Source organism: Coregonus clupeaformis, unplaced genomic scaffold (genome assembly GCF_020615455.1).
Source record: "Coregonus clupeaformis isolate EN_2021a unplaced genomic scaffold, ASM2061545v1 scaf0108, whole genome shotgun sequence".
Lineage (NCBI taxonomy): Eukaryota > Metazoa > Chordata > Actinopteri > Salmoniformes > Salmonidae > Coregonus > Coregonus clupeaformis.
Genome location: NW_025533563.1, coordinates 301,423 through 373,511, shown reverse-complemented (window position 1 = coordinate 373,511; position 72,089 = coordinate 301,423). Strand labels below are relative to the sequence as shown.

The window sequence follows — 72,089 nt, the reverse complement described above, 5'->3', positions numbered from 1 at the left end:
AGGACCACTTTAAGCCATACACTCCACAGAGCTGGGCTTTACGGAAGAGTGGCCAGAAAAAAGCCATTGATTAAAGAAAAAAATAAGCAAACATGTGGGAGACTCCCTAAACATATGGAAGAAGGTACTCTGGTCAGATGAGACTAAATTTGAGCTTTTTGGCCATCAAGGAAAACGCTATGTCTGGCGCAAACCCAACACCTCTCATCAACCCGAGAACACCATCCCCACAGCGAAGCATGGTGGTGGCAGAATCATGCTGTGGGGATGTTTTTCCATCGGCAGGGACTGGGAAACTGGTCAGAATTGAAGGAATGATGGATGGCAGGGAAATTCCTGAGGGAAACCTGTTTCAGTCTTCCAGAGATTTGAGACATGGACAGAGGTTCACCTTCCAGCAGGACAATGACTCTAAGCATACTGCTAAAGCAACGCTTCAGTGGTTTAAGAGGAAACATTTAAATGTCTTGGAATGGCCTAGTCAAAGCCCAGACCTCAATCCAATTGAGAATCTGTGGTATGACTTAAAGATTGCTGTACACCAGCGGAAACCATCCAACTTGAAGGAGCTGGAGCAGTTTTGCCTTGAAGAATGGGCAAAACTCCTAGTGGCTAGATGTGCCAAGCTTATAGAGACATACCCCAAGACTTGCAGCTGTAATTGCTGCAAAAGGTGGCTCTACAAAGTATTGACTTTGGGAGGGTGAATAGTTATGCACACTCAAGTTTTCATTTTTTATTTCATTTTTTATTATTTCTTGTTTGTTTCACAATAAAAAATATTTTGCATCTTCAAAGTGGTAGGCATGTTGTGTAAATCAAATGATACAAACCCCCCAAAAATCCATTTTAATTCCAGGTTGTAAGGCAACAACATAGGAAAAATGCCAAGGGGGGGTGAATACTTTCGCAAGCCACTGTAGGCCAGCTGCAAAGTAAAAACTGGCTATATTGTAAAAATTCAGAAAAACTGAAATGTGCTTTTTGGTCTTAATTTAAGGTCACAGTTTGCCAGTGTGGTTAAGGTTAGGGTTAGGTTTAAAATCCGATGTTATGACTTTGTGGCTGTGCCAACTAGTGACCACTCTGCAGAGCTGCCTCCAGTACAAGATTCATGCTGAAAAACGCTAACCTGCGTCTTGTTTCCTTCATCTGCATCTTTCTAGAAAATAATGGACCGGTGAAAGCATACCCATGGGTACCTCTATGACATTCTCCCATCAATTATTTTCAGGTTCGGACACAAGGAGAGTCAAGCTGGGTGCCATTTTAGAGTATTGGGATGCAGCCACTGAGCGGCAGTGATGGATTTGACTTGTCTCTGTGAAAGGCATGCCGGTGCAGGATCGCTGGGGATAAAGAAGATCATGTATGTATAGGACATGCAAGCCTACTGATGTCTACACACTGCATTCTTTCAAAGGCAACTCTGCAGACCATCACACGTCCAGTCATGCCTCCTAACAGAACAGGAGAATATGAAGGATGTAAACACAGGTGTGGATTTAACAGAGCAGAGAAAGGGGTTAGAAACAGGTAAAGATTCACAGTTAAACATACAGAAGCTATATCTTTCTCTCAAGTACACACATAAACAAATACACACATTTTTTATGAGGTCGCACATTAAATACATTCTGACAGATGCAGCCTCAGTGTGTGTGTGTGTGTGTGTCTGTCTGTATTTGTGTGATTGATGTGCTGAAGCCCCAGAGAGCTGTGTGGCTGCTCTGAGTGGTTTACGAATGTCTCTTCCACTGAGTGACAGAGAAAGTGCCTGAGCTTCTAGACTCAAGTTTCTCCCTCCAGCTAATATACAATACATGTTTGAGAATAATTTGGTTTCTGCTTAGTTGTGAGATATATTATATATTACTATTGACATTTAAAGTTATTTGAAGGTGGAAACGTTGCATGTAGAATGACACATAAACATAGTACAATTTTGGAAAGCAGAAGTTTGGGCTGCAATTTGAACAGTCTCTTCAAACGGTCTTTTTCAACTGACATGCTACTTTCGTCAAGAGGACCCTTTTTTTAAGTGCCTGATCACTGATCATCTTCATTTCCAAATATATTGTGAAATATCTGATGCAATCACTTTAACAGAGTCTGTAAACACCACAGAACGTAGAGTAGACAATGTGTCCTTACACTCCCAAGCCACCTGGACTATATTTAATCGTTGTGAGCAGGTAATACAGGGAAGTATCTTTTTACAAGATGCTCCATTAGTTTATGATAAGTGCTGTATGTCACACACAAGGCCCTTCGTCTCCATCGCACTTTTCCAGAACAATGACAAGAAGTATCAAATAAATGCTCAATTTGACTTTTATAAGACCGTATAAGAAGAATGTATTAGTTTTTTCCAACAATCTCTGAATCTCTGATTCTTCTTCTTTTTTTTTTCTTTTTTTACAGTAAATGCCATACACGTTGCGAACAAATAATGTGTTAGATGATGAATATTCATAAACATTTATTGGAAATACTGTGTAATAGAAGAGGGGGAGAGGTCAATGCCAAATAGTGATCTATCGCCAGACATCAGAGAACTGCCAAGTTTATATTTATTCACATGAGTTATCAATTCAGCACACCAACTTTAGCAGAGGGCTGGTGGTCAATGCACTACAGTGGTTGAGTGACTGAATAAAGGCATGATTTAAGCTCATCAACCCCCTGCTCTTTCACTGCACTGTTGGATGCTGCTTTCTGGGACACACGCTCACACACGCACACATATAACCACACGCACGCACGCATGCACACACACACACACGTTTAGCCATGTTTAGACATGTTTAGCCATTTATGCATGGCAAGAAGGGAAACTGTTTGTGTACTGCGTCTTGCACAGAATATTGGTTTATTTATTCTGATGTGGGCCCACGTCCGTGATGTGGGATGTAATCTCTTTGTGCAAACAGAAGATTCACAATAGTTGGCACATTGGTTTGTCACTTCTTCAAAGCTAGACAATATCCTACTCTGTGTCACCCTGGCCCTTTTGAACAGAAAATCCTACGGACTGCCCCCGAATAGACCAGGAACATTTCTCAGACGCAACAAGGCGACGAGTGTTGAACGAGGCGAGCCTGAGCAGAGAACAGAAGGCTAGCACAGGTGTTTAGACATGCATGGGGCGAGGTGTGCTTGTCACCGCCATCTCTCCGGTGTGTTAGTGTGACCAAGGTGAGGACGGTGCCAAGGTACCCAGCCCTTGTGCCATATGGCCAGAGGCGGGTGTCAACTGTGGGAAGAGTTTCATGCTTCTGCTCCAAACACCCGTCCTACAAAATTAAAAGAGCATATTTATATAATGAATATGAATTCGGAGGACAGAAATTATTAAATATTAAAGCATTAGACCTATCACTAAAATCTTCAGTCATCCAAAAGTTATACTTAAATCCGAACTGGTTCTCGAGCAAATTAGTAAGATTGTCTCACCCACTGTTCAAGAAAGGCCTTTTTCCCTTTATTCAGATTACAACCTCTCACTTTCAGTTATTTGAAAAGGAAATAATCTCCCAAATGTCACTATTTCTAAAACAAGCCATAGAAAGTTGGTTGCAATTTCAATTTAATCCTCCAGAAACGACAGAACAAATAATGCAACAAATATTGTGGTTAAATTCAAATATACTAATTGACAAAAAACCTTTATTTTTTGACAGAATGTTTAAAAAAGGTATAATCTTCGTAAATGATATCATCGGTAGGACTGGTGGAGTTATGTCGCACATGCAGCTAACAAAAACATATGGAAATGTCTGCTCTACCCAGAATTACAACCAAATAATTGCAGCCTTACCGCAAAAGTGGAAGAGGAAAGTTGAAGGGGGGAGAAAGTAAGGAACTTGTCTGTCGGCCTTGCATTAAAGAACATAATTGGTTAAGGAAAACTGTGATAAATAAAAAAGTATATCAGTTTCACTTAAGGACCAAAGGATTGACAGCCGTCCCATATAGATTGCAAAATAGTTGGGAAGAGATCTTTGACGTACCGATCCCATGGCATAGTGTTTATGAACTGACACGCAAAACGACACCGGATTCAAAAATTAGAATCTTTCAATTTAAATTATTATATAAAATTCTTGCTACCAATAGAATGTTATTTATATGGGGGATACAATCTTCCCAGCTCTGCAGATTTTGCTGTGAAGAGATAGAATCATTAGATCATTTGTTTTGGTTCTGTCCATTTGTAGCTTGTTTTTGGACACAGGTCCAGGAATGGCTAAAGGATTCCAATATTTACCTGGAACTAACCTTGCAGATAGCATTACTGGGTGATCTGAAAAGTCATAGTCAATCAATCAATAATATAATAATACTTTTAGCAAAAATGTTTATTTTTAATTCACAATCTGTAGAAGCAATGAGAATAGAAAGGTTCAGAACTTTTGTAAAACATCACAGTACAGTCAAAATATATATGGCAAATAGAAATCCTATATGGATGGTGTTAAGAGATAGATGGGAGGTATTGAATAGAGTTGAAGGATGGGACTAATAACAAATAACAACAAATAATAACAAAGATAGCTAATAATGTAAGCATACTGTGTCCATAATAAGTATATAGGTTGTATGTTGGGAGCTTTTGAGAAAGAGCACAGTTAGAAAGATATGGCATTTAGAAGCAAACCGGATGGACATCATGAAAATGATCGGAGAGGTTGAGAGTAGAAGAAGTTCAGGAGCAAAAAAATAAATAAATATATATATATATATATATATATAGATATAGAATTATTGTAAAATTAACTGTGTCCATAAGGTGTAGATAGTAAGTATAAACTGGAAGTAGAGGCCTGGGCGTTGTTGTTCACTAATTTACTCCAAGTAGGGAAAGGATGGTGGGGTTGAAAAGTAATAAAGGGGAATATATATATAAAAAATATTTAAAAAACATGGGGGATTGGAAGTGATGCAGACAATTACATTGATAGAAGATACAATCTATCTGCAATATTAAGCTGATCCATCCCCCCCCAAACAAAAAAAAAAGAAAAAAAAAAAAAAAAACATGTACACCTTGATACATGTACACCTACCATAAACACTATAATCATTCACATAGCAACATAGAAAATGTCATATGGTAAAGGGACTTCCTCAAAATTTTAGACCTTCCTCTCTATGGGCCCTATGTCACATTACTATACTATTGATCTACTGGACAAATAAAGCTTGATAGCTCATTGAAGAGTGATTCTCCACAGAGGCAGCTGGGGATGAGTCAGCAGAACGTCCAGCAGAGATTCCAGGAGAGAGAGAAGGAGCTGAAGGAGCTCCAACAGGCTGTGGAGTGTCTCAAGGTGAGTATTGTTGACCAGAGGAGACACACCATTTCACTTCTCACTTCCAGTCAGAGGGAGAGAGAGAGAGAGAGAGAGAGAGAGAGAGAGAGAGAGAGAGAGAGAGAGAGAGAGAGAGAGAGAGAGAGAGAGAGAGAGAGAGAGAGAGAGAGAGAGAGAGAGAGAGAGGGAGAGGGAGAGGGAGAGAGGGAGAGGGGACTCTCTCCAACCAGAGAATTGGGCTGATTCAAACAAGACCAAACATGCTTATTTTTAAAGTAAGGACATGTCCAAGAAATGTTACTTGGAAAACTAAAATAACCAACACCCTTTATTGTGATTGTAATATATAAAAATATAATAATATATTTCCATTCACATTGTGTGTGTGTGGTCCAATGTGTGAGGGGCTTGTTGTGATCCTGGGGGTAGTGCATTGGTCTGTACACTGACTGTATGCCTTCTTAATATTGAGTTGCATCGGGTGGGGGGCTGTTAAAACTGTTTTGAATGGGGTGTGTTTTGGGGTCTGGGGGTGAAATCAAACAGTGTATTCAAACTGGTTAGGGGTAGACTTAGACCCCCCAGAACATTCACACCTGGTCCTTTGTTGCAGGATTTGTTTTATACATGTTAACTTTCTGTTAAATGGGTTTCCATCACATTTTCAACTCTACCGATGGTTTTGTCAGATTTGGTTGTGCATTATATAGCGAACGTGCCCACTCTGGACAGGCTACCTACATGATGACATTATTATGGACAAAAAGACCCTCGATATTTATTGGAAAGGAGCATCAAGCTCTTCACTGTGAATTTTCACCACCCTGTGAAGTTCAGCATAACTTATTTCATCTGTAGCTTAATAAACTGCATGGTTTCCTGAGTCGTAGTGGGAGGACCACACCACATATCATCGTGTGACTCCAAGTTTACTTCAATATGATGGTTATTATATCAATATTTGTGCATAAAGACATTTCCACCGCCATTTCTCGCTTAATTAATTCTACAGAGGTATTTGCAGGGCGCCCTGCCCTTCACAAAGAAAAGAGAACTCTCCCTGGGGCTCCCGCCAGCTTCTCCGGGATCGGTCGCGTTACCGCACTGGACGCCTCGCGGCGCCCGTCTCCGCCACTCCGGATTCGGGGATCTGAACCCGACTCCCTTTCGATCGGCCGGGGGCGACGGAGGCCATCGCCCCTCCCTTCCGAACGGCGTTCGCCATCCAAGACCAGATTATGGTTGGGGGGCATATAAAGAGCAACATATGTGAAGATCAGCAGGCTCTGACGTTTTTTGGGCTAAAATATAGACATCCAGAAAGGTCTCAGGACAAGGCCCAAAATGAAGCCTGGTCTTAAATTTGAGGTGCTTTTGGGTGAGAGCATTAGATCCGGTAAGGATAGAAAAACATTTCAACCAAAGGAATGCTCCTAAGGTTCTCCCGATCTGTGCAAGCCTACCCATGACCATATGGAATTAATCCTTAACAGTGAAAACAGGGTGCATTTATTCAAAGAGTTGACCGTGAACTCTTTTCCATAGAAATACATTGCCTGCTGCCCTAACTTCAACTTGATGCCTATGTGGGTTTATATTGCCATATCAAACTGTCTTCTTTGTCAACCCATCAGGCCACTATAAGGATTACCTGTGTTGAGTTTAAGCTTCCTGGAGCAACCGGAAGTGGGAAGATTGACCCTAAACATGGTTTAGATGTATCCACCAGCAGATAGTGAAAACGCTACATTCAACCCTCTGTAAAAAGTTTAGTTTTTCACGGATTGACCTGAAACTCAGGATTCTGTAAGAGCTTGTCCCAATGAGGATATGTGTTTAATTACAGCTTCCTGTGACAACCGGAAGTGCCTTACATTGTGGTCATAGGTGCTGTTTCGAAGGGTTAAAAAGGTCACATCCTTCCAAAATGTCATATGTGTGATTAGGCAACCCTCATGAACCCGTACATATTAGAAAACCAGGTTTTTTTCCGTTTGTTTTTTTATAAAGCTAGAAAAAAATATATTAAAAAAATAAAAAATATGAAGAAAATATGCATCACTAACTGTAAGTCGCTCTGGATAAGAGTGTCTGCTAAATGACTACCAAAAAAATATATATATGTATTTTTTCATAAATATGAAAATGAAAAAAAGACGACTACCAGGTGAACGCATAACTTACCACGTGCCCGTAGCCAAACACGTCTTTAAATGACCAGTGGGGTCGAATCCGGGTGGGGGTGTGATAACTGCCTGAATGGAGGTGAAGCTTCACTTAATCTACTTTGAAGCAGAAAAAAAATATGAAAAATTATTTTTTTCAAAAATATGAAAATGAAAAAAAAGAAGACATGGGGCGTGCGGGACGACTTTCGCTAAGCGGACCGGCACATTGAACGCGGGTCGGCGACTCCCCGCTTGCCAGGAGCCCTCCGAAACGTGGACGGATCCTGCCGAGTAAGAAATGATACTCGGGAGGTGTTTACCCAGCTGCCGAGTATACCAGGTGACCCTCAACCTTGATACATGTACACCTACCATAAACACTAGAATCATTACCATAGCAACATAGAAAATGTCATATGGTAAAGGGACTTTCTCAAGATTTTAGACCTTCCTCTCTATGGGCCCTATGTCACATTACTATACTATTGATCTACTGGACAAATAAAGCTTGATAGCTCATTGAAGAGTGATTCTCCACAGAGGCAGCTGGGGATGAGTCAGCAGAAAGTCCAGCAGAGATTCCAGGAGAGAGAGAAGGAGCTGAAGGAGCTCCAACAGGCTGTGGAGTGTCTCAAGGTGAGTATTGTTGACCAGAGGAGACACACAATTTCACTTCTCTCTTCCAGTCAGAGAGAGAGAGATGCCCCTATTCAATCCCACTGGCCCCACTGTTGGGAACAGGCTGTCTTAAAGTCACAAGTGGGGCAACCTCATCACATAACCATGAGTAACCATGAGTGACTCATGTCCGCTATATATTAACAGAGCTCTCTCTCTCTCTCACTCTCTCTCAATTCAATTAAATGGGCTTTATTGACATGGGAAACATGTTACATTACCAAAGCAGGTTAAATAAATAATAAACAAAAGTGAAATCAATGATCAGAAATTAACAGTAAACGTTACACTCACAAACGTTTCAAAGGAATAAAAACTTTCAAATGTTATAACTCAAGTGCAAACAGAGTGAGCCATTCGCCAGACTGAGTTCTGGAGGTGAAATGGAAATGAATGAGGGAGAGTTAAGTGAGGTAGAAGGTGTGGTGAAGAGCTCAGAACCAGAGCCTGGCATCAATGGACATGATAAAGAAGAATCTGGTGCAGTAGGAGTTACATTGTTGGAGAAAGTGGATCCATACCTTTTGGCAGATTCATTTGTGGTTTCAGGGTGGGTGGGAAAGGAGTTGGGTGCAGTTGAATCAGTGAAGGTAACCTGTAGTGGACTTGTGATATTTGTTTGTGTTTCTTCTGACCAGAGGGAGTGGGCGCTCCGTGTCACGCAACTTGGGTCAAGATCTGTTTCTTGCTTTGCTCTTAGGAACAGGGCACCATTGAAAGGAGTGATTTCTGGGGTAGCGTTAAGTGTAGAAGTGGAGCAATTAAGGTTGAAGACTGCTGGTGTTTGTGATTCCCGCCGTTTGGTGCAACACAGACCCGGTGGTGAGCGTGGTGAAACAGAGGAGTCACTGTCAGTCCTTTTGAGTTTTGAGTCTTTACCCGACAAAGTCATGGTAGGATATATCAGTTATTCTGTTAGAGCTTTTGTGTGCTGATTCAGGTGCAACGTTTATGGTCATGTTGCAGCAGTTTGTAGGAGGGAGATTCCAAGATGTGGGAAGTGTGCAGGAGGGCATGGGATAGAGGATTGTGTAGTTTCGGTGGATACAAATGTGTGTCAACTGTTGGGATGCCCATGTTGCTGGGGATCTGAAGTGTCCGGTGCGAGAGAGGCAGGTTGAGGTGGCTAGAGTCAGAGTAGTGCAGAAGGTGTCGTATGCTGAGGCAGTGAAGGAAGTAGAGGAGGATGGGTCAAGGGTGAGAGATCCTGAGAGGATCCCTGTGAGTAGTAGATCTGTGCCAGCACAGAGGAATAGGCCAACGAGTGATATATGCTTCAGTAAAGTTAGCTTCTTAGAGTTCATAGCAATGGTTATCAACAGTACCGCAGAAATGGAACGTAAAAAAAAGAAAAAATATGTTGTGGTGGCAGCTGCAGAGAAGTATTTGGCCATACAAGATTAGACTTCAGAAGAGTTCCAGGGTGTGTTGAGTGGTGGTGTCCCGTCCTCCCAGGCCGTTGGCATGATGCAGGAGCAGATAGGGTCAAAGTAGTAGAATTGGGTAGTGGGTATTTAATGAGTAGGGTTAGTTGGAAGGATGTTTTTCTGTATTATTATAATTTCCCCTTTTCCCATTTTGTGTCACAAAGTTTAATGGATTGATATTATAGTCCAGCCTCCGTTTATTACTTACGAACAGACCGTAAGTAGTTGGTTAGTTTTGGTAAATTTAAAAATAAAGTGGTTTTCGTGTGTTCTCGGCTGGGTGCCAAGCGGAATCCGTTAAACATGTCTCTTTTCGTAGACAAGTGTTTGTTTCTTAACAATCTTCAAGGTTACACAGGGGAGGGGTGGAACACAGGGTTTGCTAGCACAGATAGTTTTGGGTGTTTCTAGTGTGGGGATGTAGGGCATAATGCTAGTGCAGACTAGCGCGACCAGCCGGCAGTGGGGGCTAGGACTAGGCTGGACACAATACATTTTGAACGCCTTTTTCTGATAAAATTACTTCATTGCATCCGCCATGGAGCCCAGTTTCATAATATTACCATATGGCAGAACACTTGATAAACAACACATTTGTTTTATTTTTTAAATATGTTTTGAACTGGGTGTGACCTAGTAACCTCTATGTGAAAGTCCAGCAATTGGCATTTCATAGGTGGGGCAGGTTTGAGACTGATCTCCAGAATTAATAAGAAAAATACACTTTGTTTCTCAGCTGCCTCACCAATGTCTTTACGTGAATTAATAACTTTTAATTGCTAAATGTTTCCAATAGATGGCTGCATAAAACCACAAAGCATCAGTTATAGGCTACAAGCATAAAATAGCATGCAACCAAAGACTATGTCCTATGATTTTCTAAAAAGGTCACTCATTACTTTACAGTTAGCTATATATCTCGTATTAGGCCTGTGTTGCTTTTGGGAGAGCAACAAAATATTAACTCTAGCAGGTATTGAACACTGGCCAAATAATCCCTACTCAGATGCGCTAACCTCAACCCTAGTAAACATGCATTATAAAAACCTTCTATATAAAATTATCTCATATTGGGAGTAAATAGCCTCTGAATAGAAAAGAAAAAACACTGCATCTTCCAGCCCACCAATAAATTACATAATGCAACCGTCGCGGTTAGCATATTTACCTCAACATGCCCCTCGCTTGCGTGAGAAGGCAGAGTGCTCGATGCTGGTTGATGAATTGGAGCGGAGGACAAGGCGTCTCGTTTTCAGATGGCTCATTGGATCCAGAGCTGACAGCCAGTCAGGCTGAGGGCCCAGTATATACGGTGAGAGAACTTTCTAGGTTCCTGAAGGAGACTAAAGGGGAAAAAGAAGGTTCTGCTGGAGTCTTATTTGATTGATCCTGGAAGGTTTGTAAGGTCAGTACAACACGTGATGAAGAATGAGGGGTTTAGTGTCCTCTCACCCAGGAAGCGGTATAGGCTGTGAAAATGGGTCATGGGTTCTTAAGGGCATGTCTTCAGAATCTGCTTAAATTGATGTTTTTTTCTGGCATGGCGGCTTTATGGGCTTCTCTACTGGTTTCTGATTGTGGTGATTTCCCTCCCACCTCTTATGGAGATTTCACGGTTAGACTTCCTTAACATGAACGGCAGCAGAGACTGGGGGAATAAGTCAAACAAAAACATTTAAACGTGATTTTTTTGCAAGAGACACACAGTGATGTGATTAATGAAGTGTATTGGGGGTCTGGCGGAAGGGGGCGCAGGTGCTGAGCCATGGCACAAATCTTAGTGCAGGGGTAGCAAAAGAGGTGTGTAAGGGTAGGTTGTTAGTGGTTAGAGCCAAAATCAATTTCCTTGTCTTTGCGTTCCAAAATGTGTCTGCACCTAGTACAGGGCTCAGTTCTCTGTTTCACCAGGGCCCAGGCAGGTGTCCTATTGGAAATTCCATGTAAAGCTCTTCCAAGATGTCACTTTTGCTCAAACTTCCAAGGCTTTTGGGAGAGGTGGGGACAGCAGAAGGGGGGAGTAACTTCTGTTGTGGGGGGAGAGGAGGGAGCCTGATGGGTGGGTAACTTCTGTTGTGGGGAGAGGAGGGAGCCTGATGGGTGGGTAACTTCTGTTGTGAGGAGATGAGGGAGCCTGATGGGTGGGTAACTTCTGTTGTGGGGAGATGAGGGAGCCTGATCGGTGGGTAACTTCTGTTGTGGGGAGATGAGGGAGCCTGATGGGTGGGTAACTTCTGTTGTGGGGGGAGATGAGGGAGCCTGATGGGTGGGTAACTTCTGTTGTGGGGAGAGGAGGGAGCCTGATGGGTGGGTAACTTCTGTTGTGGGGGAGAGGAGGGAGCCTGATGGGTGGGTAACTTCTGTTGTGGGGAGATGAGGGAGCCTGATGGGTGGGTAACTTCTGTTGTGGGTAGATGAGGGAGCCTGATGGGTGGGTAACTTCTGTTGTGGGTAGATGAGGGAGCCTGATGGGTGGGTAACTTCTGTTGTGGGGAAATGAGGGAGCCTGATGGGTGGGTAACTTCTGTTGTGGGGAGATGAGGGAGCCTAATGTGTGGGTAACTTCTGTTGTGGGGAGATGAGGGAGCCCGATGGGTGGGTAAGGAGGGACAGGGCACCTCTGCAGCTTCCAGGGGGGTTGCAGTGGGGCTGTGAGTGGCTCAAGATGCTTGGGGTGTATCTGGGCTCGGAGGGTTGGGATAGGAAGAACTGGGAAGGAGTGTCACAAGCGGTGGTGTCGAGGCTGACGAAATGGAGGTGGCTCATCTCCCTAGTGTCATACAGAGGGACGGTGCTGATCATCAACAACTTGGTGGCATCCTCTCTATGGCTTAAATTGGCCATTCTCAACGCCCCCGGTGGTCTGCTTGTGGACCTGCAGCGCAAGTTAGTGAATTTTTTCTGGTCAGGGTGGCAGCGTTCTGACTCAGCAGCACAGAGGCGACTGTACCGTACGGAGGTGGGCTGGAGGGAACCAGCATGTGCTCTGTTGAGGAGGGCTGGTGGTTTGGGGCTGGATCAGCAGCTCTTCATCATGCGGCAGGAGAGACTCAATACAGCAGGGGTCTCTGATTTCTATGCTGCAGTACTGAGGGCTGGAGCAGCCTGAGGGGCCACCACCGTTTCCACCACTGCAAGTGACAGCAGAGACTGGGGACTGGCAGGAGAGTCTGGAGGACTTACTGACTTTTAACACTCTGAGCTTAGTGGGAGTGAAGGGGCATCAGTGGCAGGGGGGTTGTGGGGGCTGAGAGCATGGCAGGGTATAGGTGGAGGGGCTCTATAAGCTCCCAGTGCTGGAAAGGTCAGGGGTCGTCCAGTGGAGGGTATTACATGGAGCCCTGGACACCAATAGCTGGTTGGCTCGGGTTGACCTGGGAGTTGGGGAGGGGTGTCCGTTTTCTGCAATGACAGACTGTTCATCATGTTTTTTCTGTGTTGCCAGGGTAATGCCATTACTGTTGACGCCTTAGGGTTGAGTTTGAGTTGTACAAAATGATCAACAGTGTGGAGATGTTTCAGGAGGTATGGGGGCTCAGGGGGCTGTCTGTACGGCTGGAGAGGAGGTGTTGGATGGACGGTTGGAATGTGGTGCTGGATGGTGTATTGTACTGTGGTGTTGGGTACTGGATAATGTGATTGTGTGGAGGTTGTGGTGGCACGCAATGTGCTTTTAGGGGGTGGGGGGTGTTAGTGTAATGAGGATGGCTCATTCAAGTAAGACAAGTCTCTCTCTCTCTCTCTTAACAGAGCTCTGCACAGGCAGCAGTGGAGGACAGTGATAAGATCTTTACCGAGCTGATCCGCTCCATTGAGAGAAGGCGCTCTGAGGTGAAGGAGCTGATCAGAGCCCAAGAGAAGGCTCAAGTGAGTCAAGCTGAAGGACTCCTGGAGCAACTGGAGCAGGAGATAGCTGAGCTGAGGAAGAGAAGCACTGAGCTGGAGCAGCTCTCACACACAGAGGATCACATCCATTTCCTCCAGGTAACTCAACTGCCTCGATACATTTGATATGAAATTAAAACTCTCAATAATTTGTTTCTGCTCCCTCTCTCTGTCTCCAGAGTTATCAGTCTCTCTCCAGTACCAGTGTATCTTCAGACTTACCCAGCATCGTTGTCCGTCCTCTTCAGTACTTTGGAGATGTGAGTAAGACTGTGTCTGAACTGAGAGATAAACTAGAAGACGTCCTTAAAGGAGAATGGACCAAGATCTCCACTACAGGTGTGTTGAAAATAATAAGAACATCAACTTTAGACCATTGAAAGTTCCCTACTAGTCATATACATGTGGAATATGGTATGATGATAACATTCCCTCTCTCTGTGAATGTGTTTGTGTGTCTGTAGTGAATATAGTGGATGTTGTACTGCCTCCAGAGCCCAAGACCAGAGAACAGTTCTTACAATGTGAGTCTCTTTATTCTGAAGTAACTAACAGTCTCTTTTTACTGACACTCCTAACAATCCCTCTAGAAATATATAGCAATAGTAGATCTAATCAAAGACTGGGTATCTATCTGACTCCTCATATTTCTCTGATTTGATCTCTGCTGTGCTCTAATCAAAGACAGGGTAGATACAGTATCTGACTTCACTTATTGTTCTAACTCCCCTCATTGGTCTCTGCTCTGCTCTTCTCCCAGATTCCTGTCAGCTCACACTGGACCCAAACACAGCAGGCACACGCCTCTCTCTGTCTGAAGGGAACAGAAAGGTGACACTTACAGGCCAAGTCCAACCATATCCTGTTCATCCAGACAGATTCACCAACCACTACCAGGTTCTGTGTAGAGAGGGTCTGTCTGGACGCTGTTACTGGGAGGTGGAGTGGAGTGGGGAGGATGTTGATACAGCAGTCTCATATAAAGACATCAGCAGAACAGGGACAGATGGTGCATTTGGAGAGAATGACAAGTCCTGGAGTTTACAGTGTTATAGTCGTGGTTATTGGTTCATACACAATAATGTTGAGACTAAAGTATCAGGCCCTCAGTCCTCCAGAGTAGGAGTGTACCTGGATCACAAGGCAGGTACTCTGTCCTTCTACAGTGTCTCTGACACAATGACCCTCCTCCACAGAGTCCAGACCACATTCACTCAGCCCCTCTATCCTGGGTTTTGGCTCTATGGTACTGCTGAGCTGGTTAAACTGTAGTAGGGTCCACATAGATACTAGTCATGCTGGTGTAGTCTATAGCTGAGCTGGTTAAACTGTAGTAGGGTCCACATAGATACTAGTCATGCTGGTGTAGTCTATAGCTGAGCTGGTTAAACTGTAGTAGGGTCCACATAGATACTAGTCATGCTGGTGTAGTCTATAGCTGAGCTGGTTAAACTGTAGTAGGGTCCACATAGATACTAGTCATGCTGGTGTAGTCTATAGCTGAGCTGGTTAAACTGTAGTAGGGTCCACATAGATACTAGTCATGCTGGTGTAGTCTATAGCTGAGCTGGTTAAACTGTAGTAGGGTCCACATAGATACTAGTCATGCTGGTGTAGTCTATAGCTGAGCTGGTTAAACTGTAGTAGGGTCCACATAGATACTAGTCATGCTGGTGTAGTCTATAGCTGAGCTGGTTAAACTGTAGTAGGGTCCACATAGATACTAGTCATGCTGGTGTAGTCTATAGCTGAGCTGGTTAAACTGTAGTAGGGTCCACATAGATACTAGTCATGCTGGTGGTGATGGTCCCCAGATGTGATGATTCATTCTGCTCTGTTTTTATGTACAATGATTTGATTGATTTGATCTTCAGAATATGTTATGAATTACAATTCAATGCATTCATATTTTTTAAGTGCAATGTTTTAATCTTATATATTCACATTAATCATGATGTATGCTGTTAATGTATGTTGGTTGTCATTCAGAACCATTGAAATGTTTTCTCAATTGGTTCTCTGTCTCAATGTCATTTTCCTCAGTATCATGGAACAGGTAGTGTTACTTACTTGCTAATTGAACTATATGGGCCGGTTTCCCGGACACAGATGAAGCCTAGTCCTAGACTAAAAAGCATGTTCAATGGAGATGTCCGGGAAACCGGCCCTAAGTTTGGCATCTTTTATTTTCCCATACTGCTCAGTCAAGCAACATTAAACCTGTCCAGCAGGTGGTGCTATTAACCAAACAATAAAAACATCAGCTATCTTGACTTGTCACTCAGTATATCAGTAATGTTCAGAATTGTACTTTAATATCATTGGAGATTGATGGTCTTTTTAATCCACTACCCAGAGTCAGGAACAGATGAAGTTAGGTCTGCTACTGTTCAGTTATTAAATATGATTCATGGTGATGGGAAATAAAAAATCCATCTAGAAGTAGTTTTCCTTTGCTATTTATTCCAAGGTGTGTCTTTAACTTGTAAATGGATTGTGTTGAAGCTGGCATGTGGTGTGGATGATAGAATAGAGTGAATAGAGGAGAGAAGAGAGGAGGAGAGGAGAACATCATATAGAAGACAGATAAGATAGAGAGACAATTCATACCCAGGGGAGTTACTGACTCTGGCCCAAATGACACCCTGTTCCCTACGTAGTGCACTAGGCTTCTTTTGACCAGATCTAAAGTAGTCTTCTAGATTTTACATGTTTCCTCCCCCTTTGTTTTTATTGGTTGTGTGTTATGTGTGTTGTTGTGTTAGGTTTTTCCCCTGTGTTCCTAATGGAAAATCCATTAACAATGAATCAGAAACAAATTATATTCCAGTTGTGTTTAGACAACTTCATGGCTGACATCCCCCAGTTCTGTTAAGACCCATTGAACTGGGTCACATTCTAAATGGTCACTTGTATTGATAGTCCATACTGGGCCTAACTGGGGTTAACCATACTGGAGGGTTTCTTTCTGCACACATATTCCCTCATCTCCAGAACTTTACCTGATGTCCTCTCTCTCTCTCTCTCTCTCTCTCTCTCTCTCTCTCTCTCTCTCTCTCTCTCTCTCTCTCTCTCTCTCTCTCTCTCTCTCTCTCTCTCTCTCTCTCTCTCTCTCTCTCTCTCTCTCTCTCTCTCTCTCTCTCTCTCTCTCATCAAACCGTATAGAAAGCAGACAACCTCAATATGGTTCCATTCCTGGAGTTATCAGGACACATGGGGTGTGGAACTATTATCTCCTTTCTAAGTGTGAACTTGTCCACTTCCCTTCATGGATTTAAAAGGAAATGACTGGTATATGTAAACTCCCTCTACCCCATGCCAACACCAATCCAATGCTGTACAATTAATTCCATAGCTTAACATGGGAAATGCTCACTGCCTCCCATAAGAGTCATTGAAGCGTTGGATGAGATAGGACCCTGCCTTCACCAGGGGATATTTGTTGGACCCGTCACAACAGGTGAGGAGGGCCTCATCCTCCAGCTGCCCAAAGAAAGCCAGGGACTGCCTTGTGCTCCAGTCTCCAGCAGGGGGCAGCAAAACCCTATAGACCTGAAAGGGAAAGTGAGGAGTAAAAACCTAAGGTGAATTTACATTGATGTTTCCATAGAGACCTGAGTCGTATTCACTAGGCACCAAACTGAAGATAATTAGCTGAAACAGGGAGGGACTAACTGAACGAGAAAAGTTTTTGATGTTTGTACTTTTGGGACTTTTCTATTGGTTCCATTACAACAGGCAAACTCAATCAAGCACTGCTTATTAAGTATTCAACATGATTTTAAATAGTAATTGAATGCAGGTCTGTTTCCACATGCAATAAGCCTGTAACTTCTTGTATGATCTTATGAGTTAACAGTGTATCAAATGGAAGGGCAAGTCTCACCACTGAGAGGAAAACATCACTGGTCCACCTCTGCATCAGGTCAGCTATGTTGATCAGTACTGTCCCAGGGATGCTGGGAGCAGAGATGAACTCCCCTGACCTGGTACCCACCTATGGAGTTGTCATTTTAATATCAGTTTAACCCCATTACTGCTATAACACACACAAGCCATGTTAATAGAATGAAATGGATCCAGGTTCCATTTATTCTACAATAGATTTACTGCCAGTGGAACACTTCTCAAAAGTGGTCTTAAATCAAGGTTACTGCAGGTCTCAATCCCAAATGAATGGGGGAAGAATTAATGAAATGGCCACCCGGACTATTTACATTGACCCCCCCCCACCCCCTTTTTGATTTTCCACTGCTGCTACTTGCTGTTTATCTATGCATAGTCACTTTCCAAATGACCTCAACTAACCTGTACCCCCACACATTGACTGGCAGAGCTACTCCACCTCTAGAATGACCCCCTGTATATAGCCTCATTATTGTTATGTCATTTTATTGTGTTACTTTTTGATTTGATTTGTTTTTTAAATGTAGTTTATTTTGTAAATATTTTCTTAACTCTATTTCTTGAACAGCATTGTTGGTTAAGGGTTTGTAAGTAAGCATTTCACGGTAAGGTCTACACCTGTTGTATTCGGCGCATGTGACAAATGTAATTACATTTTATTTTATTTTATTTGAAAATGGCACCATCTAGAAAGATGGCATTTAGAGGTATGGAGAAACAAGATTCACACAACAGAGCTGACCACAACTGGACTGGACTGGCTGGGATATTTTCTTTACACATTGTCCTTTCAAGGATGGTTCCAGAACTTGGCTTGACTCAGCTCTGTAGTGTTAGCCAGCCCAGTTTGGCCCTGCTTGACTCAGCTCTGTAGTGTTAGCCAGCCCAGTTTGGCCCTGCTTGGCTTGAATCAGCTCTGTAGTGTTAGCCAGCCCAGTTTGGCCCTGCTTGACTCAGCTCTGTAGCGTTAGCCAGCCCAGTTTGGCCCTGCTTGACTCAGCTCTGTAGCGTTAGCCAGCCCAGTTTGGCCCTGCTTGACTCAGCTCTGTAGCGTTAGCCAGCCCAGTTTGGCCATGCTTGACTCAGCTCTGTAGTGTTAGCCAACCCAGTTTGGCCCTGCTTGGCTTGACTCAGCTCTGTAGTGTTAGCCAGCCCAGTTTGGCCCTGCTTGGCTTGACTCAGCTCTGTAGTGTTAGCCAGCCCAGTTTGGCCCTGCTTGGCTTGACTCAGCTCTGTAGCGTTAGCCAGCCCAGTTTGGCCCTGCTTGGCTTGACTCAGCTCTGTAGTGTTAGCCAACCCAGTTTGGCCCTGCTTGGCTTGACTCAGCTCTGTAGTGTTAGCCAGCCCAGTTTGGCCCTGCTTGGCTTGACTCAGCTCTGTAGTGTTAGCCAGCCCAGTTTGGCCCTGCTTGGCTTGACTCAGCTCTGTAGTGTTAGCCAGCCCAGTTTGGCCCTGCTTGACTCAGCTCTCTAGTGTTATCATTAATCCATTAACAATGAATCACAAACAAATTATGTTCCAGTTGTGTTTAGACAACTTCATGGCTGACATCCCCCAGAACTTTACCTGATGTTCTCTCTCTCAAACCATACACATTTATGTCATTTAGCAGACGCTCTTATCCAGAGCAACTTACCGTTAGTGCATGTATATAGATATTTTTCCCCACTGTATATATATATGACTGTATGTCGCTTCGGATAAAAGCGTCCGCTAAATGGCATATTATATTATTATTATTATTAGGGGTGTAACGATTCGTTTTAACAACGATTCGATTTGTATCACGATTCGTGGTTGTCGATACGATTCAAGGACGATATTGGTTCATTTAGAACGATACGATTCAGTGACATGAAATCGATTCAGTAACATTTTAGCCAAAAATTCAACCAGTGTGACTGAAATAAATACCTGGATACTGGACAGTGCAGGTGAAGTTTCCTAGATTCCTGTTTCTTGTAATGGAATCAGGTATCAATTAATTATGAATATAAATAAACAAGTAAACAACAATGAATGGCAAATGCATTCACATTTTATTTGAATAAAGTGCAAACAACACTTTAGGTTGAATTAACAGGAAGTTAAAATTGTCTGATCTCATTTTCAATATTCAATACATTTTCAATAAAAGTACAGTAAGTGCAACCAACATTTCAACAGTAGGTTTACCTGCTACTTCTGCTTTTGTTTTTCAACATAAAAATATTACAATATTAATATCAAAAATAAAGTGCAACCAACATCTCTTCAGGTTGAATGAGCAGTGGATGAACCTGCTACTACTCTCATTTTAATAAACAAACAATATTCAATATACAATATTCAACAAAAGATTAAGTGTAACCTACTAGGCTACTCTTCAATGACTACAGATTTTTTTTCAAAAATATCAACTGATCAACATGATCTGGCTGCAGAACACTTCTCTGTGCGTTCACTATGTCGCCAGCAGTACTAAAAACTTGTTCTGCTGGCACACTGGTGCCTGGAATGCACAGGTACTGTTTAGCAAGGGTGGAAAGTACAGGTAGCGCTTTCTCCTGAGATCTCCACCACTTCATGGCATTTTCAGTCAAAGGCAACGCATCTTTTGCTCGGTACTTTAACACCTCTGCTCTGGCTGTCTCTCTTGTGGATTTTCTTTCTCTTTGGGTGAAGGAATTGCCAAACAGCGCATCTAAGGCTTTCTTCTTACAAGGAGGTGACTCATTTGGAGCTACAATATAAGAAATATATTTCAAAATATAGTCATGTTTCTCATTAATACAAAACAACAACAATCTTTTATTGGTATCACATGAAACACACCTGTGGTCTCTTCATTGAATCCTGACAGCTTTGTGCTTGAGCTTCCCTCGTCTTCCTCCTGATTTCCCATTGCTTGCATCTATTGATGTAAGAATGTGTGAACTGTTCAAATTTCTGCTCTGTAATACTGCACACATAAATTTAGAGGAAGATAAAGAACAGATGAGATTTGAGAGAGGACAAATGAAAGGGGAGAAGAGAAAAGAGCAGAGGAAAGAGGAGAAGAGTTACCTGGTGGGACACTTCTGCCTCAAAAAACCAGTTTTGTGTAGACCTGTTCTCTGTCCTCTTTTTCCAGGTAGGGCAGTTCTTTAAATCGCGGGTCCAACGCTGATGCTGTTTAAAGAACAAGAATATTGCATTCATTGCATTATTAAATTAAGTTGACCTGAAATTGCAAGTGATGACCACCTCCTCATCCACAAAATAATCAGAAGATTAAACTTTAGTATGTTTAAAAGAAATGTGGCACAGTGATGATGTAAAGCCACCATGAACTAATATTTGTATTGCAGATATCTTGTTTACTTTTCCATATGAAAAACCAACTCAAATTCAAACTTGAAAACGCAAAGGTGTGGCATTTTACAAATGAATACAGTCTAATAACCTAAAATATTAACCAAGTTGATTTTAATTAAGACTCCAAATTAATTACCTATGTTGAGAGCATCTTGGGTGCCTCTGTAGCGTGTGGAGAGGTCACTGGCCATCACCCTCTTAATCTCTGCAACCAGGGTTGAGTCGTCTACGCATGGCTGTAGGTGTTTCAGCAGTTTTGCTTGAAGAGGAGCAATTACAGAGAGAGTTGGCTGGTCTTCTTCACACATCACAGTGGTTGCCATTTTGACAGGACCCATCAACTGAACAATGTCATCCATGTTGGCAATATCACTCTCACTCAGCGTGCCTACATCTGTGAACCCCTTTCGTAGATCCTTGGACATCAGAGTTGCCATTATAGCTGGCTGTTGTTCCAAAAAACTTTCAAGCATTTTGAATGAACTGTTCTGTCTGGTGATTATGTCTTGGATCAGTTTATGTTTTGGTAAATCCATCAGAGTTTGTTTTTCCTGTAGGGCGTGACATGCAATCGGGCTGCGGTGAAAATATCCAACAATTTTCCGCACTTTCCCCAACAACCTGGAAGCACGGTCCACCCCCAAACCCTTCTGCGAGGCAAGGTTGAGTGTATGTGTGAAGCAGGTAATGTGTGGACTGAACTGGGCTTCTGCACCGGCCACAATCATATTCCTGGTGTTATCTGTGACGATGGCAGGATTCTTGTCATAGATTTTCCACTCCATGCAGGCTTCACGCAGTAACGCGCCAATATTTTTACCAGTATGGGCTTCATTTAAAACTCTGGTTAGCAGAACAAAGGTCTTCATTTTCCACTCCGGATCAATGTGATGAGAGGTAATTGTCACATACCCTTGATTTGAGCATGACGTACAGCCATCTGTCGTTATCGCTACTCGTTCAGCTTGAGAAAGCGACAGCTTCACATCATTCTTAGTACTTTCGTACAATGCAGGAATAACCTTTTCTGAGAAGTGTGGTCGGCTTGTTATTGTGTACCTTGGCTCCAATGTTTGAATCATTTCACGGAATCCCGGATTTTCAACAACACTGTAGGGTCACATGTCTTTGCAGATAAACTTGGCAATTGTTGCCGTGATGTTTTTCGCCCGAGCTGAGTTTTGGCCTAGTCTCTGACTAAACATGCAGGCGAGACCTGAGGCTTCTGCAGAGTTGACTTTACCTTTCGCTGCTGTAGCAGCGGGAACGCTGCAAGAGGTGCCTGGACGGTCGGTGTTGTGTGAAATCCCATGGCGCCTTAGTAGGTGGTTGGAGAGATTTGTCGTGTTGCCGTTGTACTTTACTTGACCTTTACATATCCTACAAACAGCGAGCGACTTATTTAGAACATCTCCGTCTTTGCAAAAGCCAAAGTGTTTCCACACACTGGACCGCAATGGTGGCTTGATAATTTCTCGCTCGTCGGCTTCTCCTCTGTCGTCTGCCATGCTATGTTTTGTTGTCTTTGCGCCTTTGCGCTGCTGCTGGCGCGGGCGATGACGTCACGGATAGGCAGACTGAATCGAGTAATGTTTAAAGCCTTTATCATTAAAAGTGCTAAGAAAAAACATCCATATAAAGTCTGACGTGCTTAAATCCAATGGGTTATTTCCTAGTATCGATACAATCGATTTATTACATTTTAAAACAATGTTAGATTGATATATGTTGTCCAAAAGGCCAACTCGCCGAGCACAGATCGATGTAGTTGGATCATAGGAATATAAATCAATACATCGATGTAGTAGATGGATCGTTACACCCCTAATTATTATATATTTTTCATACTGGCCCTCATGGGAATCGAAACCACAACCCTGGCATTGCAAACACCATGCTCTACCAACTGAGCTACATCCCTGCCGGCCATTCCCTCCCCTACCCTGGACCAATTGTGCGCCGCCCGGTCGCTGACGGCTACGACAGAGCCTGGATTTGAACCAAGATCTCTAGTGGCACAGCTATCACTGTGATGCAGTGCCTTAGACCACTGCGCCACTCGGGAGACTATAGAAAGCAGACAATCTCAATATGGTTTCATTCCTGTAGTTATCAGGACACATGGGGTGTGGAACTATTATCTCCTTTCTAAGTGTGAACTTGTTCACTTCCCTTCATGGATTTAAAAGGAAATGACTGGTATATGTAAACTCCCTCTACCCCATGCCAACACCAATCCAATGCTGTACAATTAATTCCATAGCTTAACATGGGAAATGCTCACTGCCTCCCATAACAGTCATTGAAGCGTTGGATGAGATAGGCCCCTGCCTTCACCAGGGGATATTTGTTGGACCCGTCACAACAGGTGAGGAGGGCCTCATCCTCCAGCTGCCCAAAGAAAGCCAGGGACTGCCTTGTGCTCCAGTCTCCAGCAGGGGGAAGCAAAACCCTATAGACCTGAAAGGGAAAGTGAGGAGTATAAACCTAAGGTGAATTTACATTGATGTTTCCATAGAGACCTGAGTCGTATTCACTAGGCACCAAACTGAAGATAATTAGCTGAAAGTCATCATTAACACTATACTGAGTGTAGCCTATGGATATAATATATTATCATATAATATAATACAATGATCTTTGACATCGTTCAGTAATTGAGTCATGTATGGGATGGATGATCTTGGACATCGTTCAGTAATTGAGTCATGTAGGGGATGGATGATCTTGGACATCGTTCAGTAATTGAGTCATGTAGGGGATGGATGATCTTGGACATCGTTCAGTTCTTGCTCTGACGGGTCTGAGTTTGTGTGAGGGGCGTGTTTTTCTTTCAGAGGTTGTGATGATTGGTTGTGGTAGGAAGTTCCTGTTGTCAGACTGGAGGAGAGGATGGTCAAACTGGAGGCAGACTGTTGGGTTCTTCTCTCAATCAGGGGTCAGAGGTTGAGGGTTCAGTGTGCTGATGCATAGCTGCTGTATCATGTGTGACTTTATACATCTCAATTTGATTGAAATTCCAGCTTGTAAACTCAGTGTCATTTTCCCCTTAATGGCCCCATACAGACTCAGGTTGTACCACTGATATACAAAGCATTTGACACAACGGTTGGGTCAATATTTTGTTCCAAACAACTGTTGTGTTAAATGCGTTGTACAACCTGAGAGGGTATGTGGACAATATGTGTTTGTTTTCAGGTTGAAGTTGCCCTCCATCCAGCCGCCCTCAAGAGTAGGAGTGAGGAGAATTCTATCAACTCATGTGTTTACAGGCATGTGACTTCAGTATGATCCTATGAACCAATCGGAAGTCAGATGTGTCTTCTACATAAAACATTACATTTCATTGATAGGACCATGGGAAAGGTGTGTCCCCATAAACCATGTTATAAACTGATTGTCCTCATAAACCATATTAACAAGTATCTGTGTGTCTGTGTGTGTGTGTGTGTGTGTGTGTGTGTGTGTGTGTGTGTGTGTGTGTGTGTGTGTGTGTGTGTGTGTGTGTGTGTGTGTGTGTGAGAACAGTTAATGTGGGACACTGATGGTAATGATAAAGGAGACTTTCCAGATGGACTTAAAGAGATGTTGATGGTGGTCAGCACCATCCCCATCTCCAGATGGACTTAAAGAGATGTTGATGGAGGTCAGCACCATCCCCATCTCCAGATGGATGTAAAGAGATGTTGATGGAGGTCAGCACCATCCCCATCTCCAGATGGACTTAAAGAGATGTTGATGGAGGTCAGCACCATCCCCATCTCCAGATGGACTTAAAGAGATGTTGATGGAGGTCAGCACCATCCCCATCTCCAGATGGATGTAAAGAGATGTTGATGGTGGCCAGCACCATCCCCATCTCCAGATGGACTTAAAGAGATGTTGATGGACTTAAAGATGGACTTAAAGAGATGTTGATGGACTTAAAGATGGACTTAAAGAGATGTTGATGGTGGTCAGCACCATCCCCATCTCCAGTGCAGAAGGCCAGCAGGGATTTTCTCAAATGAATCTGATTTGCACCTCAACCCGCGCCTCTCTGCATACCTCCTCCATATCAGGGCTACTCTTTCTGAACCTTGTTGGCCCACCCCTGACCAAATTCAACCCAGTCCCCTATGTGAGGACCCAGATGTGTCACAGACACCAGGAGCAAAACAAGAGATAGGGAGGAGAAGACGCACCAGGAAATGGCCGTGTTGTGGAAGGTTCTGGAAAACTTTACAAACTTGTTCTGTCCTGTGAAGTTAATCTGAATATGCGCTTCATATTATCAGAAAGGCAGGAGGCCTATATACTATAATATGTGTTCTGCTGTAGCATACATTGATTTATTTTATTTGAAGTATATTCTGCTATCAAATCAAATGTTTGTCCTACAGTGATGTCTTGAAAAGTATATGAAATGTGAGTATTGTAAGCCCCACCTCTGAGTATATGAAATGTGAGTATTGTAAGCCCCACCTCTGAGTATATGAAATGTGAGTCTTGTAAGCCCCACCTCTGAGTATATGAAATGTGAGTATTGTATGCCCCACCTCTGAGTATATGAAATGTGAGTATTGGAAGCCCCACCTCTGAGTATATGAAATGTGAGTCTTGTAAGCCCCACCTCTGAGTATATGAAATGTGAGTATTGTAAGCCCCACCTCTGAGTATGTGTTCATATGCATATGGAGGGTGTTCTGCAGTGACACCTAAAAATGTTGCTGTACATTGATGTCTTGAAAATTAGGCTGTGAGAAATTCAGACTTGTAAGCCCCACAGCTACACTAGAGTATGTGGGCATAGTATATGTTGGAGACAAACGCGTGGCCGACGCGTGACGGTGGCTGTGTGAGAAGCACGCCTGGATCTCTCACATAACTAGAATGACTGTGATGAGTGTGGTGGAAGGAGTCAGGCGCAGGAGGGTATTCACATTTACATTTACGTCATTTAGCAGACGAGCGACTTACAAATTGGTGCATTCACCTTATAGCCAGTGGGATAACCACATTACAATTGTATTTAATTTTTTGGTGGGGTGAGGGGGGGTAGAAGGATTACTTTATCCTATCCCAGGTATTCCTTAAAGAGGTGGGGTTTCAAATGTCTCCGGAAGGTGGTGAGTGACTCCGCTGTCCTGGCGTCGTGAGGGAGCTTGTTCCACCATTGGGGTGCCAGAGCAGCGAACAGTTTTGACTGAGCTGAGCGGGAACTATGCTTCAGCAGAGGTAGGGGAGCCAGCAGGCCAGAGGTGGATGAACGCAATGCCCTCGTTTGGGTGTAGGGACTGATTGGATGCATGTGTCTATGAAGTTCAAGGCTTAATGAGCTCACCAAACCAATTGTGTGTTCCAATTAATCAGTGCTAAGTAGTTACAGGAATTCAAATCAACAGAATGACAAGGGTGCCCAAATTTTTGCATAGCCTATTTTTCACATCTGATTTAATTTCATACAACTTAATATTGCTACACTAAAAATCTTTGTCTGGACAATAGCCCATTACTCAGCTTTTATTAGAAAATGAATGGCATGCCACTGTGATCATTTTCTGTGACGACAGAGTAAATTATTATGCAGCCTCAGAGGGGTGCCCAAACTTTTTCAGACGACTGGATGTACTTCATAGAAACTGTTACCCTTTATATATTCTAACCACTCTATTTAATGTATTCCATATTAAGGGCCCTAACCTAGGAACACAAATCTTTGTTCCTATTAACATTGTGGACAGTTCTCTCTCTCTCTCTCTCTCTCTCACTCTCCCTCTAACCCCTCCCTCTCTCTCCCTCTAACCCCACCCCTCTGGCAGAACCAGGAAGTCCCTCCCCTCCACAAACTCTCTTCTGTGGAAACGAAACTGATCTGAGTCTCTGTGTCGTCTGTCTGTGTGAGAGTGAACAACCGTCCAAATGGCTCAGCACGGAGATCTGCTGGACCAGGACCAGTTCTGTTGTTCTGTCTGTCTGGATCTACTGAAGGAGCCGGTCACCATCCCCTGTGGACACAGTTACTGTAGAAGCTGTATTGAGGGCTGCTGGGATCAGGATGTTCTGAAAGGGGTCTATAGCTGTCCTCAGTGCAGAGAGACCTTCACTCCAAGGCCTAATCTGAGGAAAAATAACATGTTGGCTGAGTTGGTGGAGAAACTGAAGAAGACAGGACTCCAGGCTGCTCCCCCCTCCTGCTCTGTGCTATGCTGGACCTGGAGATGTGGCGTGTGATGTCTGCACTGGGACCAGAAAGCAGAAAGCCCTCATGTCCTGTCTGGCGTGTCTGGCCTCTTACTGTGAGACTCACCTCCAACCTCACTATGAATCTCCTGCTTTCAAGAAGCACAAGCTGGTCAAAGCCACCGCACAACTACAGGAGAAGATCTGCTCTCATCATGACAAACTGCTGGAGGTTTACTGTCGTACCGATCAGCAGTGTATCTGTTATCAGTGTGTGATGGATGAACATAAAGGCCATGATACAGTGTCAGCTGCAGCAGAGACGACTGAGAAACAGGTAAGACCAGAACTACTTGTTGGTGACTGTCTGATAAACAAAGAATTAAAGATACAGTAGGAACTAAGTCTGTTTGAATATGAGAGAATTCAAATGAAATATATCCACGGCAGAAGAAATATGAACACAAACTTTGGTGTATATTGAGTTTGCTCCAAATGTATCACAATTTTCTAAAGTCAAACACTATTATCATTCCGAATGCCCTTTTAGGAGTTCAAAGTTCAGTCTCAACCCCTTGATACATGTACGCCTACCATAAAAACTATAATCATTAACATAGCAACAAATAAATATCATATGGTAAAGGGACTTCCTCAAGATTTTAGACCTTCCTCTCTATGTGCCCTATGTCCCATTACTATACTATTGATCTACTGGACAAATAAAGCTTGATAGCTCATTGAAGAGTGATTCTCCACAGAGGCAGCTGGGGATGAGTCAGCAGAAAGTCCAGCAGAGATTCCAGGAGAGAGAGAAGGAGCTGAAGAAGCTCCAAAAAGCTGTGAAGTCTCTCAAGGTGAGTATTGTTGACCAGAGGATTTTACCTGTCTCCTCCAGTCAGAGAGAGAGATAGGACCCCTCTCCATCCCACTGACCCCACAATGTCTGGACCCCTTTCAGAGAATAGACTGCTTAATGGGATATGAACCTGGGTCTTGATCATTACACCAAGAGGACATTCCCCATTGGGCCGTGGGCCGACACTGATTTTGAAGTTGCAGGCAGGGCTACCTCATCACATAACTTTAAGTAACCATGACTGACTCATGTCCCCTATACATACAGCGGCTTGTGAAAGTATTCTCCCCCTTGGCATTTTTCCTATTTTCTTGCCTTACAACCTGGAATTAAAATGGATTTTTTGGGGGGTTTGTATCATTTGATTTACACAACATGCCTAACACTTTGAAGATGCAAAATATTTTTTCTTGTGAAACAAACAAGAAATAAGACAAAAAAACACAACACTTGAGCGTGCATAACTATTCACGTGCATAACTGCTCCTTCAGGGTTATCTTTGGTCTCTTTGTTGCCTCTCTGATTAATGCCCTCCTTTCCTGGTCCATGAGTTTTGGTGGGCGGCCTCTCTTGGCAGGTTTGTTGTGGTGCCATATTCTTTCAATTATTAAATAATGGATTTAATGGTGCTCCGTGGGATGTTGAACGTTTCTGATATTTTTTTATAACCCAACCCTGATCTGTACTTCTCCACAACATTGTCCCTGACCTGTTTGGAGAGCTTCTTGGTCTTCATGGTGCCGCTTGCTTGGTGGTGCCCCATGCTTAGTGGTGTTGCAGACTTGGGCCTTTCAGAACAGGTGTACAGTGGGGGAAAAAAGTATTTAGTCAGCCACCAATTGTGCAAGTTCTCCCACTTAAAAAGATGAGAGAGGCCTGTAATTTTCATCATAGGTACACGTCAACTATGACAGACAAAATGAGAGCAAAAAATCCAGAAAATCACATTGTAGGATTTTTTATGAATTTATTTGCAAATTATGGTGGAAAATATGTATTTGGTCAATAACAAAAGTTTCTCAATACTTTGTTATATACCCTTTGTTGGCAATGACACAGGTCAAACGTTTTCTGTAAGTCTTCACACGGTTTTCACACACTGTTGCTGGTATTTTGGCCCATTCCTCCATGCAGATCTCCTCTGTGGTCCTCTGTAGCTCAGCTGGTAGAGCACGGCGCTTGTAACGCCAAGGTAGTGGGTTCAATCCCCGGGACCACCCATACACAAAAATGTATGCACGCATGACTGTAAGTCGCTTTGGATAAAAGCGTCTGCTAAATGGCATATTATTATTATTATTATAGAGCAGTGATGTTTTGGGGCTGTCGCTGGGCAACACGGACTTTCAACTCCCTCCAAAGATCTTCTATGGGGTTGAGATCTGGAGACTGGCTAGGACACTCCAGGACCTTGAAATGCTTCTTACGAAGCCACTCCTTCGTTGCCCGGGCGGTGTGTTTGGGATCATTGTCATGCTGAAAGACCCAGCCACGTTTCATCTTCAATGCCCTTGCTGATGGAAGGAGGTTTTCACTCAAAATCTCACGATACATGGCCCCATTCATTCTTTCCTTTACACGGATCAGTCGTCCTGGTCCCTTTGCAGAAAAACAGCCCCAAAGCATGATGTTTCCACCCCATGCTTCACAGTAGTATGGTGTTCTTTGGATGCAACTCAGCATTCTTTGTCCTCCAAACACGACGAGTTGAGTTTTTACCAAAAAGTTCTATTTTGGTTTCATCTGACCATATGACATTCTTCCAATCCTCTTCTGGATCATCCAAATGCACTCTAGCAAACTTCAGACGGGCCTGGACATGTACTGGCTTAAGCAGGGGGACATGTCTGGCACTGCAGGATTTGAGTCCCTGGCGTAGTGTGTTACTGATGGTAGGCTTTGTTACTTTGGTCCCAGCTCTCTGCAGGTCATTCACTAGGTCCCCCTGTGTGGTTCTGGGATTTTTGCTCATCGTTCTTGTGATCATTTTGACCCCACGGGGGTGAGATCTTGCGTGGAGCCCCCAGATCGAGGGAGATTATCAGTGGTCTTGTATGTCTTCCATTTCCTAATAATTGCTTCCACAGTTGATTTCAAACCAAGCTGCTTACCTATTGCAGATTCAGTCTTCCCAGCCTGGTGCAGGTCTACAATTTTGTTTCTGGTGTCCTTTGACAGCTCTTTGGTCTCGGCCATAGTGGAGTTTGGAGTGTGACTGTTTGAGGTTGTGGACAGGTGTCTTTTATACTGATAACAAGTTCAAACAGGTGCCATTAATACAGGTAGTGGAGGACAGAGGAGCCTCTTAAAGAAGAAGTTACAGGTCTGTTAGAGACAGAAATCTTGCTTGTTTGTAGGTGACCAAATACTTATTTTCCACCATAATTTGCAAATAAAGTCATTAAAAATCCTACAATGTGATTTTCTGGATTATTTTTTCTCAATTTGTCTGTCATAGTTGACGTGTACCTATGATGAAAATTACAGGCCTCTCTCATCTTTTTAAGTGGGAGAACTTGCACAATTGGTGGCTGACTAAATACTTTTTCCCCCACTGTATATACTGAGATCATGTGACAGATCATGTGACACTTAGATTGCACACAGGTGGACTTTATTTAACTAATTATGTGACTTCTGAAGGTAATTGGTTGCACCAGATCTTAGTTAGGGGCTTCATAGCAAAGGGGGTGAATACATATGCACACACCACTTTTCCGTTATTAATGTTTTTGAATTTTTTTGAAACAAGTTATTTTTGTCATTTCACTTCACCAATTTGGACTATTTTGTGTATGTCCATTTCATGAAATCCAAATAAAAATCAATTTAAGTTACAGGTTGTAATGCAACAAAATAGAAACAACGCCAAGGGGGTGAATACTTTTGCAAGGCACTCTCTCGCTCTCTTTCTCAATTCAATTCAATTCAAAGGGCTTTATTGGCATGGGAAACATATGTTTACATTGCCAAAGCAAGTGAAATAGATAATAAACAAAAATGAAATAAACAATCATTTCACTCACAAAAGTTTTAAAGGAATAGACATTTCAAATGTTATAATTCAAGTGCAAACAGAGTGAGCCGTGCGCCAGACCGAGTTCTGGAGGTGAAATGGAAATGAATGAGGGAGAGTTAAGTGAGGTAGAAGGTGTGGTGAAGAGCTCAGAACCAGAGCCTGGCATCAATGGACATGATAAAGAAGAATCTGGTGCAGTAGGAGTTACATTGTTGTAGAAAGTGGATCCATACCTTTTGGCAGATCCATTTGTAGTTTCAGGGTCGGTGGGAAAGGAGTTGGGTGCAATTGAATGAGTGAAGGTTACCTGTAGTGGGCATGTGATATTTGTTTCTGTTTCTTCTGACCAGAGGGCGTGGGCGCTCCGTGTCATGCAACTTGGGTCAAGATCTGTTTCTTGCTTTTCTCTTAGGAACAGGACACCATTGAAAGGAGTGATTTCTGGGGTAGCGTTAAGTGTGGAGGTGGAGCAATTAAAGTTGAAGATTCCTGGTGTTTGTGATGCCCGCCGTTTGGTGCGATGCAGACCCAGTGGTGAGCGTGGTGAAACATAGGAGTCACTGCCAGTCCTTTTGAGTTATGAGTCTTTACCCAACAAAGTCATGTTAGGATATATCAGTTATCATGTTAGAACTTTTGTGCCGAATCCACTGCTCTGATTCAGGTGCAACGTTTATGGTTATGTTGCAGCAGTTTGTAGGAGGGAGATTCCAAGATGTGGGAAGTGTGCAGGAGGGCATGGGATAGAGGATTGTGTAGTTTCGGTGGATAAAGTTGTGTGTGTCAACTGGAGGGATGCCCATGTTGCTGGGGATCGGAAGTGTCCGGTGCGAGAGAGGCAGGTTGAGGTGGCTAGAGTCAGAGTAGTGCAGAAAGTGTCGTATGCTGAGTCAGTGAAGGAAGTAGAGGAGGATGGGTCAAGGGTGATAGATCCTGAGAGGATCCCTGTGAGTAGTAGATCTGTGCCAGCACAGAGGGATAGGCCAACGAGTGATATATGCTTTAGGAAAGTTAGCTTCTTAGAGTTCATAGCAATGGTTATCAACTGTACAGCAGAAATTGAATGACATTGAATGTAAATCACAGAAAATAGATATTGTGGTGGCAGCTGCAGAGAACTATTTGGGCATACAAGATTAGACTTCAGAAGAGTTACAGGGTGTGTTGAGTGGTGGTGGCCCGTCCTCCCAGGCCGTTGGCATGGTGCAGGAGCAGATAGGGTCAAAGTAGTGGAATTGGGTAGTGGGTATTTAATGAGTGTAGGGTTAGTTGGAAGGGTGTTTTTTTATTATTTTTATAATTTCCCCTTTTCCCATTTTGTGTCACAAAGTATAATGGATTTATATTGTAGTCCAGTTGGGGGCGGTAATGCAACATATTGGATGCCAACCGCCGTTAAACACCAAAGAAGAAGAACCGTTACATTATGTCTATGTACAGTATTGTAACGATGTTCATGTCTCTCTCATTCATTAACTTTCATGGTAGTTGGTTGTGTGGGTCTCTGGTTATGAATAGGGTGCTGACAGACAATTGTTGATGGATATTTATAGAGCTCTGATCAGGACGACAATTGATTACGGGTGTATAGTTTATCGAACAAGGCAAAACTTGGCTTCAGAAGCTGGACAGAATCCAGTATATAGCTTTAAGGATATGTACTGGTGCATTTAAATCAACATCTGTATGTGCCTTACTGGTGGAGGCAGGTGAGATGCCTTTGGATATACAGCGTAAAAAATGGTCATTATCTTATTGGGTTGAAAGGCTGTGAGGTTGAGCATCCCACTGCTACTGTTCTAGATGACTGTTGGGAATATACTAGTAGACAAGGCAGTGGTTTTGGTTGGACAGTTGGAAAGCTTGCTGATGAGAGTGGTTTGAGGGAGTTGGAGGTTGGCCCTTCTGTGGTGATAGGGATGTTCCTCCATGGTTACTCCCAGACCCTGTTGTTGATCTAACCTTGGTAGAGAAAAGGAAAGATTGGTCAGAAGTCAGTGATATAGTGAAACTGGTTGACAATTACATTGGTATAAGTTTTTATGCTTTTTTACCGCTTTTCACAGATGGATCCAAGGACCTAGACAGTGGGCTCACAGGAGCAGGCGTTTACGTTCCTGAATTTGATGTGCAGATATGTAGAAGACTAACAGATGAACTGTCAGTATACTCAGTTGAACTGTTGGTGATAATAGTTGCCCTCCAGTGGGTGGAGGACGTACAACCTGTTAGAATTATAGTATGGTCAGATTCTCTGTCTGTATTGAATAGTTTATCATCTGGTAAATCTAATAGGAGTGACCTGCTATTGGAGGTATTAATGTTATTATGGAGAATTGAGAGAATGGGTTTAGTAGTGAGATTCTGCTGGGTCCCACACATTCGGGTGTGGAAGGGAATGAAATTGTAGACCAGTTAGCTAAAAGAGCTTTGAAACAAGATATAATTGATATTAATGTTCCACTGGGTAGAGGTGAGGCCAAATGTAAGATCAGAGCCATTTTGATAGATGTGTGGCAGAAGAGATGGTACTCTGAGCACAAGGGCCGGCATTTATATGAATAGTTTACAGTTTTACAGAAAGGTCGATGGACCAAGATTCAAAAGTCAGATTAGGAAGGAAGATGTGGTGTTAACTCGATTGTGCTTAGGACATTGTACATTGATCTCGTCATTACATCTGGTTGGCAAGCATGGGAATGGTTTGTGTCTGGGGGGTACGGTCGATGAAACGGTGGAGCATGTGTTGTTATATTGTTGTAAGTATGTTGAAGAGAGGGAAAGATTGAAGTGTAGGGTCATTGAGGTTGGACGGGGTTGGGGGGTTGGAATGGATTTTGGGGATGGGGGGAGGGTCTATTAGAAGTTAGTAGGGCTCTTCTTTATTTTCTCAGAAGTACTGAGTTAGGTAGGAGGATTTAGAAATGTTGGAAACCGTGATTGACCACACACTCCAGCACAGTAGGTGGCGGCATGCACCTTTAACGTTGGTTTGTGGACCGCCATTATATCATAGAAGAAGAAGTTGGTTGTGTGAGAGTTTTGTGGTTCGTGAGGAGGGCTACTATTCTTTTTTCTTTTGGTTCTTGCATATTTTCTGAATGTATTTTCTGATGGTGGAGGGTTTGTTTATTGGTTTCCACTGTTTATCGTTTAGAGTTGAGGGGGGAGTAGGGGTAGTTTGTTAGGCGGCGTGATGGCCTCAACCGAGTGGAGAAGAAACGCTGTCGCCGGGTCCGTTCGGAGAAAGGTGTGGAGGAAGTTTTGCTCATGGTCGGCGAACAGGTTGGAGCGGAACATCTGGACTCTGCATCCAGAATGAACAAGGCGGTGGTTGTGTTAATGAAAAAGGTTTGTCTTGTTGCGAGTGGGATTTTTTGTGAGGGGTGTGTTGGTGCAGATTTCGCCTCTTTCGATAAGAGTTGTGGTGGCTAATCTGCCTCCGTTTATTACTTACGAACAGACCGCAAGTAGTTGGTTAGTTTTGGTAAATTTGCAAGTGGTTTTCGTGTGCTCTCGGCTGGGTGCCAAGCGGAATCCGTTAAACATGTCTCTTTTCGTAGACAAGTGTTTGTTTCTTAACAAACTTCAAGGTTACACAGGGGAGGGGTGGAACACAGGGTTTGCTAGCACAGATAGTTTTGGGTGTTTCTAGTGTGGGGATGCAGGGCATAATGCTAGTGCAGACAAGCGCGACCAGCCGGCAGCGGGGGCTAGGACTAGGCTGGACACAATACATTTTGAACGCCTTTTTCTGATAAAACTACTTCATTACATCCACCATGGAGCCCAGTTTCATAATATTACCATATGTCCCAGATGCTTGCCGTAGTTTAGAAATAATAGGGCATGTTTCACCCTGCCAGCTCCTATTAGTTGTTTTGAGCTCTGTGGCACCAACTCGCCTAATGAAAGTTCTATTCCCAGCCCATTGTTCTGCGTCACAATGCCAGCTTCACTATTGTTGGTGATGAGACTAGCCTGTATTAACATTGTAGCTTTACCTCAGGTAACTTATTATTAACAAGGTTATGACTACTAGGTGAGCAAACTCACTGTTCACCTGGTTACACATTGAAAATGAAAATGAGCTTTTATATATAAATCTGGTAACTCTCAAAAGAGCCTTTGCTTTGCTGAGCAGTTAGTTTTCAGGAGTGTGCTGCCTGCCTGCCTTCAGAGGAGTCTGTCTGTGAATAATGTAAAGTTGATAAGTTATTGCCACGCTTTCACAGAGGCCTAGTTTACATTTCCATGTGAGTCATTTAGCAGACGCTCTTATTCAGAACCACTAGGGTTAAGGGCCTAAACCTGTCGATGTACAAGGGTACAGATTTCTCACCTAGTCGGCTCGGGGATTCGAACCAGCCACCTTTCGATTACTGCCCAACGCTCTTAACCACTAGATTACAAACCACAAAATGTTAAACACAAAAAGGCAAATGGTAGTAGATAAATGGTAAACTGGTTAAATAAATGACTGCTCTAAGCCGGGCTACATGCTCTTATCCAGAGCGACTTACAGTTAGTGAGTGCATACATGAAAAAAAAGCAAAAGCGGTGGTGGGGAGGGTTGCAGCTGGGCTACATGAGCTGAGGCAGGTTTCTGTAGTAACAGAGACTCCGGTGGGCGAAGGCTTGGTGGGCTCATCCCAGGAAATATTGCCTGTCATTGGGGAAGAGGCTCTGATCAGGGGGAAGTGCAGGGGGCAGAGACTGGGGAGGAGGAGGACGGTACCGTGCCCAATGGAGGAGGAGGAAGAGGGGGGAGGTGAGTTGCGGGAGCGGAGGACAAGGCGGTCTCGTTTCAGACGGCTCATTGGATCCAGAGCTGACAGCCAGTCAGGCTGAGGGTCCAGTATATACGCTGAGAGAACTTTCTAGGTTCCTGATGGAGACTAAAGGGGAAAAAGAAGGTTCTGCTGGAGTCTTATTTATTGATCCTGGAAGGTTTGTAAGGTCAGTACAACACGTGATGAAGAATGAGGGGTTTAGTGTCCTCTCACCCAGGAAGCGGTATAGGCTGAGAAAATGGCTCATGGGTTCTTAAGGGCATGTCTTCAGAATCTGCTTAAATGGATGGTTTTTTTCTGGCATGGTGGCTTTATGGGCTTCTCTACTGGTTTCTGATTGTGGTGATTTCCCTCCCACCTCTTATGGAGATTTCACGGTTAGACTTCCTTAACATGAACGGCGGCAGAGACTGGGGGAATATGTCAAACAAAAACATTTAAATGCCATGGCAGAAATCTTAGTGCAGGGGTAGCAAAATAGGTGTGTAAGGGTAGGTTGATAGTGTTTAGAGCCCAAATAATGACCTTGTCTTTGCTTTCATAAATGTGTCTGCACCTGGTCCTCTGTAGCTCAGCTGGTAGAGCACGGCGCTTGTAACGCCAGGGTAGTGGGTTCGATCCCCGGGACCACCCATACACAAAAAAAAAAAATATATATATATATGCACGCATGACTGTAAGTCGCTTTGGATAAAAGCGTCTGCTAAATGGCATATTATTATTATTATCCTGGGTGTTCTCAGGTTCTGCTCACAGACCTTTCCAAACTCTCAGCTGCTGTCTCTCAGACGGTCTGCCTGTGGATTTTTATAAAAAGTTCTGGGGAATTATTGGACAGGACGTGTGTTGCGTGAGTGCGCCGGGGGGGGGAGCTGTCGCTAAGCTGTAGACGGGGAGGCTTTGACTCTCCTGCCCAAAATAGGGATTTGAGCGACATAAAGAACTGGAGGCCTGTGGCATTGCTCTGTTTGGACTATAAGGTCTTTGCAAGGTCCTCGTTAACAGACTGAAGTCCCACCTGGACTCTATTGTACACAAGGACCAAACGTACTGTGTACCAGGATGCTCAAACACAGACAATCTGTTCATAATCAGGAGAAAGCCTTTGATAGGTGGACCATGAATATCTGTTCAATGTGTTGTTTTGGTTGTGGGGGAGAATTTTGTGGCCTGTGTTCAAATGCTGTACGCTGGGGCTTCATGTATGGTCAAGGTGTGGGGAGAAGGCTCAGTAGGCCAGTCTGGGTAGGGAGGGCATTCACCAGGGATGCCCTCTGTCAGGGCAGCTATACACTCTTGTTATTGAGCTCCTTTCTGGGCCTGCTCGCAGGAGGCTACAGGGAGTGTGGAGCCAGGCATAGGGTTGGGGACAGGCATAGCAGTGTCAGCATACGCTGATGACGTCTGTGTTGGTTAGGGGATGAGCAGAACCTACAGGCCCTGGAGAATAGTTTGAGGGTGTACGAGGGGGCGTCTTCTGCTTAGGGGAAACTGGGGCAAGAGTGAGGCTCTGTTATGGGGCATGGAGGGACAGGGCACCTTCGCAGCTTCCAGGGGGTTGCAGTGGGGCTGGGAGTGGCTCAAGATGCTTGGGGTGTATCTGGGCTCGGAGGGTTGGGATAGGAAGAACTGGGAAGGAGTGTCACAAGCGGTGGTGTCGAGGCTGACGAAGTGGAGGTGGCTCATCTCCCAAGTGGCATACAGAGGGGCGGTGCTGATCATCAACAACTTGGTGGCATCCTCTCTATGGCTTAAATTGGCCATTCTCCCCGGTGGTCTGCTTGTGGAACTGCAGCGCAAGTTAGTAAACATTTTACATTTACATTTTACATTTTAGTCATTTAGCAGACGCTCTTAACCAGAGCGACTTACAGGAGCAATTAGGGTCAAGTGCCTTGCTCAAGGGCACATTAACGTCATTTAGCAGACGCTCTTAGCCAGAGCGACTCACAAATTGGTACGTTCACCCTATAGCCAGTGGGATAACCACTTTACAATTTGGGGGGTTAGAAGGATTACTTTATCCTATCCCAGGTATTCCTTAAAGAGGTGGGGTTATTTTCTGGTCAGGGCGGCAGCGTTCTGACTCAGCAGCACAGAGGCTACTGTACCCTACGGAGGTGGGCTGGAGGGAACCAGCATGTGCTCTGTTGAGGAGGGCTGGTGGTTTGGGGCTGGATCAGCAGCTCTTCATCATGCGGCAGGAGAGACTCAATACAGCAGGGGGTCTCTGATTTCTATGCTGCAGTACTGAGGCCTGGAGCAGCCTGAGGAGGGGCCACCACCGTTTCCACCACTGCAAGTGACAGCAGAGACTGGGGACTGGCAGGAGAGTCCGGAGGACTTACTGACTTTAACACTGAGCTTAGTGGGAGTGAAGTGGCATCAGTGGCAGGGGTTGTGGGGGGCTGAGAGCATGGCAGGGTATAGGTGGAGGGGGCTCTATAAGCTCCCAGTGCTGGAAAGGTCAGGGTCGGGCCCAGTGGAGGGTATTACATGGAGCCTGGACACACATAGCTGGTTGGCTCGGGTTGACCTGGGAGTTGGGGAGGGGTGTCCGTTTTCTGCAATGACAGACTGTTCATCATGTTTTTTCTGTGTTGCCAGGGTAATGCCATTACTGTTGACGCCTTTAGGGTTGAGTTTGAGTTGTACAAAATGATCAACAGTGTGGAGATGTTTCAGGAGGTATGGGGGCTCAGGGGGCTGTCTGCACGGCTGGAGAGGAGGGGGTTGGATGGACGGTTGGAATGTGGTGCTGGATGGTGTATTGTACTGTGGTGTTGGGTACTGGATAATGTGATTGTGTGGAGGTTGTGGTGGCACGCAATGTGTTTTTTAGGGGGTGGGGTGTTAGTGTAATGAGGATGGCTGATTAAAGTAAGACAAGTCTCTCTCTCTCTCTCTTAACAGCGCTCTGCACAGGCAGCAGTGGAGGACAGTGATAAGATCTTTACTGAGCTGATCCGCTCCATTGAGAGAAGGCGCTCTGAGGTGAAGGAGCTGATCAGAGCCCAAGAGAAGGCTCAAGTGAGTCAAGCTGAAGGACTCCTGGAGCAACTGAGCAGGAGATAGCTGAGCTGAGGAAGAGAAGACTGAGCTGGAGCAGCTCTCACACACAGAGGATCACATCCATTTCCTCCAGGTAACTCAACTGCCTTGATACATGTGATATGAAATTAAAACTCTCAATCATTTGGTTCTGTTCTCTCTCTCTCTCTCCCTCTCTGTCTCTCTCTCTCTCTCTCTCTCTCTCCCTCTCTCTCTCTCTCTCTCTCTCTCTCTCTCTCTCTCTCTCTCTCTCTCTCTCTCTCTCTCTCTCTCTCTCTCTCTCTCTCTCTCTCTCTCTCTCTCTCTCCTCTCTCTCTCTCTCTCTCTCTCTCTCTCTCTCTCTCTCTCTCTCTCTCTCTCTCTCTCTCTCTCTCTCTCTCTCTCTCTCTCTCTCAGAGTTATCAGTCTCTCTCCGGTACCAGTGTATCTTCAGACTACCCAGCATCGCTGTCCGTCCTCTTAGTACTTTGGAGATGTGAGTAAGACTGTGTCTGGAACTGAGAGAGAACTAGAAAAGATCGCCCTTAAAGGAGAATGGACCAAGATCTCCACTACAGGTGTGTTGAAAATAATAACAACATCAACTTTAGACCATTGAAAGTTCCCTACTAGTCATATACATGTGGAATATGGGTGTGATGATAACATTCCCTCTCTCTCTGTGAATGTGTTTGTGTGTCTGTAGTGAATATAGTGGATGTTGTACTGCCTCCAGAGCCCAAGACCAGAGAACAGTTCTTACAATGTGAGTCTCTTTATTCTGAAGTAACTAACAGTCTCTTTTTACTGACACTCCTAACAATCCCTCTAGAAATATATAGCAATAGTAGATCTAATCAAAGACTGGGTATCTATCTGACTCCTCATATTTCTCTGATTTGATCTCTGCTGTGCTCTAATCAAAGACAGGGTAGATACAGTATCTGACTTCACTTATTGTTCTAACTCCCCTCATTGGTCTCTGCTCTGCTCTTCTCCCAGATTCCTGTCAGCTCACAATGGACCCAAACACAGCACACACACTCCTCTCTCTGTCTAAAAGGAACAGAAAGGTGACCTATACAGACCAAGAACAACCATATCCTGATCATCCAGACAGATTCACTAACTACTACCAGGTTCTGTGTAGAGAGGGTCTGTCTGGACGCTGTTACTGGGAGGTGGAGTGGAGTGGGGAGGATGTTAATACAGCAGTCTCATATAAAGACATCAGCAGAACAGAGACAGATGGTCTATTTGGACTCAATAACAAGTCCTGGAGTTTAGAGTGCTCTAGTGATGGTTATTGGTTCAGACACAATAATGTTGAGACTACAGTATCAGACCCTCAGTCCTCCAGAGTAGGAGTGTACCTGGATCACAAGGCAGGTACTCTGTCCTTCTACAGTGTCTCTGACACAATGACCCTCCTCCAAAGAGTCCAGACCACATTCACTCAGCCCCTCTATCATGGGTTTTCTCTCAAGGGTACTGCTGAGCTGGTTAAACTGTAGTAGGGTCCACATAGATACTAGTCATGCTGGTGTAGTCTATAGCTGAGCTGGTTAAACTGTAGTAGGGTCCACATAGATACTAGTCATGCTGGTGTAGTCTATAGCTGAGCTGGTTAAACTGTAGTAGGGTCCACATAGATACTAGTCATGCTGGTGTAGTCTATAGCTGAGCTGGTTAAACTGTAGTAGGGTCCACATAGATACTAGTCATGCTGGTGTAGTCTATAGCTGAGCTGGTTAAACTGTAGTAGGGTCCACATAGATACTAGTCATGCTGGTGTAGTCTATAGCTGAGCTGGTTAAACTGTAGTAGAGGTCCACATAGATACTAGTCATGCTGGTGTAGTCTATAGCTGAGCTGGTTAAACTGTAGTAGGGTCCACATAGATACTAGTCATGCTGGTGTAGTCTATAGCTGAGCTGGTTAAACTGTAGTAGGGTCCACATAGATACTAGTCATGCTGGTGTAGTCTATACCTGAGCTGGTTAAACTGTAGTAGGGTCCACATAGATACTAGTCATGCTGGTGTAGTCTATAGCTGAGCTGGTTAAACTGTAGTAGGGTCCACATAGATACTAGTCATGCTGGTGTAGTCTATAGCTGAGCTGGTTAAACTGTAGTAGGGTCCACATAGATACTAGTCATGCTGGTGTAGTCTATAGCTGAGCTGGTTAAACTGTAGTAGGGTCCACATAGATACTAGTCATGCTGGTGTAGTCTATAGCTGAGCTGGTTAAACTGTAGTAGGGTCCACATAGATGACTAGTCATGCTGGTGTAGTCTATAGCTGAGCTGGTTAAACTGTAGTAGGGTCCACATAGATACTAGTCATGCTGGTGTAGTCTATAGCTGAGCTGGTTAAACTGTAGTAGGGTCCACATAGATACTAGTCATGCTGGTGTAGTCTATATCTGAGCTGGTTAAACTGTAGTAGGGTCCACATAGATACTAGTCATGCTGGTGTAGTCTATAGCTGAGCTGGTTAAACTGTAGTAGGGTCCACATAGATACTAGTCATGCTGGTGTAGTCTATAGCTGAGCTGGTTAAACTGTAGTAGTGTCCACATAGATACTAGTCATGCTGGTGTAGTCTATAGCTGAGCTGGTTAAACTGTAGTAGGGTCCACATAGATACTAGTCATGCTGGTGTAGTCTATAGCTGAGCTGGTTAAACTGTAGTAGTGTCCACATAGATACTAGTCATGCTGGTGGTGATGGTCCGCAGATAAAAATGCTGAATTTTTCTGTACAATTATTTTTGTCTGACTGATTTAATCTTCAGAGTGTAAGTAAAACGTAATAACGTATTTTTATCAAATGCAATGTTTTAATTGGCTACATTTACATTAATCATGATGTTTGCTGTTAATGTATGTTGGTTGTCATTCAGAATCATTGAAATGTTTTCTCAATTGGTTCTCTGTCTCAATGTCATTTTCCTCAGTATCATGGAACAGGTAGTGTTACTTACTTGCTAATTGAACTATATGGGCCGGTTTCCCGGACACAGATGAAGTCTAGTCCTAGACTAAAAAGCATGTTCAATGGCGATGTCCGGGAAACCGACCCTAAATTTGGCATCTTTTATTTTCCCAAACTGCTCAGTCAAGCAATATTAAACCTGTCCAGCAGGTGGTGCTATTAACCAAACAATAAAACCAGCAGATATCTTGACTTGCCACTCAGTATATTTACATTTACGTAATTTAGCCGACACTCTTATCCAGAGCGACTTACACATTTTAATATCAGTAATGTTCAGAATTGTACTTTAATATCATTGGAGATTGATGGTCTTTTTAATCCACTACCCAGAGTCAGGAACAGATGAAGTTAGGTCTGCTACTGGTCAGTTATTAAATATGATTCATGGTGATGGGAAATAAAAAATACATCTAGTAGTAGTTTTCCTTTGCTATTTATTCCAAGGTGTAATGTCTTAACTTGTAAATGGATTGTGTTGAAGCTGGCATGTGGTGTGGATGATAGAATAGAGTGAATAGAGGAGAGAAGAGAGGAGGAGAGGAGAACATCATATAGAAGACAGATAAGATAGAGAGAGAATTCATACCCAGGGGAAGTTACTGACTCTGGCCCAAATGACACCCTGTTCCCTACGTAGTGCACTAGGCTACTTCTGACCAGATCTAAAGAGTATGCACTACATAGGAATAGGTTGGAGATTGGAGATTTGCTCACTGGCATTAGAATATTCGAATATCATACTGTAATGTTAGTGGTTGCCTCATTCCAATATTAGAATATCATACTGTAAAGTTAGTGGTTGCCTCATTCGAATATTACAGTTTTTTACAATCACTTTGGCACTAATTTCAGAACCTTGACGTCATTTTTCGAAACTCTAGACACAAAACTCACAACCAATGATCAAAATGCACATTTTTCAAAACTCTAACACTTTTTTCAATTGCTTGGATACAATACACATAAACTAAGATCATGTGTTCATTTACACAAAAATCACCTGTTCAATATGACACAACTTAACATCAAAGTACTACTATTTCAAAAGGCAATTCACACATTACATTTCAGATGAGTGTCTATTCATTTCATTACAATTATCCAACTATCAATTGATACAACTGCTCAAAATGATAAGTAACTGTTGCATTACCTTAATGCATAGTTGTATGGAAACAGACAAACAATATTCCATGTTTAGATCATGAAAGTTTCAAGATAACGAGATTCATTGTCACCAATTAGCGTGGAGCGGATGAACCAATTAGACTACATTATCTATGGATGTAATATTTAATCATCATTCTTTATCAGACACCGTTTCTATGGTCCCATGTACCACCTTTTTCAGACTATTTACAGTATTGACAGTACTGCACTGTATGGATGCAGGCCCTTGTAATTGCATGTCCAATTCTGCCAACTCAGTTACTGATGATTGAGTTCACATTGTGGAACGAGTATATAAAGAATTGATTGGGATCCACTTGCAACAACATAGCGATACGTACTGTAACATGGAGCCGCAGGTGATCCAGGTCACAATAAAGGTCAAGCAGTGGTGGGAGGAAGACGTGTTGGTCAAAGGAATGGCAGGGGGACAAGCACCACTCCCTGAGAGGTGTTCGTGGGCCTCGTTTGAGAGGTGTGGGGAACGTGGTAGAGGACAAGGCCACGGACCAAGACAGCCGCGCAGCAACAGTAAAGAGTGCAATGAAATCCGAGCAATAGTTGTAGACCATGTCATAAATCATGGCATGACAATGACTGAGGCGGCTACAATGATACAACCAAACCTCAGAAGGTCAACCGTGGCCTCAATAATCAGAACTTTCCGCAATGAGAACCGGTAAGTCGCCAGCATGCACTAAACATTATGCTACTCTCAATTGTCAAATGACTGCAACCAATGTGTATCACAGAGTAGGTGATGTGACCAAGTGTCTTCTTACTGTAATGTTCCTGTAGAATTGAGACTAGGCCAAATAGGGGGAGGCAGAGGCAAAATTCTGACTGACCAACAAGAGCAGGCTGTGGTCGATTTGGTTCGGGCCAGAAATGATATTCGCCTTACAGAAAATTGCCAGCATATCTTAGACAATGAAGACATGTTTAACAATGTGGAATCCATAAGTTTGCCGACCATTGCACGGATGCTGAAAAGGCACCAGGTGTCTTGAAAACAACTATACCGTGTACCTTTTGAAAGAAATGCAGACAGAGTGAAGCAAATGAGGACTGAGTATGTTCAGGTATGTTCAGTTTCAAGATGGCTGTTGTAATAAAATTCCCTAATACAGTTTTTTACAATCACTTTGGCACTAATTTCAGAACCTTGACGTCATTTTTCAAAACTCTAGACACAAAACTGAAAACGGTCATCACTTGTAACACAGGCTGTCCAATGTTCAAAACATTGCATTGTGCATTCATATCTTTAAAGAAATCTTGCACTTGCACAATCATTGGTTCAAAAAAACAAATGTATTGTGAAATACCAATGAAATGTTAATTTAGATCACCCACACACAAGCAACCGATAGTTTCACTGTGTCATTGTTCGTATCGATCATTAAATATTGTAGTACAAAACAGGTGATACATGTTTCATTATGGTACTACATGTAAATACATCCCTGTAAAAGTACTGCAGTAGTAGAGAGAATACTACAGACACAGTGGAATCATTGAACAAAATCTGAAATATATTGATGAAAAACAATACAGTACTGTAAAACATCAAATGCAGTGTTCCTCAACTTGCTTGCTTTTACTGTAAAAAGCAAAACATTAACGTTTCATTGGTATTTCACAATACATTTGTTTTTTGAACCAATGATTGTGCAAGTGCAACAGTTCTTTAAAGATATGAAGGCACAATGCAATGTTTTGAACATTGGACAGCCTGTGTTACAAGTGATGACCGTTTTGAGTTTTGTGTCTAGAGTTTTGAAAAATGACGTCAAGGTTCTGAAATTAGTGCCAAAGTGATTGTAAAAAACTGTAACAGTCTTCCAATAGGGCTATGATCTGGTTCAATTCCCCCTTTTTAACATTTATTGTAAGAAAATACATCTTTAGACATAACACATTCTTTGTAGCCTGGTCCCAGATCTGTTAGTGGTCTTGCTAAACAGATGGCATGATGGCACATACAGACTGACACTCAGGCTTCAGACTTTTACTGTCTACCTGATCACCTCTTGGCTGTTGCAATCCTCTGGAAATGGGTCTCTTTTTCTCTTGATGTAAACTGTAGTACTGGCAAACCAGTCAAATCAGAAACTGGGATCATTGTTGATCCATTTATGATCAGATGAGAATATTTAAATCACCCATGTCCATGTATGAATCCAAACAATTCTGTATTCTGAATCAATTACTGAATCAATGTGATCTTTCAATATAAAAGTCATCATCATGACATTGGAATTGCTCTGTTATTGAATTGATTGACCCAATGAATCAGCTATTTCCAGTCATCTATGTAGCAGTATATCCACAGGGGGAGGAAGTGCAGGGAGATGCCTCTGATATGACTGGGTGTCAGGTGGAAGGAGATCACAGAGCCTGGAACAGAGAAGAGAGGAAGACTGGGAAGAGAAAGAAGCATTCATTTGGTTCAAACGTCTCTTGTCTGTCTCTAATACACCAGTAGGGGGCAGGTACACCAGTAGGGTGTGTGTGTGTGTGTGTGTGTGTGTGTGTGTGTCTTTCTCTGTGTGTGTGTGTGTGTCTTTCTCTGTGTGTGTTTGTGTGTGTATCTGTGCCATGTGTGTCTGTGTGCTTATTGATGACTCTGGCGTGGGAGAAGGGTGTTTTCTCCATGGACAGGTAGCAGGAGGTGACACACTCCATGAGAGGGGCCAGCAGCAGCAGAGGTAGGATGCTGATGACGTTCATGGCACCGATGGGCAGGAGGAAGCTGTTCAGGTGCAGGTTAGAGTTCATGGTCTGAATGTAGTAACTTGATGGAATCTGTGGGAGAGGTCAAGGTAACAACAGATTCTAGGACAACTTTATGGAGCATAAATAAACATTATAGATTTGCCAGTTTTACCCCCAACATCTGAAAAATAATGTATTTGGACTTTCCACTGAAAACAAACAATGACCTGAAAATGTTCTAAAAATCAATTAATGAATGGAACCATTTATTTGTCTCTACAGTTTGAAGGAAGTTTCTAACTAGCATTAGCGCTATGAAGTCTATAGTAACTGCTAGCATGCCATAGACTTCCAGTCATTGCGCTAACGCTAGTTGGCATTGGCTCCCAAAACGACCTCTAACTTCCTTCATACAGGATGCAGAGACATTAAAATGGTGTCCATGAGTTCATCTGACTCTGGAGAAATAGATAAAGGGCTTCATTGCCTAAATCCCGAAGAATCCCTTTAAATTGAGTTTTTCAGTGATTGCAATTATTAATTTTTGCATTTACATTTACATTGTAATCATTTAGCAGACACTCTTGTCCAGAGCGACTTTCAATTAATGCAAAATGTGAATCACAATAAAAAAAAATGGTATAGAAAAGTATTTAGTATTTTGAAAAGTTTAGTTCAGCCCAGTGTGATTCAAATGACAAAATACTCAGAAGTAATTAAAATACGTATTTCAAATAGATGTAAGAGAAATACTGAACATCTCTGGCTACTACCCAACACTCTGTCACACTTCCTTATCAAAGAAAACACACCCCTCTACATACAGAGTACACAGTCAAGTAGGAAGCCCCTCCTGTCCTCTGGTGTAGAGTTCCATGAAACAGAAAGTTATCTTTGACACTGCCATTGCTTAACCTACGGGAGAGAGCACCGAAATGGCAGAGAATCAGGAACTGTTCTGTTGCTCCATCTGTCTGGATCTACTGAAGGATCCGGTGACTACTGCCTGTGGACACAGCTACTGTATGGGCTGTATTAAAGAAAGCTGGGATCAGGATGATCTGAAAGGGGTCTATAGCTGTCCTCAGTGCAGAGAGACCTTCACTCCAAGGCCTAATCTGAGGAAAAATAACATGTTGGCTGAGTTGATGGAGAAACTGAAGAAGACAGGACTCCAGGCTGCTCCCCCTCCTGCTCTGTGCTATGCTGGACCTGGAGATGTGGCGTGTGATTTCTGCACTGGGACCAGAAAGCAGAAAGCCCTCATGTCCTGTCTGGCGTGTCTGGCCTCTTACTGTGAGACTCACCTCCAACCTCACTATGAATTTCCTGCTTTGAAGAAGCACAAGCTGGTCAAAGCCACCGCACAACTACAGGAGAAGATCTGCTCTCATCATGACAAACTGCTGGAGGTTTACTGTCGTACCGATCAGCAGTGTATCTGTCTGCTGTGTACAATGGATGAACATAAAGGCCATGATACAGTGTCAGCTGCAGCAGAGAGGACTGGGAAACAGGTAAGACCAGAACAACTTGATGGTGACTGTCTGATAAACAAAGAATTAAAGATACAGTAGGAACTAAGGCTGTTTGAATATGAGATCATTCAAATTATATCGATCCACGGCAGAACAAATATGAACACAAACCTTGATTATATAGATATGCTAACCCAGATTCTCCAAATGTATCACCATTTTCTAAAGTCAAACACCATTATCATTCGTTATCAAACACCCAATCAGCTCCCCTGTTTTGTGCACTGTTAAAACTATAATCATTCACATAATAACTTAATTATATAATTTCACACAGACACTTCCTCAACATTTTAATCCCTATCTTCAATGTGCCCTATGTCCCATTACTATACTATTGATCTACTGGACAAATAAAGCTTGATAGCTCATTGAAGAGTGATTCTCCACAGAGGCAGCTTTGGATGAGTCAGCAGAAGGTCCAGGAGAGATTCCAGGAGAGAGAGAAGGAGCTGAAGGAGCTCCAACAGGCTGTGGAGTCTCTCAAGGTGAGTATTGTTGACCAGAGGAGACACACTATTTCACTTCTCTCCTCCAGTCAGAGAGAGAGAGATGCCCCTATCCAATCCCACTGACCCCACTGTTGGGAACAGGCTGTCTGGACCCCTTTCAGAGAATAGACTGCTTAATGTAACCGGCGGGATATGAACCCGGGTCTACTGAGGAGAGAAACCAACATCTTGACTGTTTCACCAAGAGGTCATCCCCATTAGGCTGACACTGATTTTGATGTCGCAAGAGGGGTTACCTCATCACATAACCTTGAGTAACCATGAAAGACTCAAGTCCCCTATACATTAAAATGGAGCTCTCTCTCTCAATTTAATTCAAAGGGCTTTATTGGCATGGGAAACATATATGTTTACATTGCGAAAGCAAGTGAAATAGATAATAAACAATCAGAAATTAAAAGTAAACATTACACTCACAAAAGTTTCAAAGTAATAGAGACATTTCACATGTTATAATTCAAGTGCAAACAGAGTGAGCCATTCGCCAGACTGAGTTCTGGAGGTGAAATGGAAATGAATGAGGGAGAGTTAAGTGAGGTAGAAGGTGTGGTGAAGAGCTCAGAACCAGAGCCTGGCATCAATGGACATGATAAAGAAGAATCTGGTGCAGTAGGAGTTACATTGTAGGAGAAAGTGGATCCATACCTTTTGGCAGATCCATTTGTGGTTTCAGGGTGGGTGGGAAAGGAGTTGGGTGCAGTTGAATCAGTGAAGGTAACCTGTAGTGGACTTGTGATATTTGTTTGTGTTTCTTCTGACCAGAGGGAGTGGGCGCTCCGTGTCACGCAACTTTGGTCAAGATCTGTTTCTTGCTTTGCTCTTAGGAACAGGGCACCATTGAAAGGAGTAATTTCTGGGGTAGCGTTAAGTGTAGAAGTGGAGCAATTAAGGTTGAAGACTGCTGGTGTTTGTGATTCCCGCCGTTTGGTGCAACACAGACCTGGTGGTGAGCGTGGTGAAACAGAGGAGTCAGTCCTTTTGAGTTATGAGTCTTTAACAGAGAAAGTCATGTTATGATATATCAGTTATCCTGTTAGAGCTTTTGTGCCGAATCCACTGTGCTGATTCAGGTGCAACGTTTATGGTCATGTTGCAGCAGTTTGTAGGAGGGAGATTCCAAGATGTGGGAAGTGTGCAGGAGGGCATGGGATAGAGGATTGTGTAGTTTCGATGGATAAAGTTGTGTGTCAACTGTAGGGATGCCCATGTTGCTGGGGATTGGAAGTGTCCGGTGCGAGAGAGGCAGGTTGAGGTGGCTAGAGTCAGAGTAGTGCAGAAGGTGTCGTATGCTGAGGCAGTGAAGGAAGTAGAGGAGGATGGGTCAAGGGTGAGAGATCCTGAGAGGATCCCTGTGAGTAGTAGATCTGTGCCAGCACAGAGGGATAGGCCAACGAGTGATATATGCTTTAGTAAAGTTAGCTTCTTAGAGTTCATAGCAATGGTTATGAACTGTACCGCAGAAATGGAACGTAAATCACAGAAAATAGATGTTGTGGTGGCAGCTTCCAGAGAAGTATTTGGGCATACAAGATTAGACTTCAGAAGAGTTACAGGGTGTGTTGAGTGGTGGTGTCCCGTCCTCCCAGGCCGTTGGCATGGTGCAGGAGCAGATAGGGTCAAAGTAGTGGAATGGGGTAGTGGGTATTTAATGAGTGTAGGGTTAGTTGGAAGGGTGTTTTTTGTATTATTATAATTTCCCCTTTTCCCATTTTGTATCACAAAGTATAATGGATTTATATTATAGTCCTGTTGGGGGCGGTAATGCAACATATTGGATGCCAACCGCCGTTAAACTCCAAAGAAGAAGAACCGTTATATTATGGCTATGTACAGTGTTGTAACGATGTCTCTGTCTCTCTCATTCATTAACTTTCGCGGTAGTTGGTTGTGTGGGTCTCTGGTTATGAATAGGGTGCTGACAAACAATTGTTGATGGATATTTATAGAGCTCTGATCAGGACGCCAACTGATTACGGGTGTATAGTTTATCGAACAAGGCAAAACTTGGCTTCAGAAGCTGGACAGAATCCAGTATATAGCTTTAAGGATATGTATTGGTGCATTTAAATCAACATCTGTATGTGCCTTACTGGTGGAGGCAGGAGAGATGCCTTTGGATATACAGCGTAAAAAATGGTCATTATCTTATTGGGTTGAAAGGCTGTGAGGTTGAGCATCCCACTGCTACTGTTCTAGATGACTGTTGGGAATATACTAGTAGACAAGGCAGTGGTTTTGGTTGGACAGTTGGAAAGCTTGCTGATGAGAGTGGTTTGATGATGGGAGTTGGAGGTTGGCCCTTCTGTGGTGATAGGGGATGTTCCTCCATGGTTACTCCCAGACCCTGTTGTTGATCTAACCTTGGTAGAGAAAAGGAAAGATTGGTCAGAAGTCAGTGATATAGTGAAACTGGTTGACAATTACATTGGTAAAAGTTGTTATGCTTTTTACAGATGGATCCAAGGAGCCAGATAGTGGGCTCACAGGAGCAGGTGTTTACGTTCCTGAATTTGATGTGCAGATATGTAGAAGACTAACAGATGAACTGTCAGTATACTCAGTTGAACTGTGGGTGATAATAGTTGCCCTCCAGTGGGTGGAGGACGTACAACCTGTTAGAATTATAGTATACTCAGATTCTTTGTCTGTATTGAATAGTTTATCATCTGGTAAATCTAATAGGAGTGACCTGCTATTGGAGGTATTAATGTTATTATGGAGAATTGAGAGAATGGGTTTAGTAGTGAGATTCTGCTGGGTCCCAGCACATTCGGGTGTGGAAGGGAATGAAATTGTAGACCAGTTAGCTAAAAGAGCTTTGAATCAAGATATAATTGATATTAATGCTCCACTGGGTAGAGGTGAGGCCAAATGTAAGATCAGAGCCATTTTGATAGATGTGTGGCAGAAGAGATGGTACTCTGAGCACAAGGGCCGGCATTTATATGAATAGTTGACAGTTTTACAGAAAGGTCGATGGACCAAGATTCAAAAGTCAGATTAGGAAGGAAGATGTGGTGTTTACTTGATTGCGCTTAGGACATTGTACATTGAACTCGTCATTAAATCTGGTTGGCAAGCATGTGAATGGTTTGTGTCTGGGGGTACGGTCGATGAAACGGTGGAGCATGTGTTGTTATATTGTTGTAAGTATGTTGAAGAGAGGGAAAGATTGAAGTGTAGGGTCATTGAGGTTGGACGGGGTTGGGGGGGTTTGGAAGGGATTTTGGGGATGGGGGGGGGTCTATTAGAAGTTAGTAGGGCTCTTCTTTATTTTCTCAGAAGTACTGAGTTAGGTAGGAGGATTTAGAAATGTTGGAAACCGTGGTTGACCACACACTCCAGCACAGTAGGTGGCGGCATAAACCTTTAACGTTGGTTTGTGGACCGCCATTATATCATAGAAGAAGAAGTAGGTTGTGTGAGAGATTTGTGGTTCGTGAGGAGGGCTACTATTCTTTTTTCTTTTGGTTCTTGCGTATTTTCTTAATTTATTTTCTCATGGTGGAGGGTTTGTTTATTAGTTTCCACTGTTTATCGTTTAGAGTTGAGGGGGGAGTAGGGGTAGTTTGTTAGGGCGGCGTGATGGCCTCAACCGAGTGGAGAAGAAACGCTGTCGCTTCGGGTGCGTTCCGGAGAAAGGTGTGGAGGAAGTTTTGCTCATGGTCGGCGAACAGGTTGGAGCGGAACATCTGCACTCTGCATCCAGAATGAACAAGGCGGTGGTTGTGTTAATGAAAAAGGTTTGTCTTGTTGTGAGTGGGATTTTTTGTGAGGGGTGTGTTGGTGCAGATGTCGCCTCTTTCGATAAGAGTTGTGGTGGCTAATCTGCCTCCGTTTATTGCTTACGAACAGACCCCAAGTAGTTGGTTAGTTTTGGTAAATTTGCAAGTGGTTTCCGTGTGCTCTCGGCTGGGTGCCAAGCGGAATCCGTTAAACATGTCTCTTTTCGTAGACAAGTGTTTGTTTCTTAACAAACTTCAAGGTTACACAGGGGAGGGTGGAACACAGGGTTTGCTAGCACAGATAGTTTTGGGTGTTTCTAGTGTGGGGATCATCAGTTATAGGCTACAAGCAGCAATATGATTGATAGGTAGGACAGGTATTGAACCCAAATAATCCCTACTCAGATGCGCTAACCTCAACCCTAGTAAACATGCATTATAAAAACCTTCTATATAAAATTATCTCATATTGGGAGTAAATAGCCTCTGAATAGAAAAGAAAAAACACTGCATCTTCCAGCCCACCAATAAATTACATAATGCAACCTTGGCGGTTAGCATATTTACCTCAACATGCCCCTTGCTTGCGTGAGAAGGCAGAGTGGCTCGATGCTGGTTGATGAATTTTACAATTAATGTACTAGGAAAATACGTTTTTGTCGACCAGAGGTGACTGAATTAATGTTCAGGCTTATTGATAATCATTATAGTAATGAAGTATAGTTTCAAAACATGACCATAAAAACAGGTAATAATAAACATGAATCATCATTATATTACTTCACAGTAATGTGTTAAATGTTTTTTCAGTCCTTCCTCTTGCGTTAGCAGTGTGGAAAGGGACAGTAAAAAGCTCAGGCAGGAGGAGTTTTCCTGTGAAACGAACCCACAACCCTGGTGTTGCAAGCGCCATGCTCTACCAACTGAGCTACACAGTAGTAGTGCATGGCCAAGTGGTGGTGCGCAGGCCATGGAGAAAGCGGTGGTGAGGAGGGTTGCAGCTGGGCTACATGAGCTGAGGCAGGTTTCTGTAGTAACAGAGACTCCGGTGGGCGAAGGCTTGGTGGGCTCATCCCAGGAAATATTGCCTGTCATTGGGGAAGAGGCTCTGATCAGGGGGAAGTGCAGGGGGGGCAGAGACTGGGGAGGAGGAGGACGGTACCGTGCCAATGGAGGAGGAGGAAGAGGGGGGAGGTGAGTCTGCGGGAGCGGAGGACAAGGCGGTCTCGTTTTCAGACGGCTCATTGGATCCAGAGCTGACAGCCAGTCAGGCTGAGGGCCCAGTATATACGGTGAGATAACTTTCTAGGTTCCTGATGGAGACTAAAGGGGAAAAAGAAGGTTCTGCTGGAGTCTTATTTGATTGATCCTGGAAGGTTTGTAAAGTCAGTACAACACGTGATGAAGAATGAGGGGTTTAGTGTCCTCTCACCCAGGAAGCGGTATAGGCTGAGAAAATGGGTCATGGGTTCTTAAGGGCATGTCTTCAGAATCTGCTTAAATTGATGGTTTTTTCTGGCATGGCGGCTTTATGGGCTTCTCTACTGGTTTCTGATTGTGGTCATTTCCCTCCCACCTCTTATGGAGATTTCACGGTTAGACTTCCTTAACATGAACGGCGGCAGAGACTGGGGGAATATGTAAACCAAAAACATTTAAATGCCATGGCAGAAATCTTAGTGCAGGGGTAGCAAAATAGGTGTGTAAGGGTAGGTTGTTAGTGTTTAGAGCCCAAATAATGACCTTGTCTTTGCTTTCATAAATGTGTCTGCACCTGGTCCTCTGTAGCTCAGCTGGTAGAGCACGGCGCTTGTAACGCCAGGGTAGTGGGTTCGATCCCCGGGACCACCCATACACAAAAAATATATATATGCACGCATGACTGTAAGTCGCTTTGGATAAAAGCGTCTGCAAAATGGCACATTATATTATATTATAGTACAGGGCTCAGTTCTCTGTTTCACCAGAGGGGTTGGAAAAACAGAGTGGGGAAACCAAGAAAATCCCTTGTTTTACGTTTGTCTGATGGGCGGTTAACTTCTGTTGTGGGGAGATGAGGGAGCCTGATGGGTGGGTAACTTCTGTTGTGGGGAGATGAGGGAGCCTGATGGGTGGGTAACTTCTGTTGTGAGGAGATGAGGCTGTGGAGTTGTACTCTGATTTTTAGAGGGCAGAACTCTGTGGTCCTCTGTAGCTCAATTGGTAGAGCATGGCGCTTGTAATGCCAGGGTAGTGGGTTCGATCCCCGGGACCACCCATATTTAAAAATGTATGCACATGACTGTAAGTCACTTTGGATAAAAGCGTCTGCTAAATGGCATATTATTTTTATTATTGTTATTATCCTGGTGTCATGTGGTGAGGTGTATGTGGTGTGGAAGTCAGGCGCAGGACACCGAGGCTCAGTCCAACAGAGTTTACTCAAAAATCCAACAAGGAAACGGTAAACAAACTACCTCGAAACAATCAGAGGCGAGCATTTACGCACCATGCGTAAAACACTAAAACAGCAAACAAGAAACAAAACACGCAGCACAACGACAGGCGAACAACAACACACAATCTAACTAACACAAAACAGGGAACTTATAGGACACGTAATTAGGACACAAACAGACACAGGTGTACCAGACAGACTAAAGCAATCAATACACGAAACATACAACGGTGGCAGCTAGTATTCCGGGGACGACGAACGCCGAAGCCTGCCCGAACCAGGAGGAGGAGCAGCCTCGGCCGAAACCGTGACAGTACCCCCCTTGACGCGCGGCTCCAGCCGTGCGCCGACCCCGGTCTCGGGGACGGCCAGGAGGACGCGGACCCGGGCGCGTGGGATGCCCACGGTGGAACTCTGTCAGGAGGGATGGGTCGAGAATGTCCCTCCTAGGCACCCAGCACCGTTCCTCCGGACTGCACCCTCCCACTCCACGAGATACTGGAGACCACTCCTCCGGCGCCTCGAGTCCAATATAGTCCGGACCCTGTACGCCGGTGCCCCTCGATGTCCAAAGGGGGGTGGAGGGGTCTCTCCTATCTCCTCCTCTTGGAGTGGACCAGCTACCACCGGCCTGAGAAGAGACACATGGAACGAGGGGTTAATATTTTTGTACTCAATAGGTAGTTGTAATCTGTAACACACCTCGTTCAATCTTCTCCAGGACTTTGAAGGGCCCCACAAACCGCCGACCCAGCTTCCGGCAGGGCAGGCGGAGGGGCAGGTTTCGGTCGAGAGCCAGACTCGATCTCCCGGTGCGTACACCGGCCCCTCACTGCGGTGGCGATCGGCGCTCGCCTTTGTTGACGGATGGCACGCTGCAGATGGACATGGGCAGCGTCCCACGTCTCCTCCGAGCGCCGAATCCACTCGTCCACCGCAGGGGCCTCGGTCTGGCTCTCGTGCCACGGTGCCAGGACCGGCTGATACCCTAAAATACACTGGAAAGGTGTTAATCCGGTGGAGGAGTGGCGGAGAGAGTTCTGGGCCATCTCTGCCCAGGGGATATACCTCGACCACTCCTCCGGCCGGTCCTGGCAATAGGACCTCAAAACCTACCCACATCCTGGTTCACACGTTCAACCTGCCCATTGCTCTCTGGGTGGTACCCGAGGTAAGGCTAACCGAGACCCCCAGGCGTTCCATGAAAGCCCCCAGACTCTGGAGGTAAACTGGGGACCTCGGTCGGACACAATATCCTCGGGGACCCCATAGTGCTGAACACGTGGGTAAAGAGGGCCTCGGCGGTCTGTAGGGCAGTAGGGAGACCCGGCAGTGGGAGGAGACGACAGGCCTTAGAAAACCGATCCACAACGACCAAAATGGTGGTATTACCCTGGGAAGGAGGTAGATCGGTCACAAAATCTACCGAGAGGTGGGACCATGGTCGTTGTGGAACGGGCAGAGGATGTAACTTACCTCTGGGCAAATGTCTAGGTGCCTTACACTGGGCACATACCGAGCAGGAGGAGACATAAACCCTCACATCCCTGGCTAACGTTGGCCACCAGTATTTCACGCTAAGGCAGTGCACCGTCCGACCAATACCAGGATGTCCAGAGGAGGGTGATGTATGAGCCCAAGAAATAAGCCGATCACGAACCTCGAGCGGAACGTACGTCCGCCCCACAGGACACTCGGGGGAGTAGGGTCGGCACGCAGCGCCCGCTTCGATTTCCGCATCGACCTCCCACACTACCGGAGCCACCAGACAAGACTCCGGCAGTATGGAAGTAGGCTCAATGGACCTCTCCTCTGTGTCATACTGCCGGGACAGGGCGTCTGCCTTACCGTTCTGGGACCCAGGGATGTATGTGATCTTAAAAACAAACCGGGTCAGGAACATGTTCCACCTAGCCTGACGAGGGTTCAATCTCCTAGCTGCCCGGATGTACTCCAGGTTACGGTGATCAGTCAGAATGAGGAAAGGGTGTTGAGCCCCTCAAGCCAATGCCTCCACACCTTTAGGGCCTGGACTACAGCTAACAGCTCCCTGTCCCCAACGTCATAATTGCGCTCCGCCCGAGCTGAGCTTCTTGGAGTAGAACGCACAGGGGCGGAGCTTAGGTGGCGTGCCGGACCGTTGTGACAGGACTGCCCAAATACCGGTCTCGGACGCGTCCCACCTCTACTTGGAAAGGCAAAGAGGGATCCGGATGCGCCAGCACCGGGGGCCGAGGCGAACAGGTTCTTCAGCTTGACAAATGCCCTGTCCGCCTCAGCTGACCACTGCAAGCGCACCGGACCCCCCTTTAGCAGGGACGTAATGGGAGCTGCAACCTGTCCAAAGCCCCGGATAAACCTCCGGTAGTAATTAGCAAAACCCAAGAACCGCTGCACCTCTTTTACGGTGGTTGGAGTTTGCCAATTACGCACAGCCGATACCCGATCTACCTCTATCTCCACGCCAGACGCGGACAACCGATAACCCAAAAAAGGAGACGGACTCCTGGAAGAACAGGCATTTCTCTGCCTTGACATACAAGTCATGCTCCAACAGTCGTCTCAATACTCGAGGCGCACCTGGGCTACATGCTCGGCTCGTGTAGAAGAGTACACTAGAATGTCGTCAATGTACACCACTACACCCTGCCCATGCATGTCCCGAAAATCTCATCAACAAAGGATTGGAAGACTGAAGGAGCATTCATTAACCCGTACGGCATGACGGCAGATACTCGTAATGACCCGAGGTGGTGCTAAATGCTGTTTTCCATTCATCCCCCTCCCTAATGCGCACCAAATTGTACGCGCTCCTGAGATCCAACTTTGTGAAGAACCGCGGCTCGCGTAATGACTCCGTCATCGTCGCAATCAGTGGAAGTGGGTAACTGTATTTTACTGTGATCTGATTGAGACTACGGTAATCAATACACGGGCGCAATCCCCCGTCCTTCTTCTTCACAAAGAAGAAACTCGAGGAGACCGGAGAAGTAGAGGGCGTATGTATCCCTGTGCCGGACTCGGCTATGTAAGTCTCCATAGCCGCAGTCTCCCCTCTTGAGACAGGGGATACACACGACTCCTGGGAAGAGCTGCTTCAGTCTGGATATTTATCGCACAGTCCCCTGTCTATGAGGAGGTAGCCGTACTGCCCTCGATTTACTAAACACTAGTGCTAAATCCTCATACTGGGGGAATGCGCAGTGCGGGCACTTGGTTCGGACTCTCTACCGAGGTCGCCCCTATGGAAACACCTAGACATCTCCCCTACATACTGGGCAGACCACTCCATAAGAGCCCTCTGTTGCCACGCTATGGTAGGATCGTAGGTGCTTAACCAGGAAGCCCCAACACCACTGGGTACGCAGGGAGAGTCAATCAGATAGAACTGAATGATTTCCTCATGACCCCCCTGCGTAGTCATCGCCAGTGGTGCTGTGACATCCCCTGATCAGACCCGACCCCAACGGCCGGCTGTCTAATGCATGGACAGGGAATGGAACTTCTACCGGCCAAAGGGGAATTCTAACCTAGCACAAAATGCCCGATCAATAAAGTTCCCAGCTGCGCCTGAATCTACTAGCGCCTTATGCTGGGAATGAGGTGCCACCTGTGGAAAACGCACAGGAATACTCATGTGACCAACAGAGAGCTCTGGGTAAGTGGGGCGCCTACTCACCTGAAATGACTCCCCAGTGCGTGACCTGTGTCCCCTCTCTCAGAAGACCCTCCCCAGCACCTGGCCGCGGTGTGTCCTCCACGGCCACAGTTGGTGCAGGGGGTGGCCCTCCTCGGGTTCTCCCTCCTCCTCTCTCTAGCGCCAGCACCCCCGAGCTCCATAGGAATAGGCTCGGAGGTGCTGGAGGATGGAATGGACGGCCACCACTCGGGACGTCCGCGGGTAGCCAGCAGGGTGTCTAGACTGATGGAGATGTCCACCAGCTGGTCGAACGACAGGTTGGTATCCCTGCAGGCCATCTCACGACGAACGTCCTCTCGTGAGGCTACACCGATAGTGGTCAATGAGGGCCCTCTCATTCCATCCCGCATCCGCTGCTAATGTCCGGAACTCCAGTGCGAACTCCTGTGCGCTCCTCTTCCCCCTGTCGGAGGTGGAATAGACGCTCTCCCGCCGCTTTCCCCTCAGGTGGATGATCGAAGACAGTCCTGAAGCGGCGGGAAAACTCTGCGTAGGTGATGGTGGTGGCGTCTATTCCCCTCCATTCGGCGTTGGCCCACTCCAACGCCTCCGGAGAGACAGGAGATGAGGGCGGAGACGCCTCGTATCCCGAGGGCGCCGGGTGTATAGTGGCAAGGTAAAGTTCTACCTGTAGGAGGAAGCCCTGACACCCGGCCGCAGAACCGTCATATGCCCTCGGGAGCGAGAGCCGAATGCCACTGGGTTCCCGGTGCTGAGAGAGGAGGACTGGCCGTTGGTGCTGGGATGGTGTGAGAAGGCGTGGCACCTCCCGGTTCATCAAACGGCGCAGTCTGTTGGACACCTCGCCCATAGCGGCCCCCGAGTTGCCGGATCATGGCGTCCCTGGGAATTAATCCGGTATTCCAGGGAATCGGGTGCCGCCGCTGTTCCTGCTGACTCCATGAAGGTGTGTTGTTCTGTCATGTGGTGAGGTGTATGTGGTGTGGAAGTCAGGCGCAGGACACCGAGGCTCAGTCCAACAGAGTTTACTCAAAAATCCAACAAGGAAACGGTAAACAAACTACCTCGAAACAATCAGAGGCGAGCATTTACGCACCATGCGTAAAACACTAAAACAGCAAACAAGAAACAAAACACGCAGCACAACGACAGGCGAATAACAACACACAATCTAACTAACACAAAACAGGGAACTTATAGGACACGTAATTAGGACACAAACAGACACAGGTGTACCAGACAGACTAAAGCAATCAATACACGAAACATACAACGGTGGCAGCTAGTATTCCGGGGACGACGAACGCCGAAGCCTGCCCGAACCAGGAGGAGGAGCAGCCTCGGCCGAAACCGTGACACCTGGGTTTTCTCAGGTTCTGCTCACAGACCTTTCCAAACTCTCTCTGTCACAGATAAATCAAATAGACATTTCCCTGGCCTTTCACAAACTCTCAGCTGCTGTCTCTCAGACAGTCTGCCTGTGGATTTTTATAAAAAGTTCTGGGGAATTATTTTACAGGACGTGTGTTGCGTGAGTGCGTCGGGGTGGGGGAGCTGTCGCTAAGCTGTAGACGGATAGCTTTTAGTCTCCAACCCAAACAAGTAGATTTGAGCGACTTAAAGAACTGGAGGCCTGTGGCATTGCTCTGTTTGGACTATAAGGTCTTTACCAAGGTCCTCGTTAACAGACTGAAGTCCCACCTGGACTCTTTTGTACACAAGGACCAAACGTACTGTGTACCAGGACGCTCAAACACAGACAATCTGTTCATAATCAGGAGAAAGCCTTTGATAGGGTGGACCATGAATATCTGCTCAATGTGTTGTTTTGGTTGTGGGGAGAATTTTGTGGCCTGTGTTCAAATGCTGTACGCTGGGGCTTCATGTATGGTCAAGGTGTGGGGAGGGCTCAGTAGGCCAGTCTGTGTAGGGAGGGGCATTCACCAGGGATGCCCTCTGTCAGGGCAGCTATACACTCTTGTTATTGAGCCCTTTCTGGGCCTGCTACGCAGGAGGCTACAGGGAGTGTGGGAGCCAGGCATAGGGTTGGGGACAGGCATAGCAGTGTCAGCATACGCTGATGCCGTCTGTGTTGGTTAGGGGATGAGCAGAACCTACAGGCCCTGGAGAATAGTTTGAGGGTGTACGAGGGGGCGTCTTCTGCTTAGGGGAAACTGGGGCAAGAGTGAGGCTCTGTTATGTGGGGCATGGAGGGACAGGGCACCTCCACAGCTTCCAGGGGGGTTGCAGTGGGGCTGTGAGTGGCTCAAGATGCTTGGGGTGTATCTGGGCTCGGAGGGTTGGGATAGGAAGAACTGGGAAGGAGTGTCACAAGCGGTGGTGTCGAGGCTGACGAAAGTGGAGGTGGCTCATCTCCCTAGTGGCATACAGAGGGACGGTGCTGATCATCAACAACTTGGTGGCATCCTCTCTATGGCTTAAATTGGCCATTCTCAACGCCCCCGGTGGTCTGCTTGTGGACCTGCAGCGCAAGTTAGTGAATTTTTTTCTGGTCAGGGTTGCAGCGTTCTGACTCAGCAGCACAGAGCCTACTGTACCGTACGGAGGTGGGCTGGAGGGAACAAGCATGTGCTCTGTTGAGGAGGGCTGGTGGTTTGGGGCTGGATCAGCAGCTCTTCATCATGCGGCCGGAGAGACTCAATACAGCAGGGGTCTCTGATTTCTATGCTGCAGTACTGAGGGCTGGAGCAGCCTGAGGAGGGGCCACCACCGTTTCCACCACTGCAAGTGACAGCAGAGACTGGGGACTGGCAGGAGAGTCCGGAGGACTTACTGACTTTTAACACTCTGAGCTTAGTGGGAGTGAAGGGGCATCAGTGGCAGGGGGTTGTGGGGGCTGAGAGCATGGCAGGGTATAGGTGGAGGGGCTCTATAAGCTCCCAGTGCTGGAAAGGTCAGGGTCGTCCAGTGGAGGGTATTACATGGAGCCCTGGACACCAATAGCAGGTTGGCTCGGGTTGACCTGGGAGTTGGGGAGGGTGTCCGTTTTCTGCAATGACAGACTGTTCATCATGTTTTTTCTGTGTTGCCAGGGTAATGCCATTACTGTTGACGCCTTTAGGGTTGAGTTTGAGTTGTACAAAATGATCAACAGTGTGGAGATGTTTCAGGAGGTATGGGGGCTCAGGGGGGCTGTCTGTACGGCTGGAGAGGAGGGGTTGGATGGACGGTTGGAATGTGGTGCTGGTTGGTGTATTGTACTGTGGAGTTGGGTACTGGATAATGTGATTGTGTGGAGGTTGTGGTGGCACGCAATATGTTTTTAGGAGGGGGGGTGTTAGTGTAATGAGGATGGCTCATTAAAGTAAGACAAGTCAGTCTCTCTCTCTCTCTCTCTTAACAGCGCTCTGCACAGGCAGCAGTGAAGGACAGTGATAAGATCTTTACTGAGCTGATCCGCTCCATTGAGAGAAGGCGCTCTGAGGTGAAGGAGCTGATCAGAGCCCAAGAGAAGGCTCAAGTGAGTCAAGCTGAAGGACTCCTGGAGCAACTGGAGCAGGAGATAGCTGAGCTGAGGAAGAGAAGCACTGAGCTGGAGCAGCTCTCACACACAGAGGATCACATCCATTTCCTCCAGGTAACTCAACTGCCTTGATACATGTGATATGAAAATTAAAACTCAATGTGAAACTCTCAATCATTTGGTTCTGTTCTCTCTCTCTCCCTCTCTCTCTCTCTCTCTCCAGAGTTATCAGTCTCTCTCCAGTACCAGTGTATCTTCAGACTTACCCAGCATCGTTGTCCGTCCTCTTCAGTACTTTGGAGATGTGATTAAGACTGTGTCTGAACTGAGAGAGAAACTAGAAGACGTCCTTAAAGGAGAATGGACCAAGATCTCCACTACAGGTGTGTTGAAAATAATAAGAACATCAACTTTAGACCATTGAAAGTTCCCCTACTAGTCATATACATGTGGAATATGGTATGATGATAACATTCCCTCTCTCTGTGAATGTGTTTGTGTGTCTGTAGTGAATATAGTGGATGTTGTACTGCCTCCAGAGCCCAAGACCAGAGAACAGTTCTTACAATGTGAGTCTCTTTATTCTGAAGTAACTAACAGTCTCTTTTTACTGACACTCCTAACAATCCCTCTAGAAATATATAGCAATAGTAGATCTAATCAAAGACTGGGTATCTACCTGACTCCTCATATTTCTCTGATTTGATCTCTGCTGTGCTCCAATCAAAGACAGGGTAGATTCAGTATCTGACTTCACTTATTGTTCTAACTCCCCTCATTGGTCTCTGCTCTGCTCTTCTCCCAGATTCCTGTCAGCTCACACTGGACCCAAACACAGCATACACACACCTCTCTCTGTCTAAAGGGAACAGAAAGGTGACCTATACAGACCAAGTCCAACCATATCCTGTTCATCCAGACAGATTCACAAACTACCAGGTTCTGTGTAGAGAGGGTCTGTCTGGATGCTGTTACTGGGAGGTGGAGTGGAGTGGGATGTATGTTGTTACAGCAGTCTCATATAAAGACATCAGCAGAACAGGGACAGATGGTGATTTTGGATACAATAACAAGTCCTGGAGTTTAGATTGCTATAGTATTTGTTTTTTTTTCAGACACAATAATGTTGTGACTAAAGTATCAGGCCCTCTGTCCTCCAGAGTAGGAGTGTACCTGGATCACAAGGCAGGTACTCTGTCCTTCTACAGTGTCTCTGACACAATGACCCTCCTCCACAGATTCCAGACCACATTCACTCAGCCCCTCTATCCTGGGTTTTATCTCTCTGGTACTGCTGAGCTGGTTAAACTGTAGTAGGGTCCACATAGATACTAGTCATGCTGGTGTAGTCTATAGCTGAGCTGGTTAAACTGTAGTAGGGTCCACATAGATACTAGTCATGCTGGTGTAGTCTATAGCTGGGCTGGTTAAACTGTAGTAGGGTCCACATAGATACTAGTCATGCTGGTGTAGTCTATAGCTGTATCTGAGCTGGTTAAACTGTAGTAGGGTCCACATAGATACTAGTCATGCTGGTGTAGTCTATATCTGAGCTGGTTAAACTGTAGTAGGGTCCATATAGATACTAGTCATGCTGGTGTAGTCTATAGCTGAGCTGGTTAAACTGTAGTAGGGTCCACATAGATACTAGTCATGCTGGTGTAGTCTATAGCTGAGCTGGTTAAACTGTAGTAGGGTCCACATAGATACTAGTCATGCTGGTGTAGTCTATAGCTGAGCTGGTTAAACTGTAGTAGGGTCCACATAGATACTAGTCATGCTGGTGTAGTCTATAGCTGAGCTGGTTAAACTGTAGCAGGGTCCACATAGATACTAGTCATGCTGGTGTAGTCTATAGCTGAGCTGGTTAAACTGTAGTAGCGTCCACATAGATACTAGTCATGCTGGTGGTGATGGTCCCCAGATAAAAATGCTGTTTTTCTGTACAATTATTTTTGTCTGACTGATTTAATCTTCAGAGTGTAATTAAAACTTAATAACGTATTTTTATCAAATGCAATGTTTTAATTGGCTACATTTACATTAATCATGATGTATGCTGTTAATGTATGTTGGTTGTCATTCAGAACCATTGAAATGTTTTCTCAATTGGTTCTCAGTCTCAATGTCATTTTCCTCAGTATCATGGAACAGGTAGTGTTACTTACTTGCTAATTGAACTATATGGGCCGGTTTCCCGGACACAGATGAAGCCTAGTCCTAGACTAAAAAGCATGTTCAATGGAGATGTCCGGGAAACCGACCCTAAGTTTGGCATCTTTTATTCTCCCATCCTGCTCAGTCAAGCAACATTAAACCTGTCCAGCTGGTGGTGCTATTAACCAAACAATAAAAACCCAGCAGATATCTTGACTTGCCACTCAGTATATCAGTAATGTTCAGAATTGTACTTTAATATCATTGGAGATGGATGGTCTTTTAATCCACTACCAGTCAGGAACAGATGAATTTAGGTCTGCTACTGTTCCGTTATTAAATATGATTCATGGTGATGGGAAATAAAAAATCCATCTAGTAGTAGTTTTCCTTTGCTATTTATTCCAAGGTGTGTCTTTAACTTGTAAATGGATTGTGTTGAAGCTGGCATGTGGTGTGGATGATAGAATAGAGTGAATAGAGGAGAGAAGAGAGGAGGAGAGGAGAACATCATATAGAAGACAGATAAGATAGAGACAAATTCATACCCAGGGGAGTTACTGACTCTGGCCCAAATGACACCCTGTTCCCTACGTAGTGCACTAGGCTTCTTCTGACCAGATCTAAAGTAGTCTTCTAGATTTTACATGTTTTCTCCCTGTCGTTAGAAAATGACAATATGGTAATGACTTTAGTGGTTTCCTCCCCCTTTGTTTTTATTGGTTGTGTGTTATGTGTGTTGTTGTGTTAGGTTTTCCCCCTGTGTTCCTAATGGAAAATCCATTAACAATGAATCACAAACAAATTATATTCCAGTTGTGTTTAGACAACTTCATGGCTGACATTCCCCAGTTCTGTTAAGACCCATTGAACTGGGTCACATTCTAAATGGTCACTTGTATTGATAGTCCATACTGGGCCTAACTTGGGTTAACCATACTGGAGGGTTTCTTTAAGCACACATATTCACTCATCTCCAGAACTTTACCTGATGTTCTCTCTCTCTCTCTCTCTCTCTCTCTCTCTCTCTCTCTCTCCTCTCTCTCTCTCTCTCTCTCTCTCTCTCTCTCTCTCTCTCTCTCTCTCTCTCTCTCTCTCTCTCTCTCTCCCTCTCAAACCGATATAGAAAGCAGACAACCTCAATATGGTTCCATTCCTGTAGTTATCAGGACACATGGGGTGTGGAACTATTATCTCCTTTCTAAGTGTGAACTTGTCCACTTCCCCTTCATGGATTTAAAAGGAAATGACTGGTATATGTAAACTCCCTCTACCCCATGCCAACACCAATCCAATGCTGTACAATTAATTCCATAGCTTAACATGGGAAAGGCTCACTGCCTCCCATAAGAGTCATTGAAGCGTTGGATGAGATAGGACCCTGCCTTCACCAGGGGATATTTGTTGGACCCGTCACAACAGGTGAGGAGGGCCTCATCCTCCAGCTGCCCAAAGAAAGCCAGGGACTGCCTTGTTCTCCAGTCTCCAGCAGGGGGCAGCAAAACCCTATGGACCTGAAAGGGAAAGTGAGGAGTAAAAACCTAAGGTGAATTTACATTGATGGTTCCATAGAGACCTGAGTCGTATTCACTAGGCACCAAACTGAAGATAATTAGCTGAAACAGGGAGGGACTAACTGAACGAGAAAAGTTTTTGATGTTTGTACTTTTAGGACTTTTCTATTGGTTCCATTACAACAGGAAAACTCAATCAAGCACTGCTTATTAAGTATTCAACATGATTTTAAATAGTAATTGAATGCAGGTCTGTTTCCACATGCAATAAGCCTGTAACATCTTGTATGATCTTATGAGTTAACAGTGTATCAAATGGAAGGGCAAGTCTCACCACTGAGAGGAAAACATCACTGGTCCACCTCTGCATCAGGTCAGCTATGTTGATCAGTACTGTCCCAGGGATGCTGGGAGCAGAGATGAACTCCCTGACCTGGTACCCACCTATGGAGTTGTCATTTTAATATCAGTTTAACCCCATTACTGCTATAACACACACAAGCCATGTTAATAGAATGAAATGGATCCAGGTTCCATTTATTCTAAAATAGATTTACTGCCTGTGGAACACTTCTCAAAAGTGGTCTTAAATCAAGGTGACTGCAGGTCTCAATCCCAAACGAATGGGGGAAGAATTAATTAAATGGCCACCCGGACTATTTACATTGAACTCACCCCCCCCCCCTTTTTGATTTAACACTGCTGCTACTTGCTGTTTATCTATGCATAGTCACTTTACAAATGACCTCAACTAACCTGTACCCCCACACATTGACTGGCAGAGCTACTCCACCTCAAGAATGACCCCCTGTATATAGCCTCATTATTGTTATGTCATTTTATTGTGTTACTTTTTGATTTGATTCGTTTTTTAAATTTAGTTTATTTCGTAAATATTTTCTTAACTCTATTTCTTGAACAGCATTGTTGCTTAAGGGTTTGTAAGTAAGCATTTCACGGTAAGGTCTGTTGTATTCGGCGCATGTGACAAATTTAATTACATTTTATTTTATTTTATTTGAAAATGGCACCATCTAGAAAGATGGCATTTAGAGGTATGGAGAAACAAGATCCACACAACAGAGCTGTCCACAACTGGACTGTACTGGCTAGGATATTTTCTTTACACATTGTCCTTTCAAGGATGGTTCCAGAACTTGGCTTGACTCAGCTCTGTAGTGTTAGCCAGCCCAGTTTGGCCCTGCTTGACTCAGCTCTGTAGTGTTAGCCAGCCCAGTTTGGCCCTGCTTGACTCAGCTCTGTAGTGTTAGCCAGCCCAGTTTGGCCCTGCTTGGCTTGACTCAGCTCTGTAGCGTTAGCCAGCCCAGTTTGGCCCTGCTTGGCTTGACTCATCTCTGTAGTGTTAGCCAGCCCAGTTTGGCCCTGCTTGACTCAGCTCTGTAGCGTTAGCCAGCCCAGTTTGGCCCTGCTTGACTCAGCTCTGTAGTGTTAGCCAGCCCAGTTTGGCCCTGCTTGGCTTGACTCAGCTCTGTAGTGTTAGCCAGCCCAGTTTGGCCCTGCTTGGCTTGACTCAGCTCTGTAGTGTTAGCCAGCCCAGTTTGACCCTGCTTGACTCAGCTCTGTAGCGTTAGCCAGCCCAGTTTGGCCCTGCTTGACTCAGCTCTGTAGTGTTAGCCAGCCCAGTTTGGCCCTGGTTGACTCAGCTCTGTAGTGTTAGCCAGCCCAGTTTGGCCCTGCTTGACTCAGCTCTGTAGCGTTAGCCAGCCCAGTTTGGCCCTGCTTGGCTTGACTCAGCTCTGTAGTGTTAGCCAGCCCAGTTTGGTCCTGCTTGACTCAGCTCTGTAGTGTTAGCCAGCCCAGTTTGGCCCTGCTTGACTCAGCTCTGTAGTGTTAGCCAGCCCAGTTTGGCCTGCTTGACTCAGCTCTGTAGTGTTAGCCAGCCCAGTTTGGCCCTGCTTGGCTTGACTCAGCTCTGTAGTGTTAGCCAGCCCAGTTTGGCCCTGCTTGGCTTGACTCGGCTCTGTAGTGTTAGCCAGCCCAGTTTGGCCCTGCTTGACTCAGCTCTGTAGTGTTAGCCAGCCCAGTTTGGCCCTGCTGGGCTTGACTCAGCTCTGTAGTGTTAGCCAGCCCAGTTTGGCCCTGCTTGACTCAGCTCTGTAGTGTTAGCCAGCCCAGTTTGGCCCTGCTTGACTCAGCTCTGTAGCGTTAGCCAGCCCAGTTTGGCCCTGCTTGACTCAGCTCTGTAGCGTTAGCCAGCCCAGTTTGGCCCTGCTTGACTCAGCTCTGTAGTGTTAGCCAGCCCAGTTGGGCCCTGCTTGACTCAGTTCTATAGGAACAAACCGTCATCAGTGTGTTGGAGGGGATCAGTCTGATCAAGGAGAGGCACAGAATCACTGATCTGGACCACTTAGTGAGTCAATATTTGAGATGCAAGTGGATTTGTAGATTAGTGAGTCTGTCCAGTTGACCGCAATGGATTTGATCTAAAACATGCACAATGTCATGAAGACCACTGCTACTCCATAGAATGAAACCATCCCCTATGAGGACTAATGACCAACTCTGAAACTCACCACCCCTATGCTGTACTGACAGCATCATCATCACACTAGCATTAATGTTCACACTCTGGGGCTCATTTGTCCACATTTAAACTGGTCTAGGTCTCCTTACAGGTGAGACACATTTAAACTGGTCTAGGTCTCCTTACAGGTGAGCAACTGTTACCCTTTATATATTCTAACCACTCTATTTAGGGTCTAGAGGTCTCTAGTGGTTGAATCTTAGCTCAGTTTCAGGGTCTTGCCAATCTTCTTATAGCCCAGGCCATCTTTATGTAGAGCAACAATTCTTTTTTTCAGATCCTCAGAGAGTTCTTTGCCATGAGGTGCCATGTTGAACTTCCAGTGACCAGTATGAGGGAGTGTGAGAGCGATGACACCAAATGTAACACACCTTCTCCCCATTCACACCTGAGACCTTGTAACACTAACGAGTCACATGACACTGGGGAGGGAAAATGGCTAATTGGGCCCAATTTGGACATTTTCACATAGGGGTGTACTCACTTTGTTGCCAGCGGTTTATATATTAATGGCTGTGTGTTGAGTTATTTTGAGGGGACAGCAAATGTACACTGTTATACAAGCTGTACATTCACTACTTTACATTGTAGCAAAGTGTTGTTTCTTCAGTGTTGTCACATAAAAAGATAAACTCAAATATTTACAAAAATGTGAGGGGTGGACTCACTTTTGTGAGATACTGTAACAGCATTTGTTGTTAGTCTTTCTTCCTCTCCCCCAGTCCACTTTAACTTTTCTTCTTTATTCCCCGTGGGCTGCCACCTAGTGTCTGGAATACAACTGTATTAAGCCCCTTACAGATGCGCTCATAAATGTACTGCTATTCACAACATGTTTCAGAGATATCAAAGATATTATAATGCGTGCATTTGATCAAATGCTCACAGTCAAACAACCAATAATACTGTATGCTTGGATCTTTTCCTGTGTTTGGTCCGGACTGCGTTGACACCTGCAGCAAATCACACCACGGTACGACAGCACCAAGGGGTATGAATGGAAACGGAACGAGACCACTCCTTTTGAGCCAACCTAGGTGCATTGTTTGGTGTGCTCCCGAGTGCGTATAGTGTTCACACCAGTCCAAACAAGTTCGAAAAACCCCCCCAGCTCCAAACCAATTTAGTGTGAAAGCCCCCTTAGTGAGTCATTATTTGAGATGCAAGGGGATTTGTAGATGAGTGAGTCTGTGCAGTTCACTGCAATGGATTTGATCTAAAACATGCACAATGTCATGAAGACCACTGCTACTCCATAGAATGAAACCATCCCCTATGAGGACTAATGACCAACTCTGAAACTCACCACACTATGCTGTACTGACAGCATCATCATCACACTAGTGCCCGGAGCAGGTGCAATTTGGACAGAGGCTCAGTTCAAGACCAAGCAAATTAATGCAAAATTCAAAGCTGGGCTGTACAACATGCAAAAAGGTAGGGAGCTTGGGCCCGGAAAAGACTGGAGGGTTGAAACTAGCAAAGGAGTGGGTGGAATGTACAGTAACATGTTCTGCCTCAGAGGTAAAAAAGCAACAAAGAGCCCTCAGAATAAAGGGTTTTGAACATGCCCAAACAATGGCCCAAAAAATGAGAAATTACCCGGCTCTTCACAAGCACTTTGTAGTGTATGATGAATTATGACTTTGCTAATGTTTTCAAGTGGAACCTGAGAGGATGTTTATTCAGTTTCAGAGGGAGCCGTTTTAGAGGGACACCCCATAGAACAGAGGGAGTCTGTGTGTTGTAGACAGGGGATTGGTCAGTATGGGGAACTATGCACTTCAACAACTATCTGAATTGTCACTCGAGCTCCAAAAGAGAGACACACAGGGCAGTCACCAGGGAAGTGAGGGTGTTATTACTGCACACAGGGCAGTCACCAGGGAAGTGATGGTGTTATTACTGCACACAGGACAGTCACCAGGGAAGTGAGGGTGTTATTACTGCACACAGGGCAGTCACCAGGGAAGTGATGGTGTTATTACTGCACACAGGGGCAGTCACCAGGGAAGTGAGGGTGTTATTACTGCACACAGGGCAGTCACCAGTGGACAATACAGGATACAGCCAGTTCATAGAGGAGCTGAAGGTGCTTTATGCTCAATACTGGCCAGAGGGGATTCAGGAGCACTGATGGAGAAACAGTGATAGAAACTCTCTGCCAGAGGATTGGCATTGGCAGTCCACGTACGGTCATACGGGCCTACAGGCAGTACAGGGACACTGATGGTAATGATAAAGGAGACTTTCCAGATGGACTTAAATAGATGTTGATGGAGGTCAGCACCATCCCCATCTCCAGATGGACTTAAAGAGATGTTGATGGAGGTCAGCACCATCCCCATCTCCAGATGGACTTAAAGAGATGTTGATGGAGGTCAGCACCATCCCTATCTCCAGATGGACTTAAAGAGATGTTGATGGAGGTCAGCACCATCCCCATCTCCAGATGGACTTAAAGAGATGTTGATGGAGGTCAGCACCATCCCCATCTCCAGATGGACTTAAAGAGATGTTGATGGAGGTCAGCACCATCCCCATCTCCAGATGGACTTAAAGAGATGTTGATGGAGGTCAGCACCATCCCTATCTCCAGATGGACTTAAAGAGATGTTGATGATGGTCAGCACCATCCCCATCTCCAGTGCAGAAGGCCAGCAGGGATTTTCTCAAATGAATCTGATTTGCACCTCAACCCGCGCCTCTCTGCATACCTCCACCATATCAGGGCTACTCTTTCTGAACCTTGTTGGCCCACCCCTGACCAAATTTAACCCAGTCCCCTATGTGAGGTCATGGATTGCTAAAGGACCCAGATGTGTCACAGACACCAGGAGCAAAACAAGAGATAGGGAGGAGAAGACGCACCAGGAAATGGCCGTGTTGTGGAAGGTTCTGGAAAACTTTACAAATTTCTTCTGTCCTGTGAAGTTAATCTGAATATGCTCTTCATATTATCAGATAGGCAGGAGGCCTATATACTATAATATGTGTTCTGCTGTAGCATACATTGATTTATTTTATTTGAAGTATATTCTGATATCAAATCAAATGTTTGTCCTACAGTGATGTCTTGAAAAGTATATGAAATGTGAGTATTGTAAGCCCCACCTCTGAGTATATGAAATGTGAGTCTTGTAAGCCCCACCTCTGAGTATATGAAATGTGAGTCTTGTAAGCCCCACCTCTGAGTATATGAAATGTGAGTCTTGTAAGCCCCACCTCTGAGTATATGAAATGTGAGTATTGTAAGCCCCACCTCTGAGTATATGAAATGTGAGTATTGTAAGCCCCACCTCTGAGTATATGAAATGTGAGTATTGTAAGCCCCACCTCTGAGTATATGAAATGTGAGTCTTGTAAGCCCCACCTCTGAGTATATGAAATGTGAGTATTGTAAGCCCCACCTCTGAGTATATGAAATGTGAGTATTGTAAGCCCCACCTCTGAGTATATGAAATGTGAGTATTGTAAGCCCCACCTCTGAGTATATGAAATGTGAGTCTTGTAAGCCCCACCTCTGAGTATATGAAATGTGAGTATTGTAAGCCCCACCTCTGAGTATATGAAATGGGAGTCTTGTAAGCCCCACCTCTGAGTATGTGTTCATATGCATATGGAGGGTGTTCTGCAGTGACACCTAAAAATGTTGCTGTACATTGATGTCTTGAAAATTAGGCTGTAAGAAATTCAGACTTGTAAGCCCCACAGCTACACTAGAGTATGTGGGCATAGTATATGTTGGAGACAAACGCGTGGCCGACGCGTGACGGTGGCTGTGTGAGAAGCACGCCTGGATCTCCCACATAACTAGAATGACTGTGATGAGTGTGGTGGAAGGAGTCAGGCGCAGGAGGGTAATCACCGAATACAGAGTTTATTCCTACGTTGACACACAAATGCGCTCCAATAGCGATCAACGAAACAGGCACAGGGCAAACTAACATCCCTGGCAAATACACTGTAACGGAATCCAATAATACATAGGCACAGGGGGGAAATCTACCCTGGCAACACAATGTTATGAGTAGCTCCACCGAGCTACACTACTCTCACAATTAACAATCCCCCACAAGGACAAGGGGGTAGAGGGAACACTTATACACTGACTAATTAGGGGATAGGAACCAGGTGTGTGTGGTTGACAAGACAAGACAATTGTGATGATGATTGGGGCAGCAGTAGGCCGGTGACGACGAAGGCCGAAGCCTGCCCGAACAAGGAGGAGAGGCAGCATCGGCCGAAGTCGTGACAATGACATTCGCTTTCTACGATCTCTCTCCCCCTCTGCTCTGATCAACTGAGTTGAAATGTATTTGGCTAAGGTGTATGTAAACTTCCGACTTCAAATGTAACTAGAATGAGATTCACTTTCTATGATCTCTCTCTCTGCTCTGATAGACAGGAGCCTGAACTCTCATCTCTCAAGCGTTGCACTTCATCATTTATTTAGACTATGCTGGAGGCCACCAAAATATTGGATCAACTTCCAAATATTGTTTTACAAAAGAGGGAGAGAGAGACAGGCTTTTGGCACGAGTGCATCGGCCATCACCAGTGAGGGAGCTGTGCATCATTGGGTGAGTCAGTGAAACTGGAAAGCATTTTTAGGACAATAATTTCCTCCTCATATTGTAGCCTACAATATGTCTCCACACACCTAGGCCTCGGCTATTGATGGATTCAAGACAGGGTCGTTTTTATTGATCTGTGATTCTCAGTTTGTCAGTGTAGCCTGCCATTTCCATCATTTGTGTGGTATTAACAAATACTCTACCAAAGTCTCGTCATGTAAAATGACATAGAATTGCATGAAATGCGTTTATAAAAGGCCAACATTTTCTCGGCCATTATGCTACTAAAAATGTCCCCCATGTGTCCAACTTCTGGAAGTGCCTCTACTCTACTGCTCTATGCCACTACCCAAATGTGATGATATGAATGCAATGCTTTATCATAAAGGATATATATATTTTGATGCATTCCAGTACCTCAGATCCCCCAGGTCACCACCCTCTCCTGCTCACTGTTTGTAAAATAAGGTGCAGG

The 72,089-nt window shown here is 44.8% G+C and overlaps 1 protein-coding gene and 2 long non-coding RNA genes across 3 annotated transcripts; 2 read left to right on the top strand and 1 right to left on the bottom strand.

The window, feature by feature from the left end:
* Positions 1–20,045: 20,045 nt before the first annotated feature.
* On the bottom strand, positions 20,046–20,940 carry LOC123483408. The gene is made up of 4 exons (XR_006658229.1): positions 20,849–20,940; positions 20,422–20,526; positions 20,191–20,269; positions 20,046–20,098 (listed from the first exon to the last, which is right to left on the bottom strand). It is a non-coding gene; the product is annotated as an uncharacterized LOC123483408 (long non-coding RNA).
* A 6,254-nt stretch (positions 20,941–27,194) lies between these two features.
* LOC123483418 lies at positions 27,195–38,499 on the top strand. The gene is made up of 3 exons (XR_006658233.1): positions 27,195–27,211; positions 27,636–27,731; positions 38,460–38,499. It is a non-coding gene; the product is annotated as an uncharacterized LOC123483418 (long non-coding RNA).
* Positions 38,500–46,385: 7,886 nt separating this feature from the next.
* On the top strand, positions 46,386–68,074 carry LOC123483414 (E3 ubiquitin-protein ligase TRIM47-like). Its single transcript, XM_045213393.1, has 3 exons — positions 46,386–46,981; positions 47,395–47,472; positions 67,997–68,074. The coding sequence occupies exons 1-3, from the start codon at positions 46,400–46,402 to the stop codon at positions 68,072–68,074; spliced, it is 738 nt and encodes a 245-aa protein (XP_045069328.1). The 5' UTR covers positions 46,386–46,399.
* The last annotated feature ends 4,015 nt before the right edge of the window (positions 68,075–72,089 follow it).

Bases quoted from the DNA above. Each gene is read 5' to 3' on its own strand.
- LOC123483414 (XM_045213393.1), top strand. From the start codon at position 46,400: ATGGCAGAGAATCAGGAACTGTTCTGTTGCTCCATCTGTCTGGATCTA. The intron at 46,982-47,394 runs GTAAGACCAGAA...GATTCTCCACAG, and splicing joins CAGAGAGGACTGGGAAACAG to AGGCAGCTTTGGATGAGTCA. The intron at 47,473-67,996 runs GCTGTGGAGTCT...TGACACCTGCAG, and splicing joins AGCTGAAGGAGCTCCAACAG to CAAATCACACCACGGTACGA.